Source organism: Lampetra fluviatilis, chromosome 55 (genome assembly GCF_964198595.1).
Source record: "Lampetra fluviatilis chromosome 55, kcLamFluv1.1, whole genome shotgun sequence".
In the NCBI taxonomy this organism is placed as follows: Eukaryota; Metazoa; Chordata; class Hyperoartia; order Petromyzontiformes; family Petromyzontidae; genus Lampetra; species Lampetra fluviatilis.
Window position 1 is genome coordinate 9175537 of NC_136329.1, and position 72089 is coordinate 9247625.

At 51.7% G+C, this 72089-nt stretch overlaps 2 protein-coding genes across 2 annotated transcripts in view; one reads left to right on the forward strand and one right to left on the reverse strand.

Moving 5' to 3' along the window:
- The first annotated feature begins 24917 nt into the window (after positions 1-24917).
- LOC144949979 (uncharacterized) lies at positions 24918-40443 on the forward strand. Its single transcript, XM_078879968.1, has 6 exons — positions 24918-24989; positions 25821-25902; positions 26577-26792; positions 29392-29573; positions 30940-31647; positions 34740-40443. Exons 1-6 carry the CDS (start codon positions 24918-24920, stop codon positions 35160-35162), a joined length of 1683 nt encoding a protein of 560 aa, XP_078736094.1. The 3' UTR covers positions 35163-40443.
- A 24816-nt stretch (positions 40444-65259) lies between these two features.
- Positions 65260-72089, reverse strand: part of LOC144949980 (uncharacterized) — a 31748-nt gene continuing 24918 nt past the window's right edge. The window contains exons 6-7 of the mRNA XM_078879969.1: positions 67836-67947; positions 65260-65397 (exon numbers count right to left, since the gene is read on the reverse strand). Of these exons, the coding sequence (XP_078736095.1) occupies positions 65355-65397; positions 67836-67947 (155 nt within the window). The 3' untranslated portion in view covers positions 65260-65354. The remainder of the gene's footprint in view (positions 65398-67835; positions 67948-72089) is intronic.

Sequence of the window (72089 nt, forward strand, 5' to 3'; positions counted from 1 at the left end):
ATTTAGCCTGCGATGAAAGCACCAATGCATCTGACACTGCACAACTACTTATTTTATAAAGAGGAGTTGATGACAACATGAACGTGACAGAGGAGCTGCTTGACCTCAAAAGCCTTAAAGGGCAAACCAGAGGAACAGATGTATTCGTTTCTGTTTGTGAAGCTGTTGATGATATGAAACTACCATGGAGTAAAGTTTCTGGGATCATTACCGATGGTGCGCCTGCCATGGCTGGTGAGCGAAGTGGATTGTCCACACTGATCTGCAATAAAGTCGGCGAAGAAGCAGGCAACGCTATTAAACTTCACTGTATCATTCACCAGCAGGCTCTCTGCGCGAAACATCTCAAATTTGACGATGTTATGAAACCAGTGGCAAAGGCAATCAATTCTATTCGCTCTAAAGCTCTATACCACCGACAGTTTCAGCAGTTCTTGCGTGACATCCAGGCTGAATACGGTGACGTAATATATCACAACGATGTGAGGTGGCTAAGTCGGGGGTCCGCACTGCAGCGACTTTTCTCTCTCAAAGAGGAAATTGGACATTTTTTGGGTGAGAAGGGACAACCAATGGAAGAACTGTCCGTTCCTGTATGGCTGGCAAATCTGGCTTTTTTGGTTGACATAACGAAGCATCTGAATGCGCTGAATGTTAATCTCCAAGGGAAAGATGCAGTGGTGAGCCAGCTATATGCTCACATCAAGGCCTTTGGAACCAAACTGCAACTTTTCCAAATACACTTGTCCCAAACAGAGCCCTGCACCGCGCACTTCCCAGCTTTGAAAGAGGTCATTGACAGTTTCCCACAGGACAACATCGGTGCGCAAATGAAGAGTTATGCAACAGCTATCACATTTCTTTCTGTGGAATTTAACAAACGCTTTTGGGACTTTGCAGTTATTGAAAAGGACATGTTGCTTTTCTCTTCTCCCTTCTCCGTGGACCCTGATGATGCTCCTCCACAGCTGCATCTGGAGCTCATTGAGCTGCAGTTAGACGATGAGTGCCGCGGGAAACACCAGCAGTGTTCTCTTGTTCACTTTTACCGGCAGCGGGACAAAAGCAGGTTTCCAGAAATGCGGTCATTCACTAAGAAAATGCTGAGCTTATTCGGCTCCACATATTTGCGTGAGCAAACATTCTCAGTCGTGAACTTCAACAAGAACCGATTGAGGTCAAGGATGAGTGACTCCCACTTGTGTGGCATTTTACGCATCTCAACCACTGCCCTCAAGCCAGACCTGGTCTCTTTATTGAAATCTCGATCTCAGTATCACCCTACTCATTAGTGTCAGCAAGTTATCTGTTCCTTGATCAATCTGAAATTGAGTGTTTTGAACGGTAACATCTGTTACTATTAACAGTGAAAAGCCTAAAGCACACTAATGCACTTGGACTTATGGCACTTGTTTTATTAAACTCTTGAATAAGATTTGGTTATAACTGTTGATGTTATGTACCTGTAGATGTGACACAAACTCTTGCTTTCTGAAAGATCTTGTAAAAGACAAGGGCAAAATGCACTTGTTTTAAAGTTTAATGATAACAGACCACTTTGCATTACTTATAACTCCTGTTTAAAATGTTCATGAGGCAAAGATATTTATCTAATGGAAATTTAAGGTATTCTATACAGTTTGTTCAATGTTATCTGACTGAATGAAAGGCAGAATTGTGTTTATAGAGTTGTTCACGTCTGCCTGAGTGACTTATATTTGGTTACATTGCCATTTGAAAAATAAAGGTAATTGTGACAATGATCATAGTTTTATAACGGTGTGTGTGTTTCCACGTAACTTTTGTGGTAAAAATGTCGGAAGGAACTATTGGCCCCCGGGCATCTTCACTTTATCAAATTTGGCCCTCTTTACAAAAAGTTTGGACACCCCTGATTTTTAAATCCTTTATATTAAGTTCACTTGCTTGCTTGCTTGCGTGCTTGCTTGCTTGCGTGCTTGCTTGCTTACGACCGTGCAAATCTTTCGGTCGTTTTTTAACTCACTTCCCGTCATCCAATCGAGCTGACATTTTGCACACAGACTCGTTGTGCGTGACATTTAATGTTCGTGATATAATTTTTTCCAAAATGTTTCACTTTTTAGGACAAAAATATTATATTTAATTACCAATTGCTTAATGGTGCAATGCAATCATCTGACCCATAGGTGGCAGCCATCTCAAGCCAGAGGACGAGAGGACTCTAGCCGCCACGCATATAAAGGATTTATAGTTAAAAACTTTGTTTTTACGGGTTATACTTATTATACCACTTCGTTATGGCGTACACCACGGGCAGTACAGATGCCAATAGCACAAATGGCACAAACTGGAGAGCGACGTGCGATCGTGTTTCATGTTTAGAGGTGGTCTCATTTGATGGATATGAAATCTGCATGCGTCCTGGCACTGTAGGCGTCTCTGCTGCAGCTGTGAACACAGGAAGATGAACACCAGGCTTGTGTCAGTGTACGCGCACGCACACGTCTAAAAGACAAAGATACCCCGTGTAGCCTTAACAGACTTTGGGTAAATGCTGTTTGCGAGCACCTATGAAGGCCGGAATGGCACGCGATAGGGTGGGTGGCCAGCACCACGCCCGACCGCCTTTGTCTCCCTAGTGGCGATGTTTACACACCGCATCAGGTACTCATTTGAGGCTGAGTCGACCTCGGGGAGGCTCAGATAATCGTCACCGGTGGTGGTGTTGGCCGCAAGCGGCTCGTAGCGCAGCGTAGCGCTCACCGCTATCACTACCGCTCCCCACACAGATTGACACACACACACAAAATGACACTCACACACACACACACACAATGACACACACACACACAATGACACACACACACACACAATGACACACACACACACACACAATGACACACACACACACACACAATGACACACACACACACACACAATGACACACACACACACAATGACACACACACACACAATGACACACACACACACAATGACACACACACACACACAATGACACACACACACACACAATGACACACACACACACACACACAATGACACACACACAATGACACACACACACACAATGACACACACACACACAATGACACACACACACACAATGACACACACACACACAATGACACACACACACACACACAATGACACACACACACACAATGACACACACACACACACACAATGACACACACACACAATGACACACACACACACACACAATGACACACACACACACACACAATGACTCATTTGAGGCTGAGTCGACCTCGGGGAGGCTCAGATAATCGTCACCGGTGGTGGTGTTGGCCGCAAGCGGCTCGTAGCGCAGCGTAGCGCTCACCGCTATCACTACCGCTCCCCACACAGATTGACACACACACACAAAATGACACTCACACACACACACACACAATGACACACACACACACAATGACACACACACACACACAATGACACACACACACACACACAATGACACACACACACACACACAATGACACACACACACACACACACAATGACACACACACACACAATGACACACACACACACAATGACACACACACACACACAATGACACACACACACAATGACACACACACACACACACACAATGACACACACACACACAATGACACACACACACACAATGACACACACACACACAATGACACACACACACACAATGACACACACACACACACACAATGACACACACACACACAATGACACACACACACACACACAATGACACACACACACACACACAATGACACACACACACAATGACACACACACACACAATGACACACACACACACAATGACACACACACACACACACAATGACACACACACACACACAATGACACACACACACACACACAATGACACACACACACAATGACACACACACACAATGACACACACACACACACACAATGACACACACACACACAATGACACACACACACACACAATGACACACACACACAATGACACACACACACAATGACACACACACACAATGACACACACACACAATGACACACACACAATGACACACACACAATGACACACACAATGACACACACACACAATGACACACACACACACAATGACACACACACACAATGACACACACACAAAATGACACACACACAATGACACACACACACACACACTTTGACACACACACAATGACACACACACACACACAATGACACACACACACACACACACAATGACACACACACACACAATGACACACACACACACAATGACACACACACACACAATGACACACACACACACAATGACACACACACACACACAATGACACACACACACACACAATGACACACACACACACACAATGACACACACACACACACAATGACACACACACACAATGACACACACACACACAATGACACACACACACACAATGACACACACACACACAATGACACACACACACACACACAATGACACACACACACACAATGACACACACACACACACACAATGACACACACACACAATGACACACACACACACAATGACACACACACACACAATGACACACACACACACAATGACACACACACACAATGACACACACACACACAATGACACACACACACAATGACACACACACACACAATGACACACACACACAATGACACACACACACACACAATGACACACACACACAATGACACACACACACACAATGACACACACACACAATGACACACACACACAATGACACACACACACACACAATGACACACACACACACACAATGACACACACACACAATGACACACACACACAATGACACACACACACAATGACACACACACACACACAATGACACACACACACACACAATGACACACACACACACACAATGACACACACACAATGACACACACACAATGACACACACACACACAATGACACACACACACAATGACACACACACACAATGACACACACACACACAATGACACACACACACAATGACACACACACACAATGACACACACACACAATGACACACACACACAATGACACACACACACACACAATGACACACACACACACAATGACACACACACACACAATGACACACACACACAATGACACACACACACAATGACACACACACACAATGACACACACACACACACAATGACACACACACAATGACACACACACAATGACACACACACACACAATGACACACACACACAATGACACACACACACACAATGACACACACACACACAATGACACACACACACAATGACACACACACACAATGACACACACACACAATGACACACACACAATGACACACACACACACAATGACACACACACACAATGACACACACACACACAATGACACACACACACACACAATGACACACACACAATGACACACACACAATGACACACACACAATGACACACACACACCTGTAAAGTTGGCGATGATGCAAGTGTTCTTGTTGCCGTTCGGTCCTTGAGCCTCCACCGAGTAAACTCCGACCTCCGGGCTCCGTCGCCACAACAACTTGCCGCTTGGCACAGCCCAGTCCCAGTCGACGATTTCCAACGAGGTGTTGAACTCGTACGGCACGTTGGACGTTTCACCCGAAGTCCGATATTCCACCTACATGGCGGCAATGGGAGGAAACGCGTCCGCACGCACAACGGAGAGACCTGTGACGTCCTGTGCTCAATCAATCAATGTTTCCGTCGCCATGGAAAAGCAATACGAGCAGTCCCGGGTTAAGGGTTAGGTTCCCCAGAACGATCCGTGACCCCAGGTTTTCCGTGTGTCGTTAAATGAACAATTTCCCCCCCCCCCAAATCAACGATAAAATCAATGATAAAATCAACGATAAAATCAATGATAAAATCAACGATAAAATCAACGATAAAATCAATGATAAAATCAATGATAAAATCAACAATAAAATCAACAATAAAATCAATGATAAAATCAACGATAAAATCAACGATAAAATCAACGATAAAATCAACGATAAAATCAACGATAAAATTAACGATAAAATCAACGATAAAATCAATGATAAAAGCAACGATAAAATCAACGATAAAATCAACGATAAAATCAATGATAAAATCAACGATAAAATCAATGATAAAATTAACGATAAAATCAACGATAAAATCAACGATAAAATCAATGATAAAATTAACGATAAAATCAACGATAAAATCAATGATAAAATCAACGATAAAATCAACGATAAAATCAATGATAAAATCAATGATAAAATTAACGATAAAATCAACGATAAAATCAATGATAAAAGCAACGATAAAATCAACGATAAAATCAATGATAAAATCAACGATAAAATCAACGATAAAATCAACGATAAAATCAATGATAAAATCAATGATAAAATCAATGATAAAATCAACGATAAAATCAACGATAAAATCAATGATAAAATTAACGATAAAATCAACGATAAAATCAATGATAAAATCAACGATAAAATCAACGATAAAATCAACGATAAAATCAATAATAAAATTAACGATAAAATCAACGATAAAATCAATGATAAAAGCAACGATAAAATCAACGATAAAATCAATGATAAAATCAACGATAAAATCAACGATAAAATCAATGATAAAATCAATGATAAAATCAACGATAAAATCAACGATAAAATCAACGATAAAATCAATGATAAAATCAATGATAAAATCAACGATAAAATCAATGATAAAATCAACGATAAAATCAATGATAAAATCAATGATAAAATCAATGATAAAATCAACGATAAAATCAATGATAAAATCAACGATAAAATCAACGATAAAATCAACGATAAAATCAACGATAAAATCAACGATAAAATCAATGATAAAATCAATTTAGAAAATCCCATTGCCGGAAACAGTTGTAGCCTCCACTGGCATTTCCCCCCAGTGCCGTATCGCGCTGACACCCGTTTCCTGTCGTTGCCTGCATCGTATCGCCGTCCATACGTCCTGCACTTCCCACGATGATTTAATTTCATCAAGCTACCCCCATTATTAAACTAGGAGAGAGAGCCAGAGACACAGAGAGACGGAGAGAGACAAGGAGACAGACAGAGAGAGACAAGGAGAGACAGAGACACAGAAAGAGACAGACAGACACAGAGAGAGAGAAAGACAGACAAAGAAAGACAGAGAACACCAGACAGAGACAGATAGAGAGAGAAACAAAGAGAGGCATACACAGAGAGAGACTGAGACAGACAGAGAGAGAGACAGAGAGAGACTGAGACAGATAGAGAGACAGAGAGACAGAGACAGAGAGACAGGGACAGAGAGACAGAGAGACAGACAGAGAGAGAGACACAGAGAGAGACTGAGAGAGACTGAGAGAGACAGACACAGACAGAGAGAGACAGACAGAGATAGACAGAGAGAGACAGAGAGACAAAGAGACAGGGACAGAGAGAGAGACAGACAGAGAGAGAGAGACAGAGAGAGAGAGAGAGACAGAGAGAGACAGACAGAGAGAGACAGAGAGAAAGACAGAGAGATAGAGAGAAAGACAGAGAGATAGAGAGAAAGACAGAGAGACAGACAAAGAGAGACAGACAGAGAAAGACAGAGAGAGACAGAGAGAGACAGACAGAGAGAGACAGAGAGACTGAGAGAAAGACAGAGAGAAAGACAGAGACAGAGAGACGGAGAGAGACAGACAGAGAGAGACAGACAGAGAGAGACAGAGAGAGACAGACAGAGAGACACAGAGAGAGACAGAGAGAAACAGACAGAGAGACACAGAGAGAGACAGACAGATAGATACAGACAGAGAGAGAGACAGCTGTGGATTGTGAATGGAGAGACAGAGAGAGAGAGAGCCAGGAGGAGCGGAGTACGGATGCTGGATCAGCGTCTCCCAGACGGCCCAATGCAACCCCCCCCCCACCCCGTTTGTGCGACTTACCAGCAATTTGTCGTCTTTGTAGACAAGGATCATGGTCGTCTCGTCGTTGGGACAGCTCCAGTTGATGCCATCAACTGGTCCTTGAAGATGTCGCAACGGCGAAGGTTCGATGGCTTTGCCAGCCGTGTCGCCAACTGGAAAGATATTTCATTAGGAATGTTTTTTTTTTATTTAAAAGATGTCACCGACATGATCATCGAGAGCCACGATCTTTATCCACTGGTGGATCAAGTCCTCGCCAACACTCACAGAAACTACACAAAATAATATTGTTATTCATTAATTAACCACAAGTACCACGTGTGTGTGTGTGTGTGGTTAATGCAGACCATGACGATGTCCTGCAATAGGGTGTGGGTGGATGTGTGTGTCTATTTGGCTGGGTCATGTAGCCCGCATGCCCAGCTACCGCATGCCCAAGCAACTTGTTCGGCCACAGAGGGATACAAACGGGCAGGTCATGGGCTGGAGAAGAGATGGACTGATGCAGTACGGGAGGATGTGGAGCTGAGTGGACTTGCTGATGACTGGTATCAGCGTTGTCAAGATCGGCCTCAGTAGAGGAGGCTCGTGAAGGACGCTACTGGGCAGTTGGAGGCAGTCGCCCTCCAACAACAACGGAGGGCGGAGGAGCGACGCTCACAACAACGAGCGGAGCGCCGGGTGGCTAAAGCACAGCAAGTTGGTACAGTAGGGGGCACAGGTGGTGCATCAGCCAGTTATCTCGTTCATCTCGGTCAGTCGACCCGTGGCACCTGCTAGGGTCTGCCCCGTCACCTCCTGCCAGCGGGCGTTCGACACTTCACGTGGCCTCAAGGTGCACTTGGCCTGGCACAAGCGTCGTGGTGACATCACCGCCACTTAGTGGCGAATGGCGGTTGTTGTTGTTGGTGCTGCTTGTGGTGATGGTGGTGACCACCTAGTTCGTGAAGCCTTCAATAGCTGTACCGGGGAAATTTCCATTTGGTGCGGATATAATGGGAGGCTGATCGATGCCCGGGTGCGGTCGGGGGATGGCTCCCTATTGGTCAACCACGTTATGTATGCCGATGATTTGGTAATTGCTGCTCATTCAGAGAAGGAGTTGGAGACGCTGCTGCTGAACTTGGAGCGTGCCACTAAGAGGTGGGGCCTTACCATCAGCCCCACCAAAACTAAGCACCTGCCTGGGTATTTTTTACCATCGGACACTCCGCCCCCACGGCTCCCAATTGGTGATGGGGCAGTTGTGGAGAGAGTGGAGAGTTTCCCATACCTGGGCAGTGTGCTCATGAGCGACTCCGGTCTGGCAGCAGAGGTCTCACTCCGAATCAGTCGAGCGGCAATATCTTTTCATCGGTTGCGTAACGTTGTGTGGAAGCTACCTGGTCTGTCGCTCCGCACGAAGCTTCAGGTCTTCTCGGCCACAGTCATTCCCTCCCTTCTCTACGCTTGCGAGACATGGACCCCCCTGGTGGAGCATCTTCGCCGGTTGGAGACATTTAGGCTAGCCTGCCTACGATCCATCCTGGGTTTAACCAGGCTGGATAGTGTGAGGAGCTCACAAATCCTTTAACGATCTGGGCAGGGTCCCTTCGGTAAGCTCCTCCGGCGAGCAAGGCTGCGTTGGCTGGGTCATGTAGCCCGCATGCCTAGCCACCGCATGCCTAGACAGCTTTTGTTTAGCCGGATAGAGGGGGCTAAACGGGCGTGGCACGGGCTAGAGAAGAGATGGAGTGACGTGGTACAGGAGGACGTGGAGCTGAGTGGACTTGCCAGTGGCTGGTGCCAGCGGTGTCGGGGACAGCCTCTGTGGAGGAGGCTCGTGAAGGACGCTACTGGGCAGTTGGAGGCGGTCGCCCTCCGGCAACAGCGGAGGGCGGAGGAGCGACGCTCACAACAGCGAGCGGAGCGCCGGGTGGCTAGGGCACGGCAAGTTGGCACAGTAGGGGGCACAGGTGGTGCATCAGCCACTCATCTCGGTCATCTCAGTCAGTCGACCTGTGGCACCTGGGTCTGCCCCGTGACCTCCTGCCAGCGGGCGTTCGACACTTCACGTGGCCTCAAGGGGCACATGGCCTGGCACAAATGTCGTGGTGACGTCACCACCACTTAATGGCGGTTGTTGTTGTAGTAAACATCGCCACTGGAAAAATAAAGGCAGTCAGGGCGTAGTGGTGCTGGCTACCCCACCCCCTCGTGTGCCACAGTGCGGGCCTTCGTAGGCAGTGCTGCTGCTGCTTCTCGCTAATAACAGCATTGGCCCCAAGTCTGTTACAGGCTACATGGGGGAACCTTTGTGTGTGTGTGCGTCGTGGGAATCGCAGCTGGTGCATCTGCCAGTAGTCGTCTCGGTCGGCCAAACCCACGGCACCTGCAGGAGGTCTGTCAAGTGACCTCCTCCTGCCAGCGGCGAGCATTTGAAGCTTCACGTGCTAGCCTAAAAGGGCACCTATCCCTAATAAAGGGGATTTTCTTGTTGTTGCGTTTAGATCGCGTGAATTTAAATGTACATTCGTTTGTTTGTTTGTGAGTATCCCCACACCCGCCCAGAGCCTCTCACCAGGGGCTACTCCGGAGAGAGATCACCCCCAATAGAGACATTTGGTTCCTGTGCCAAAGCTGTGTGTGGAGGTGAGACCAACTATACATGTAGTCGCTACATTTCCACCTCCTCCACCAGCTCCGGCTCTTTCCTCCCCAGTGACATTTCACGTCCCAATAGCGAGTGTCCACTGCCAAGGTCCAGTTCATGTGAGACCATCCCTCCCTCCCCCAGCCACGCTGGCATCGCACGTGCCCCTCACCCGTCGTCTTGCGGATTGGTGGGCCCACACTGTTGTATATATGCCTTTTCCAAAAATGTTTTATTAAGTGTGATATTCATCTTCTTGGTTCTTTCGGTAAAGTCACGTAGAATGGAAGTAATAAAAGAATAAAAATAAAACATCATAAAATAATTCTCACGACGTTTCGGCCACAACACAAGCAGCCGTCCTCAGGTGAAGAACAGGTCTGTCGATAAGACAGCGTCTGAATGAAAGAACCAAGAAGATGAATCCCTGCAGTCACGAAAGCTTTAAATCGAAATCTAAGTGTGATATTGTCTATTTTAATGTCATGGCTCCTGGTAGACAAACATGGGTCCCCTGCACGCCGAAAGTCGTGAAAACCAGATGACAAAACCAGACCAGCAGCAGAATGAGAAGCGGTTAAACAGAACGCAAGAGACATCGATCAGATCTGAAGCTTTCGTGACTGCAAGGATTCATATTCTTAGGTTTTTTCGGTAAAGTCACGTAGGTGACTTTACCGAAGGGTGGGGCTGGGTGGGGAGGGGCTGGGTGGGGAGGGATGGGCTGGGTGGGGAAGGTGGGGCTGGGTGGGGGGTGGGAAGGGTGGGGCTGCGTGCGGAGGGGCTGGTCACCCCGTGGTGCCCTTATAAAACTCAACGTTTAACCTACTCACGCCGGCTTGTGCCCACACTCACAGTCGGGCATATTTGCGGAATACACCACGCCGCCGTTGACCCTGCAGGCCATTGACCGAGCAACCCAACGTGTTCCTACCAGCTCCCTCCACAGCAGGACAATGTGTCTAAGGAACGAAACAGGTGGACTTCTCCACAAATCTGGCTGTCGCCTGATGAAGCTGGTTGTAATTACTGGTGAAGCATCGTACTCAGATTGTAAATGTTGTGGCTTGGCTCTCCAACACGCCGGTGTGTTGTACTAGTAACGAATTGGCATTGTTCTGTTTACATGACAAACCTTACTAATTTGCTGTGTTGGTGTAGTGGTGGGTTTAACGACACATTTATATATTTATACGCGATCTAACCCAAAAAGAAAATCTGTATTATGGATTCATAATTAACATATTTAACACAAATGTTCATAATTTTATTTTTTATTTAATTACATTTTGCATTCATTTTTTTATCACAACATACACAACAACAGGAAGGCATCACGGAGCCATTTCGGACTGAGCTACGTGGGGGGGGGGGGGGCGTGTCCCGATTTCCCTGGTCCGGGTGAGGTTCTCTGATTTGTTTTTATATTTCTGAAACATTCATCAGGGCCTTGTATTTTGGACCGTTATTTGTCTGGAACCTTCCCTCTAGACCTGTTCGCCAGGGGAGGCCCTGCCAGTACAAGACGCCAGGACATGTAGCTCTGAGGATCACTGGGTCTGTGTGGTAAGTCTGTGGGTCTCTGCGTGGTGAGTCTGTGGGTATCTATATGGTGAGTCTGTGGGGCTCTGTGTGGCGAGTCTGTGGGTCTCTACGTGTTGAGTCTGTGGGTCTCTGTGTGGTGAGTCTGTGGGTCTCTGTGTGGTAAGTCTATGGGTCTCTGCGTGGTGAGTCTGTGGGTATCTGTGTGGTGAGTCTGTGGGTATCTGTGTGGTGAGTCTGTGGGTCTCTGCGTGGTCAGTCTGTGGGTATCCGTGTGATGAGTCTGTGGGTCTTCATATGGAGAGTCTGTGGGTCTCTGTGTGGCGAGTCTGTGGGTCTCTACGTGGTTAGTTTGTGGGTCTCTGTGTGTGCAGTTTTACTTGCCAAGCTGGAGGAAGAGAATCAGGAGGAGAAAAATCTTCAGAGAGTCCTAAACATGGTACAGGGTAAACAGAATGCACAATTTTTCGACCATTAATAACTCGTACACGTTGATTGTTTAATGTTCATTGTGATGCCACCAGTTTGATGTCGTTATCAGACGAAGACCTTTACGTGCATAATTTTCGCAGCGGTAATTTAAACTCGTAATGCGCACCACACGTCCGCTGGTGTTCTTGAACCCGGCACCTCCGGTTAGCGCGGTTGGCTACGGTGGCGGCGTTTGCACAAAGTCCCTCCGCTCGGAGGGCGCCCCGGTGACGTCATGCTCCTCACCTGGAGGTGCGCACGAGGTCGTGGCTTCGATCTCGGACCCTTACGGAGGACGCGCGATTTCTCCACCCGCGGTGGCCGCGTGGATTTTTCTCCGAGCACTCCGGTTTTGACCTCCACCTTTAAAAGAAAGACCACGCGCTCATATAATTTTGGGTAGGTGGGGGGAAGGTGGGTGGGTGGATGGATGGGTAGAGGGTGGGTGGGGAGGTGGGTGAATGGGTGGGTGGATGAATGGGTGGGTGGATGGGTGGGTGGATGGGTGGGTGGGTGGATGAATGGGTGGGTGGATGAATGGGTGGGTGGATGGATGGGTAGAGGGTGGGTGGGGAGGTGGGTGAATGGGTGGGTGGATGAATGGGTGGGTGGATGGGTGGGTGGATGGGTGGGTGGATGGGTGGATGAATGGGTGGATGGATGGGTGGGTGGAGGGCAAGTGAGTGAATGAATGGAGGGTGGATGAATGGGTAGAGGGTGGGTGGGTAGGTGGATGGGGAGGTGGATGGGTGGATGGATGAATAGATGGAGGGTGGGTGAAGGATGGGGGTGGGTGGGTGGATGGATGGGTGGATGGGTGGGTGGGTGGATGGGTGGGTGAAGGATGGGAGTAGGTAGGTGGGTGGGTGGGTGGGTGGATGGATGGGTGAATGGGTGGAGGATGGGAGTGGGTGGGTGGGTGAATGGATGGGTGAATGGATGGGTGGGTGGTGTCCCGTTCACCACCGAATCTCAGAACGTGCAAAGCGGCTCGTCATTAATTTTAGTAAGAGAGGCGGCGGCGGCAGCAGCGATGCCGTTGGTTTCAGTTTTAAAAGGCGTTGGTACTCTCCGTACGCGTACGTAACATAGATCATCGGAACTGAACCCGAAGCAAAAGTCCGTGCGCAGGAGAGAGCGTGTGGCACAGATTTCGGCGCTGGCTATCGCAGTGGCGGCGGTCGTGTTGCTATGGTTCTCTGTGGCGAGTGAGGACGTCGTGTACGCCATCGGAATGGGAAAGGGTTAACACAGAGCTCAAAAAGCGAGGAATCACCGCGATCCAGTATGGCAGCGTTATCGTCACAACCTGTTACAGTATCAACGCGTATACCACAAATACCACGTGTGTGTGTGTGGTTAATGCAGACCATGATGATGTCCTGCCATAGGGTGTGGGTGTGTGTGTCTATTTGGCTGGGTCATGTAGCCCGCATGCCCAGCTACCGCATGCCCAAGCAACTTTTGTTTGGCCACAGAGGGATATAAACGGGAACGACATTGGCTGGAGAAGAAATGGACTGATGCGGGAGGATGTGGAGCTGAGTGGAACTCTGTGGAGGAGGCTCGTGAAGGACGCTGCTACTGGGCAGTTGGAGGCAGTCGCCCTCCAGCAACAACAGAGGACAGAGGAGCGAGGCTCACAACAACGAGCGGAGCACTGGGCAGCTAAATTGCAGCAAGTTGGCACAGCAGGGGTACAGGTGGTGCATCTACCGATCATCTGTCGGACAATCCAGGGCACCTGCGTTTGTCCCGTGACCTCCTGTCAGCGAGCCTTCGACACTTCACGTGGCCTCAAAGTGCACCTGGCCTGGCACAGGCGCTATGGTGACGCCTCTGTTACTTAGTGGTGAATGGCGGGTATTGGTGTTGGTCTATTTGGTGTTTGAACATCTTAACACAACTCCTGTATTTGTGCCATAAAGGGAGAAAAGGCCATTCTTTCTTTTTGTTAGATGTTATTTTACCAGGTGTAAGGTCCCACTGAGCTGCTTTGTAGCGATTTTTCAGAAGAGACCTGGTCATCACAAATGATAGCTCATCCAAGTGTCTTAGTATCATCATCATCATCATGTGGAAATGTATAGCAGTAGCCAAATACTCTAAACGCGTGTTTCTAAATGTGGAGGGAAAACCCGGACGACCCGGAGAAAAATCAACACGACCACGGGGAGAACTCTAAACATACAGCAGCAGGCGTCATCATGGTCGGGATCGGACCCACGGACCTCCCGCATACCACGCGAGGTAGTTAACATCTCCTAGCCACCGTGATGATAAGAGAGACATGCCAACTCCAAACATACAGCAGCAGGCATCATCATGGTCGGGATCAAACCCACGGACCTCCCGCATACCAGGCGAGGTAGTTAACATCTCCTAGCCACCGTGATGATAAGAGAGACACGCCAACTCCAAACATAAAGCAGCAGGCATCATCATGGTCGGGATCGAACCCACGGACCTTAAAGTTGAGCGGTGTAGTAGCGGTGGTTACTGTCACCAGCAGTGTAGAAGGCGGAGCTGCGAGTATGCCCTCCGGGGCCCGAGTTGAATCTGTGGATGACAGTCGGTAGGTCAGGTGGCACCGTCACACACGCACTCTCATCTCACGCTCAACAGCATCGTGCGTCCATAGAGACATTGTCCATTTTCTTGGTTCTTTCGGTAAAGTCACGTAGAAGGGAAATAATAAAATAATAAAAATAAAACATCATAAAATAATTCTCACGACGTTTCGGCCACAACGCAAGCAGCCGTCCTCAGGTGAAGAACAGGTCTGTCGGAAAGACAGACCTGAATGGGCACCACCAGGCTTGGCAGCGTATCCTTTGTCAAGGCGCCCCTTCCCCCCTCCAACCCAGCTTAAATATATGCTGCCAAGCCTGGTGGTGCCCATTCAGACGCTGTCTTTCCGACAGACCTGTTCTTCACCTGAGGACGGCTGCTTGCGTTGTGGCCGAAACGTCGTGAGAATTATTTTATTATGTTTTATTTTTATTATTTGTATTATTGTATTATTTCCCTTCTACGTGACTTTACCGAAAGAACCAAGAAGATGAATCCCTGCAGTCACGAAAGCTTTTAATCGAAACATTGTCCATTATTACCATGCGCGTATACAGTCGATTATCCGGCTGCTTCCAACATTATCCGGCGTTCTCGTGCCGATCCGGCAAAACCGCTCCAAAGGTGCGGTGATCGGCAGCACCATGCAGCTTGACTTCAGCGTCAAATATTGCGTACGGTACTTTATACACTACATACAACGTAAACAATGAAAGTACTGCACCTATATACATCACCCCGTGATGCAGAGTGGTTCGGTTCAGTACGGTTACGGTAGATACGGTCACTTTTTTCAAGCAGGATATTTATTTGTGTCTCTTTGTGCGTTTGTTTGTGTGGTACAAAAGGATGCGCCATCAGCGGTGTCAAGATCGGCCTCAGTGGAGGAGGCTCGTGAAGGACGCTGCTGGGCAGTTGGGGGCAGTTGGGGGCAGTCGCCCTCCAGCAACAACGTAGGGCAGAGGAGCGACGCTCACAACAACGAGCGGAGCGGCTAAAGCGCAGCGGGAGTTGTCCGTGTAGGGAGAAGCACAGCATCTCGGTCAAGTCATCCCCATGGCACCAGCTGGTTCTGTCCCGTGGCCTCCTCCTGCCAGTGGCAGAGCCTTCGACAACTCCACGTGGTAGTCTCAACGTGCACCCAGCCTGGCACGGGCACCGTGGCGATGGCAGGGCAACTCGGTGGTGGTTTCGATTTAAAGCTTCTTTCGTGACTGCAGCAGGGATTCATCTTCTTGGTTCTTTCGGTAAAGTCACGTAGAAGGGAAGTAATAAAATAATAAAAATAAAACATAATAAAATAATATAATAATATGATAAAATAATATAATATGGTGGTTGTTGTTGTTGTTGCTGTGTGTGCGTTCGGGTGTTCATTCAGTGAAGGTGCATTTCTACGAGCGCGGTTGATGCTTTCTTCGTACAAGACTAATGGTTTTACGCAATTCTGGTCTTCCTCCTCGCGTGGCAAATCAATCTTCTCTCGTGACTCTGGAAACAAAAACAAAGACCTCCCTTAACAGACTGTAGGGGGGCAAGTGCTGTTAGCGAGTAGCAGCACCTGTGAAGGCCGGCACGGCACACGAGGCGGTGGGTGGCCAGCACCACGCCCGGTCGTCATTGTCTCCGCCGAGTGGCGATATTTTTACACACCGCACCAGGTACTCATTTGAGGCTGAGTCGACCTAGGGGAGGCCCAGAACCGGTTCAGACAATCGTCACTGGTGGTGTCGCCAAGTTCGTAGCACAGCGTGCTAATCGCTGCACCACCGCTCCCCACACACATACACACGTAGACACACACACACGTACACACACACAAACACACACAGACACACACACACGTACACACACAGACACACACACGTACACACACAGACACACACGTACACATAAACACACACGTGTACACACATACACACACGTAAACACACATGTACAAACACATAAACGCACGTACACACACGTGTACACACTGACACACTAACACACTGTGACACACACTATGACACACACTGACACACACACAGTGACACACACACACACACTATGATACACTGACACACACTAACACACAGTGACACACACACTATGACACACTGACACACACTGACACACACACTGACACACACACACTGACACAAACTAACACGCACACACTAACACACACACTGACACACACACTGACACACACACACTGACACAAACTAACACGCACACACTAACACACACACTGACACACACACAAACACAGTGACACACACACACTATGATACACTGACACACACTAACACACAGTGACACACACACTATGACACACTGACACACACTGACACACACACTGACACACACACACTGACACAAACTAACACGCACACACTAACACACACACTAACACACACACTGACACACACACACTGACACACACTGACACACACACACTAACACACACACTGACACACACACTGACACACACACACAGTAACACTCCAAGTGATCTCCGACTGAACATTCTTCCCCAAAGCGGCCGACTTGTGGTTCACCAGCCCGGCGACTCTGGTGGAAATCCCCAGGGGCCTACAACATGGCCGCCAATCAACAACAACATCAACAACAACATCAACAACAAGCACAACAACAACATCAGTTTTAGACGTGGTGGGCTTTAGCCACCAACACCACCCATGACGCGTGCGTGTCTCTGTGTGCGTGTCTCTGTGTCTTGTCTGGGGAGGTGGTGGAGGTTCGATCGCGTGAAGCTGTAAAAGTGCACCTACACAAACCCTCCCTCGATGGCCGTGTCGGGTGGTGGCTTGACGACACATCAAGTTCAAGTTTCATGTATTAGGTGTAGCCCTGTGAGCCATTCGGCTCTTGAATCGGGTGCAACCGCAACAAACAAACAAACAAAAATGAACAAAAAAACATCTTCAAGTGAATATGTGACTGAGTGCAAACAGAAATGCAAGAAAAGACGGCAAAATATTGCAGAAAATCACCGTTACACACCAACGCTGTGTGCAAACATCCCAGTGGGATGCAAGTCAAACAACCAACAACAACCACAAGACAACTTAGATTAAGGCAATCAGTCTAACTCTGTACTACAACAACACAAACATGGCTAAACCAATACACTTTTCGAAATCACCAAAATAAAGCCATTACAGCAATGAAACGGTGCAGATCATAGGAACTGTGATGGAATTTTCACAATAAACGACGTAAACAACATGTACTACCAAAACCCTGCAGCCATAGCTGGCTGCATGAGTCACTCCACAACAGCAGGCACATCAAGAGACAAACGAGACAAACACCCTCCTCCTCTTATTATCATCGCCACCCCCTCCCACACCCTGGCGCACCTGGAGTCGTTGGGGGTTCCGTGGGATCGTCACGGATAGCCATGTCTCTCGGAACGTCGAACTACTACGATGGCGCGAGGGGGTTCACGACGGCAGGCTTCCTGTTTCTGCGTTGGCCGCTCCCTTTGGTATTTCCCTGACGCCACCTAGGTGCTTTCCAATGACGTCACGCAGGTGATTTCCAATGACGTCACGCAGGTGATTTCCCATAACTGTGTTTGAGTTCATCTTCTTGGTTCTTTCGGTAAAGTCACGTAGAAGGGAAGTAATACAATAATAAAAATAAAACATAATAAAACAATTCTCACGACGTTTCGGCTACAACGCAAGCAGCCGTCTTCAGGTGAAGAATGAGACACTGCCAAGCTAGGAGCTTATATATAAGCTGAGTTGGAGGTGGAAGCTCCTAGCTTGGCAGTGTCTCATTCTTCACCTGAAGACGGCTGCTTGCGTTGTAGCCGAAACGTCGTGAGAATTGTTTTATTATGTTTTATTTGTATTATTTTATTACTTCCCTTCTACGTGACTTTACCGAAAGAACCAAGAAGATGAATCCCTGCAGTCACGAAAGCTTTAAATCGAAATGTGTTTGAATTGTACGCCTTCTGGTGTCATCTGGTCCAACACCAATGGGGACTAGGCTCTAAAGAAAGCCGTCTCGGGTGTGGACCAATCAACTTCAAGGACAGTGCATATTATTATCCTTATCAGAGTTGCTTCTTTTTGTTTGCATTTTTGACTACTTGTGTTGTGGTCATTGCAAACATGATGCCTTGTATAAAGGTGTCCGTTTTGAACCAGTTTAAAAGGGTAAAACCCTACTACTATATTTTGCCACTGGTAAAAGAGGTCACATAGTGTAACGCAGGTGGTTTCCCATGACGTCACGCAGGTGACAGTTTCAGTTTTTTTGTTTCATTTATTAGGTAGAGCCCTGTGAGCCATTCGGCTCTTGAATCGGGTGCAACCGCAACAAACAAAAAACTAAAACATGAACAAGAAAACATCTTAAAGTGACTGTGCGCAAACAGAAAAATCCAGGAAAAAACTGCAAAGTCTTACAGAAAAAAATCACCGTTACACACCAACGCTCTGTGAAAAAATCCCAGTGGGATGCAAGTCAAACAACAACAACAACCACAAGACAACTTAGATTAAAGCCATCATTCTAACTCCGTACTACAGCAAACAAACATGGCCAAACCAGAAAACTTTTCTAAATCACCAAAATAAAGCCATAAGCAATGTAACAGTGATCATAGGAACTGTGACCGAAATTTCACAATAACCGACATAAACAACATGTACCACCAAACCCTGTAGCAATAGCTGGCTGCATGAGTCACTCCACAACAGCAGTAGGAGTATCAAAACATTTCAAATGCACCTTTAAAGATCAGCAGACTAAATCAAAACACAACATCATACTTTGTAGCGATCATCCGGAACGAAAACATTTGATTTTAGGCCACTGAATAGCAGTGGCAGCTAGGGATGTACAACTTCTCTAGAGCAGTTTTGAGTGAAGATCTCATAGGTAGTGACTCAAGTTGCAGTTTATTGGCAATTGCATTCCACACCCTGGGGGCATCAATAGCAAAGGCCCTTCCTCCAGTTTTTGTACGGCAATAAGGAATGTGAAGCTGGTACATGAGCGAAGACCTTAGGTCACATTTGTTCTTCGAAACAGAGAGGAGATCCAGCAGGGAGTCTGCGGATTTTTTTGTAAGTACATCATGAATAAATAAGATCTGGTGCACAAGCCGTCGAACATTGAGAGATGTTAAGTTTGACCAAATGTCGAGATCGCAGTGGTGAGTCCTATATGGGCAGTTCAATGCAAATCTTAAGGCCGAGTGATACATTGAGTCAAGTTTCTTCAGTACAGTGCTTGGGGCTGATTTATACACGATGTCACAGTAGTCAAGTAGAGGCAGTATGGAAGCTTTTATCAATTCCAAACGGTACATAGGGGGGAAGCAGTGCTTGTGTCGATACAGAAAACCAATTTTTATTTTTGTCTTTTTCCCAATATAATCAATGTGATCTTCAAATTTCAGTTTAGAATCCAGGATGACCCCACGATACTTATAGATCTTGACTTGCTCGATTTGATAATTATTTAAGGAATGTAATGGGGGGGGGGGGGAAATAACGTCCTACTTTAGTCCTGGTGAGAAGCATAGCACCTTGGTTTTGGAGGTATTCAGGATTAAATTTCGATTTAAAGCTTTCGTGACTGCAGGGATTCATCTTCTTGGTTCTTTCCGTAAAGTCACGTAGAAGGGAAGTAATAAAATAATAAAAATAAAACATAAAATCAAATAATTCTCACGACGTTTCGGCTACAACGCAAGCAGCCGTCTTCAGGACTAGTTTAACGTCATGCGGAGAGCGGCCAGCAGTCATCAGTATCGTGTCATCTGCAAAAAGATTTACCCTGGAATGATCCAGGTCAGTACCCAAGTCATTGACATAAAGAGAAAACAAGAGGGGGCCGAGGATGGAACCCTGTGGAACCCCTTTTGTTATCTTCACACTGTTTGACCTCCAACCATCTGTGAATATACAGTTTGGGTGCGAGAAAAGAGGTAATTTTCTAACCATTCTACTGCGTTTTTGGAGAAACGGAGGCGACTTAGTTTACTAAGCAGGGTGTTGTGGTCGACTGTATCAAAGGCTTTGGACAAGTCAAGAAAAAGATAGGCGCAGTACTGCTTATTATCAAGGCTACTGTAAATGTGATTCAGAGAGTCTAATGCAGCAGATGTGGTGCTGTATTTTTTTGGAACCCAGATTGTTTTAGATGTAATAGATTGTTGTCGGACAGGACACTGCTAATTTGGTAGTTCGCTGTGACCAGTCCTGCCTGTGGTAGTGCGTCTTGATGCCCCTGCTGTCCTAAAGGCAAAGATAGCAGGGAAACTTGGTAAAACCACCAGTGGCTTTAAATTTCGATGTAAAGCTTTCGTGACTGCAGGGATTCATCTTCTTGGTTCTTTCGGTAAAGTCACGTAGAAGGGAAGTAAGAAAATAATAAAAATAAAACAATAAAATAATTCTCACGACGTTTCGGCAACAACGCAAGCAGCCGTCTTCAGGTGGAGAACAGGTCTGTCAAGTAGACATAGTCTGAATGGCACGCTCCAGGCTTGGAGCGACTATTTATGCTGGGATGGAGGGGCGAAGAGCGTCTTGACAAAATAATTTGCATATCAAGAGGAATTTAGCATATTTATGGTAAATGCAGATATGCGATTAGTACTACTTGTGAAATGCGTAGGAGGTTTGGTGGGGGGTTTAAAGTCATTATGCACTTGCATTATGCAGGATTAGCAGCATCAAAGGGAGGGAGTAAGGTTAGAATTAATAAAGGGAAAGAATGTTAATAATATGGCGCCGCAGCAACTAATATGTTTTTAGACTATACATTGTAATATTACACCCAACTGTATACCACACTGCTGTATATTCACTATACAATTACGATACGTTCGGTAAAGTCACGTAGAAGGAAAATAATACAATAATAAAATTTTGTTTTATTTTTATTATTTTCCTTCGACGTGACTTTACCGAAAGAACCAAGAAGATGAACACCCAGTGGCTTCTTTAGTAGATCACCTCCAGTGGCCTTAGTCGAACACCACCAGTGGATTGACATCATCACCGCCACCGCCAGAATCATCAGCGTCTTGTGCCGCATCTCGCCGCCCGCCGCCCGCGCCACGAGCCGCGCGTGGCCAAGTCGGCGACCCGCGGAGGGAGGAGGCCGCAGGCTCCGCCAGAGAAACAACAACAACCACCACAACCACCACCACCACCACCACCACCACAACCACCACCACCACAACCACCACAACATCCACATAGACAACAACCACCACCACAACCACATAGACAACAACAACAACCACCACATAGACAACAACCACCACTACAACCACCACCACTACAACCACCACAACATCCACATAGACAACAACCACCACCACAACCACATAGACAACAACAACCACCACAACAACCACCACAGACAACAACAACCACAACTACCACCACAACATCCACAACCACAACAACCACCACCACTACAACCACATAGATAACAACAACCACCACCCCAACAACCACCACATAGACAACAACCACCACAACCACATAGACAACAACAACTACAACCACCACAACCACCACTTAGACAACAACAACCACCACCACAACCACATAGACAACAACAACCACATAGACAACAACAACCACAACAACCACCACTACAACCACATAGACAACAACAACCACCACCCCAACAACCACCACAACCACATAGACAACCACCACCACAACCACATAGACAACAACAACCACCACAACAACCACCACCACTACAACCACAACCACCACAACCACATAGACAACAACAACCACCACCACAACCACATAGACAACAACCACCACCACTACAACCACCACAACCACAACAACCACATAGACAACAACCACCACTTAGATAACAACCACCACAACAACCACCACTACCACATAGACAACAACAACCACCATAACAGCCACATAGACAACAACAACCATCACAACAACCACATAGACAACAACAACCACCACAACAACCACATAGACAACAACAACCACCACAACAACCACATAGACAACAACAACAACCACTACCACAACATCCACAACCACAACAACCACCACTTAGACAACAACAACCACCCCAACAACCACCACCACAACCACAGACAACAACCACTGCTACATAGACAAAAGCAACCACTACATAGACAACCACCACATAACAACCACATAAACAACAACCACTACATAGAAACCAATCACACAGACACCAACTACATAGGCAACAACCACAGAGACAACAACTACAGAGACAACAACCACCACTACAACCACCACTACAACCACCACAACAACCACCACTACAACCACCACTACAACCACCACTACAACCACCACAACAACCACCACAACAACCACCACTACAACCACCACTACAACCACCACTACAACCACCACTACAACCACTACAACCACCACTACAACCACCACTACAACCACCACTACAACCACCACTACAACCACCACTACAACCACCACTACAACCACCACTACAACCACCACTACAACCACCACTACAACCACAACAACCACCACAACAACAACCACAACAACCACCACAACAACCACTACAACCACCACTACAACCACCACTACAACCACAACAACCACCACAACAACAACCACAACAACCACCACAACAACCACTACAACCACCACTACAACCACCACAACAACCACCACTACAACCACAACAACCACAACAACAACCACCACTACAACCACCACAACAACCACCACTACAACCACAACCACTACAACCACAACAACCACCACAACAACCACCACAACAACCACCACAACAACCACCACTACAACCACCACAACAACCACCACTACAACCACCACTACAACCACCACTACAACCACAACAACCACCACAACAACCACCACAACAACCACCACTACAACCACAACAACCACCACAACAACCACCACAACAACCACCACTACAACCACCACAACAAAGTAACATTCACAAAGCGAGGATCTTTACCGAGTTGAATCGGGTAAACACTCACTTCAACAACTACAACCACAACCAACTCCAACAACCATAACAACAACCAACAACAACCACTACCAACTACAACCACTACCAACAACAACTACTACAACAACCACTACCAACTACAACAACAACCACTACCAACAACTACAACAACAACCACTACCAACTACAACAACAACCACTACCAACAACAACAACTACTACAACAACCACTACCAACCACAACAACCACTACCAACTACAACCACAACCAACAACAACTACAACAACAACCACTACCAACTACAACCACTACCAACCACAACTACAACCACTACCAACAACAACAACTACTACAACAACCACTACCAACCACAACAACCACTACCAACTACAACCACTACCAACTACAACCACTACCAACCACAACTACAACCACTACCAACCACAACTACAACCACTACCAACTACAACCACAACCAACAACAACTACAACAACAACCACTACCAACTACAACCACTACCAACTCCAACCACAACAACCACAGCAACCACTACCAACCACTACCAACTACAACAACAACAACAACCAATACTAACTACAACAACAACAAGAACCACTACCAACTACAACCAAAACCAACTACAACCATCGCAGGCGTTCGACGTTGCCGTGGTTACCCCTCCTCCTCGTGTCGCCATGGCGATGGACCCGCGGCACCCGAGCGCCACCTCGCAGGAGCTGAGGGTCAAAGAGGAGGTGGTGGAGGAGGTGGAGGAGGAGGTGGTGGAGGAGGTGGAGGAGGAGACGTCACCAGCGGTGGACTTCGCACGCAGTGACCCTGGTGCGGGTGAGCGACTGGTGGCGGTGGTGGTTAAACTAAAAACTAAACTTCATTTTTATACTACGAGACATCTCCTTTACCAGTGGCAAAATATAGTGATAGGTTTTTACCCTTTCAACTGGTACAAAATTGCAATAACCACAATACAAGCAGTCAAAATGCAAACAAAAAGAAACAACTCTGATGATGATAATGATATGCACTGTCCTTGGAAGTTGATTGGTCAACACTCGAGACAGCTTTTCTTAGAGCCTAGTCTCCATTGGTGTTGGACCAGATGACGCCAAAAGGCGCACAACTCAAAAACAGCGCACTATCAGAGTATTAAGATCTCGGGGTAAGCATTTACACTATGAGACATCTCCTTTACCAGTGGCAAAATATAGTGATAGGTTTTTACCCTTTCAACTGGTACAGAAACTGACACCTTTATACAAGGCATCATGTTTGCAATAACCACAACACAAGCAGTCAAAATGCAAACAAAAAGAAACAACTCTGATGATGATATGCACTGTCCTTGGAAGTTGATTGGTCAACACCCGAGACAGCTTTTCTTAGAGCCTAGTCTCCATTGCTGTTGGACCAGATAACGCCAAAAGGCGCACAACTCAAAAGACAGCGCACTATCAGAGTAAAGGAGGTCTCATAGTGTAAATGCTTACCCCGAGCTCTCAATACGAGCGGTGTCGGTGCCAAATGTTGGAGGGAAAAAGCCGGAGGACCCGGGGAGAAATCCACGCGACCACCCCGAGAAGAGAGTGAACATGCTGACTCCAAATATACAGCAGCAGGCATCGTCGAGGGTCAGAATCAAAGTCACGGTCTCCTGCTTACCAGGCGAGGTAGTTAAACTAAACTTGAAGCTATTTTACCAGGTTTAGGGCCCACTGAGCTATGTGGTGGCTCTTTTTCAGAAGCGACGCTGGACATCACAAATGAATGCACCTCAACCAAGTGGCCGCTTCTCATCATCGTGGAAATTAATAGCAGCAGCTAAATAACTATAAACGCATGACGCTCATTCTAAATGTCGGGGTGGAAACCGGAGGACCCGGAGAAAAAATTCATGCGACCACAGAGAGACACAGACTCCAAATATACAGCAGCAGGGATGCTCACGGTCGGGGTCGAACCCACGACCTCCTGCACACCAGGCGAGGTAGTTAACATCTCCTAGCCACCGTGGTGATGATGACAGAGAGAAGCAAACTCCAAATAAACAGCAGCAGGCATTGTCAGGGTTGGGAATCGAACCCATGTCCTCCTACACATAAGACGCCATCTTTCCGACAGACCTGTTCTTCACCTGAGGACGGCTGCTTGCGTTGTGGCCGAAACGTCGTGAGAATTGTATTTTATTCTGTTTTATTTTATTATTTTATTATTTCCATTCTACGTGACTTTATCGAAAGAACCAAGAAGAACGATAGTCGTCCCATATGTGTGTTAACATTTTTTGAAGCACCCTGTATAAGCTCAATTCTGACCCCTGACCCTTCCGCCTATCCCAGGTGACGGAGGAGAGGTTAACATGGGGGTGAGGGGCAAGCTGGAGAGCGCGGTGGAGGAGTGGGAGCCCGAGGGGGATGAGGGGGGTGAGGAGGAGGGGGATGAGGGGGGGGAGGAGGAGGGAGCGGGTCTCCCTCCAAGCACGGCCGAGGTGGAGGTGGAGCTGCGGGAGAGCGACGCCGGCGGTGACGACGACGAAGACGAGGATGGGGGACAAGGTCGGCGAATTCTCATTACCACTAAACTACGTGGAAAAAAATCTAACTAAGCTTGTGCAAGAGGCCCCAATGCCAATTGGCCTCTCCCCTCATGGCGTCTGTGACCACCACAGTGGCTAAACGGGGGCTCTGGATGGGTGCGAGGGGCTGGTAACCCCTCCACCTTCAATTCATTACCACGAAACTACGAATGAAACATAAATATGTAACTAATAAGCTTGTGCCGGAGGCCCCGGGGGGACAGGCGTCTATGACGTCTCCTGGCCAAACCCCAATTGGCGGAGCCAGGAGATTGAATCTTCACCCTCGGGGCTCCTCCAGAAACAACGAAAAGCCACTACGTGTGGCCACGTGGAATGTTCGAACACTCACTGCGGAGGAGAGGCTGCCACTCCTTTGTCGGGAGCTGGACCGGTACCGCCTGGATCTCTGGCATTCAGGAGGTCCGGTGGACCGGTTCTGGCTCCTGCCACCATGAGGGGTGGACAGTCCTCTACTCGGGGCAGGAGACTGCCAAACAACAGGGTGTGGCTCTTCTTCTGAACTAAATAATTAAGGGGGCGTGGGAGCATGGCTGTGAGGTGTGGGAAGCTGTAAGCCCCAGGCTAGTGGTGGTGGTTGCTTATGCCCCCCCTCAAAGATGAACATCAGTGGAGGGATGCAGACAAAGCCGATGAGTCAGATGCCTTCTATGACCTCCTGTCACAGGTGCTCGCTAAAGTGGCCCTTCGGGATAGAGTCATCCTGTTGGGTGACTTTAATGCCCAAGTGGATCATGACGCTGGCACCTGGTCTGGAATGATTGGAAGGCATCGGCCAGATCAGCTCAATAACAACGGTAGGAGGCTGCTAGACTTCTGTACAGCCCATGGGCTTGTAACTACCAACACGCATTTTTGGCATCGGCGCATCCACACAACATCATGGATGCACCCCGGGTCCAAGCAAGAATATCTGCTGGAATACATAGTGACAGAACAGCGGATGTGAGCCCATGTCCTTGACACCAGGACCTACCGTGGAGCTGATCTGCCCGCTGACCATTGACTTGTCATCTGTCCGTCTAGGACCTAATTAAAACCCACAGTGTCCTGGTCTCAGCTAATAAAAGTTGCAAGCGAGAATTTCATCATCGCATGCAGCTGAGGTTGGCATCGTCCCCCCCTCCTGATGCCGAGGGGAAATGGGTGAGGTTTAGTACTATGGCTCATGCAGCTGCAATGGCTGCTTTGGGTACACACCCCAAACTTGCCCAGAGACCCTGGCTGACAGACGAGGTGTTCCAGCTATTTGGGAAAAAGCGGCAGGACCACTCTCACCGTCTACAGCATCCCACATTGGAGAGTGAGGAGGCCTTTGCTCGGAGGTTTGGAGAGCCGTGCGGCGCTGCAAGGATAAGTGGTGGTCGCGTGTTTGTGAGGAGTTGGAGTCTGCCTCAGTCGCTCGCGATCACAAGTTACTCTTTTATTCCATCAAAAAAGTAACTTGCAGCGCCACGCCTATCACCATCAGGGGAAAGAGAGGTGATCGATCTCCGACCCCCTGGAACAGGTTTGCAGATTTATTGAGGATCTCTGTGAGGCCTTGGGGGAGGGGAAATCTCTCAGCTTAGAAAAGATCATGGGGCAAAATTGGGGATGACACACTACAATACATACTACACTATATACAACAATACACACTGTACACTACACTCCTATACATTTATATTGGAGGAATCCGATGAGTTACCAAGTTCTTTTTCACTGATGTTCAGTACAGGACTGTTACTTTCGGTAAACGTAAATGCAGCGGGCATCGTTCAACAACGCGGATCTAAAGCAACAGTAACAATGCACAGTTGCAGATTCACGATCCACTACGCCACCTGCGTTGTCCTGCTCCACCTCATCATCATCACGGGGAGAGAGACAGAGAGATTCACAAACTCCAATTATACAACAGGTGTCAGGGTCGGGATCGAACCCACGACCTCGTGTATACCAGGCGAGGTAGTTAACATCTCCTAGCCACGGTAATGATGATGATGAGAGAAACGCAGATTCCAAATATACAGCAGCAGGCATCGTCAGGATCGGGATCGAACCCACGACCTCCTGCACACCAGCGAGGTAGTCAACATCTCCTAGCCACCGTGATGATGATGAGAGAGATGCAGATTCCAAATATACAGCAGCAGGCATCGTCAGGGTCGGGATCGAACCCACGACCTCCTGCACACCAGGCGAGGTAGTCAACATCTAGCCACGGTAATGATGATGATGAGAGAGATGCAGATTCCAAATATACAGCAGCAGGCATCGTCAGGGTCGGGATCGAACCCACGACCTCCTGCACACCAGGCGAGGTAGTCAACATCTCCTAGCCACGGTAATGATGATGATGAGAGAGATGCAGATTCCAAATATACAGCAGCAGGCATCGTCAGGGTCGGGATCGAACCCACGACCTCCTGCACACCAGGCGAGGTAGTCAACATCTCCTAGCCACCGTGGTACCGCTTCCACGCTGACCAGACATCTTTGAATCGGTGGGAGCACCCACACCTTACCCCACCCTCCTCCTCCTGTACAACCACCCCGCCCACTTCCCCGGGCAGCGAGCAGCGAGTGGCCACAGCAGCGGACGAGGAGGAGAAGGTGGAGGCGGAGGCCCCTGCGGGTGAGCGAAGGTGGAGGGGGCGACGAGGAGGAGGAGGAGGAGGAGCAGGTGGACGAGGAGGAGTCTCCACACACCTGCGTGCACTGTGGGGAGGCCTTCCTCATGCTCTTCAGCCTCAAGGTGCCACGGCCAACGCGTCCGCACGCATCTCTCTCTCTCCCTCCTGCGGGTCGCAGCAAACACCGTGGACACACCATGTGGTCACAGCAAATACCACGTGGTCACAGCAAACACCATGGACACGTGGTCACAGCAAACACCATGGACACGTGGTCACAGCAAACACCATGGACACGTGGTCACAGCAAACACCATGGACACGTGGTCACAGCAAACACCATGGACACGTGGTCACAGAAAACACCACGTGGTCACCACAAACACCATGGTCACGTGGTCACAGCAAACACGAACAAAACTATCCAAAAACAACTGCAAACTGTCAAGTTCCGCATTGTACCTCCGATTAGCACGCTTGGATAGGTACGGTGCAAAAGAAGTTCAAGGTATGGTACACACACAGAGACCCAGACATACAAACTCCAAATTTACAACAAGTGTCAGGGTCAGAATCAAATCCACGACTTCCTGTATACCAGGTGAAGTTGTTAACATCTGTGCCTGTAACTCTGTTATATGTCTGGACCACTGGACAGGTTTCGCAGGATTGGAAGGATGCCCTGGTGGACCGCATAGACTGTAACAACTACTGGGACATATCCCTCCTCAGTGTGCCGGCAAAGGTCCTGGCAAGGATTATTCAACATCGCCTTGCCAGGCACGCTGAGGAGAGGCTTGCGGAGCCCCAATGCGGTTTCAGGAAAGGGCGGTCCTGCACAGATGCCATATTTTCTGTCCGTATGCTACAGCAGAGGTGTAGGGAATTCAAACAAAGCCTAAATCTCTGCTTTATTGACCTGTCGCCCTCCAACAACAACGGAGGGTGGAGGAGCGACGCTCACACCAACGAGCGGAGCGCGTTGTTGTGATGCATTAGCCAGTCATTTCAGTCAGTCGACCTGTGGCACCTGGGTCTGCCCCGTGACCTCGTGCCAGCGGGCTTTCAACACTTCACCTGGCCTCAACGTGCACTTGGCCTGGCACAAGCGTCGTGGTGACGTCACCGCCACTTACTGGCGAATGGCGGTTGTTGTTGTGTGTGAGTGAGTATAAGTGAGTGAGTGTATGAGTGAGTGTGTGAGTGAGTGAGTGTGTGTGTTAGTGAGTGGTAGAGTGAGTGTGTGAGTGAGTGAGTATATGAGTGAGTGAGTGGTAGAGTGAGTGTGTGAGTGAGTGTGTGAGTGAGTGTGTGAGTGAGTGTGTGAGTGAGTGAGTGTATGAGTGAGTGAGTGAGTGGTAGAGTGAGTGTGTGAGTGAGTGAGTATATGAGTGAGTGTGAAAGCAACAGCTCCACGTGGAGCGACGGCGACGAGATGCGGTGCGCCGCGTTGTCTTAACCGGCGCGTGCCGCTTGTGCTTGCGCCAGGTGCACCTGCGAACGCACCTGAGCGACCACCCCCACACGTGCGCCGACTGCGGGCGCTCCTTCTCCCACCCGTCCACGCTGCTCAAGCACCGCAGCGCTCACACCGGCGAGCGGCCCTTCGCCTGCACGGACTGCGGCCGCGCCTTCTCCCGCGGCTACGGCCTCAAGCTGCACCGCCTGTCGCACGCCGGCGCCCTGCCCCACCCGTGCGCCGAGTGCGGCCGCGCCTTCGCCGAGCTCGCCGCCCTGCGCAAGCACCAGCGGCGGCACGCCGCCGCGGCCGCCGACGCCGACGGCCGCCGCCGCCGGCCTCACGCCTGCCGGGCCTGCGACCGCACCTTCGCCCAGGCGCCCGCCCTGGAGCGGCACGAGCGCAGCGCCCACCCGCCCGGCGGGAGGCCGCACGCTTGCGCCGAGTGCGGAGAGGAGTTCTCTCGGGCCGAGGCTCTGCGGGCCCACCGGGGCGCGGCCCACGCGGCCCAGCGGCCCTTCGTGTGCGAGCGTTGCGGCGACGGCTTCATGCGCCTGGCCACGCTGGACAAGCACCGGCGCACGCACACGGGCGAGCGTCCGCACGCCTGCGAGCAGTGCGGACGCTCCTTCTCGCAGCTGTGCAACCTGCGCGAGCACTGGCGGACGCACACAGGGGAGCGGCCGCACGCCTGCCCCGAGTGCGGCAAGGGCTTCTCCAAGCTCTCCAACCTCAAGGTGGGGTGACGGGGCGTGCTGTGGGGGGTGTGGTGTGCGTGTGTGGTGTGCGTGTGTAGTGTGGTGGTGTGTGTGCGTGGGGTGCATGTATGGTGTGGTGGTGTGCGTGCGTGGTGTGTCTGTGTGCACCTGGGTCTGCCCCGTGACCTCCTGCCAGCGGGCGTTCGACACTTCACGTGGCCTCAAGGTGCACTTGGCCTGGCACAAGCGTCATGGTGACGTCACCGCCACTTAGTGGCGAATTGCGGTTGTTGTTGTTGTTGTGGTGGTGTGCGTGTGTGGTGTGTGCGGTCGTGTGTGGTGATGTGCGTGCATGTGTCGTGGTGTGCGTGTTTCGTGTGTGTGCGTGTGTGGTGTGTGTGCATGGTGTGTGTGCATGTGTGTGTTGTGTATGTGCGTGGTGTGTGGTGTGTGCGGGCTTGTGTGGTGGTGTGACTTTGTGTGTGTATGCATGTGTGGTGGTGTGTGTGAGTGCATTGTTGTTGTTGGTAGTGTGCATGTGTGTATGGTGGTGTGTGTGTGATAGCGTGTGTAGTGGTGTGCGTGTATGTGTGGTGTGCGTGTGTGTGTGTGCATGCGTGTGTGGAGTGTCGGAGGCCCCGAGGGGACAGGCGTCTATGACGTCTCCTGGCCAAACTCCATTTGGCAGAGCCAGGGGACTGAATCCTTACCCTCGGGGTTCCTCCCGAAACAACAAAAAGCCACTGCGTGTGGCCACGTGGGATGTCCGAATGCTCACTGCGGAGGAGAGGCTGCCACTCCTCTTTTGGGAGCTGGACCGGTACGGCCTGGATCTCTGTGGTATTCAGGAGGTTTGGCTGGGATTTGGAGCCATTCCCTGTTCATCTTTGGGTGCGACAGGGATGTCCTCTGGCTCCCACATTATTTAACATCTATTTTGACCACGTAGTTCGTGAAGCCTTCGATAGCTGTACCGGAGGAATTTCCATCTGGTACTGATACAATAGGAGGCTTATTGATGCCCGGATGGGGTCAAGGGATGGCTCCCTATTGGTCAACTATATAATGGTTGCCGATGATTTTGTAAAAGCTGCTCAATCAGAGGAGGAGTTGGAGGCGCTGCTGCTGAACCTGGAGTGTGCCACTAGGAGGTGGGGCCTTACCACCAGCCCCACCGAAACTAAGCACCTACCTGGGTATTTAGTACCATCAGACACTCCACCCCAACAACTCTATTGGCGGGGCATTTGTGGAGAGAGTGGAGAAGTTTCCTTACCTGAGCAGTGTGCTTATGACCAGTTCCAGTTTGACAGCAGAGGTCTCACTCTGAATCAGTCGAACAGCATTATATTTTCATCGGCTGCATAATGCTGTGTGGAAGCTACTTGGCCTTTCGCTCCATACATTGCTTGCGGTCTTCTCGACCACGGTTATGCCCTCCCTTCTCTATGCTTGTGAAATGTGGACCCCCCTAATGGGACATCTTCGCTGGTGATGAACATTCAGGCTGGCCTGCCTATGATCCATCCTGGGTTTAACCAGACTGGATTGTGTGAGGAGCTCACAAATCCTTGAAAGATCTGAACACAGTCCCATCGGTGAGCTTGTCCGGCAGGCAAGGCTGCGTTGGCTCGGTTATGTAGCCCGCATGCCCAGCCACCGCATGCCCAAACAGCTTTTGTTTGGCAAGATAGAGGGGGTTAAATGGGCGCGGCATGGGCTAGAGAAGAGATGGAATGATATGATATGGAGCTGAGTGGACTTACCTTTGACTGGTACCAGCGGTGTCAAGATCGGCCTCTGTGGAGGAGGCTCGTGAAGGACGATGCTACTGGGCAGTTGCAGGCAGTCGCCCTCCAGCAACAACGGAGGCAGAGGAGCGACGCTCACAGCAATGAGCAGAGTGGGAGGTGGCTAAAACACAGCAAGTTGGCACAGTAGGGGGCACAGGTGGTGCATCGGCCAGTCATCTCAGTCAACCCATGGCCCCTTGGTCTATCCTGTGACCTCCTGCCAGCAGGTGTTCGACACTTCACGTGGCCTTAAATGCACATAGCCTGGCACAAGCGCCATGGTGACGTCACTATCACTTCGTGGAGAATGACGGTTGTTGTTGTTGTTGTGTGTGTGTGTTGTGTGTCTCTGTGGGTTTCTGTGTATGTGTGTATGTTGAACTTCTTTCGCAACACTGTACGTAGCCAACCATGCTAATCAAAGGTGTGGGGAAATAATCAGTTCTGAAGTTCTGAAGAAATTATTTTATCAATCTGTTTGATGATGATTTAAAAGTTCATAGCTCCCGGTGGCGTTCCAGGTGGCCGTATAAGCGCAAATAAAGTGTGCTTTCGACGGTAAGCCAAAAGTGTAATGTATAGTGGTGTATAGCAGTATATATTATAGTGTATAGTCGTGTAGTGTGTAGTGTAGTGTACAGTAGAGTAGTGTATAGTGTAGTATATAGTAGTGTAGTGTATAGTTGTGTATAGCATAGTTTATAGTATAGTAGTGTAGTGTATAGGATTGTAGTGCATAGTGAATTGTATAATGTAGTGTATAGGAGTATAGTGTATAGCAGTGTATATTGTCGTGTATAATGTGTATAGTAGTGTATAGTGTAGTGTATAATGTAGTATATAGTAGTGTGTACTGTATCGTGTATAATGTAGTATACAGTCGTGTAAAGTGTCATGTATAGTGTAGTGTATAGTGTAGTGTATAGTGTCGTATATAGTGTAGTGTATAGTGTCGTGTATAGTAGTGTGTAGTGTATAGTGTAGTAGTGTATAGTGTAGTAGTGTATAGTGTAGTGTATAGTGTAGTGTATAGTGTCGTGTATAGTGTAGTGTATAGTGCCGTGTATAGTGTAGTGTGTAGTAGTGTATAGTGTAGTGTATAGTGTAGTGTATAGTAGTGTATAGTGTAGTGTATAGTGTAGTTTATATAGCATCTCAAAGCGTGCGATGATGTGGTGACCGTGTTTGTTCGATGGTTCGCTAAAAGCCGCTACTGCTGCTGCTGCTGCGATGACCGGAGTTCGTGTGAGGGGCGGAGGAGGGGGGGGGGCAGAGAAAGGAAGGTTAAACAGCGCTCCCCCCCCACCCCCCCCCCTTCTGCCCCCCACCCACGGACAGGTCCACCTGCGCACGCACACGCACGAGCGCCCCCACGTCTGCGAGCGCTGCGGCCGTGCGTTCACCCTCATGTCCACGCTGCGCAAGCACGAGCGCACGCACACGGGGGAGCGGCCGCACGCCTGCGTCGACTGCGGCCGCGCCTTCGCCCAGCTCTCCAACCTGCGCGCCCACGAGCGTCGGCACGCCGCCGCCGCCGCCGCCGCCTCCGCCGCCGCCGGCGGGGGCGGAGCCACGGCCGTGCACGAGCGTCGGCACGAGTGCGGGGAGTGCGGACGCTCCTTCGCGCAGGCCGCCACGTTGCACAGACACCGACTCACGCACGCCGCCCGTGCCCAACCGGTGACGGCGGCGGCCGACACGGAGCCCGCCACCGTGGCGGCGACGGCGGCGGCGGCAACGACGGTGGAATCGCCGCCGTGATCGCGGCAATGGGGCCGTGCCGGTATAGTGTAGTTTATACTGGTAGGAACGAAGTGGACCAGACCACCAATAGATTAATGTGTCCGTCCGTCCGTCCGACTGTCCGTCTGTCCGACAAGATGGCCGCCCGCTCCCCCTGCGATCCGTGAACTAAATGAACTAAACAAGATGGCTGTCGCATCCGGCGCAGCCAATGACATCGCCTGTTGCAATCCTTGCTCTGTGGGCGCGCGAGTCAGTGGGGAAGGGGGTGTGGACGTCATCGCTCACCCCCCATGCACAAATCATTTTCTTTTTAACTCCTCTATACCCGGTCGATATCCCTGTACCGGTATTAGTATTATTCCTACCAGCCCACCCCGCAGGGTCCTGTTATTGTAGTGCCGGGCTCGTTGCCAGGCGCGCGCGCCAGCGATGGGTTAGCCGCTCAGTCGCTCGGCGGCGTCTCTCGTGCGTGTGGTGTGCCGTGTGCCGTGTGCCGTGTGCCGTGTGCTGCGGTTTGGCATCCAACTAGGACTCGTATCTGGCACAGCGCGGGAGGCGACTGGCAGGGTTCACCTGGAACATTGGTTCAAGCAGAGCCTGTCTCTGCTAATGATGAGACTGGTCCTAGCCTACAAACATCTGGGCAGTTCAACAGCATTGATTCAAGCAAGCATGACTGCTGATGAGACATTTGGTGTCAAAATCGGTGCACAGTTTTGTTTCATGCCGAACCAGTGCCGCTGAAATGGCGCGCTCCCCAGAAGGCTGTGGGGCAGACAGGACGTGTAGATTATATCTTCTTGGTTCTTTCGGTAAAGTCACGTAGAAGGAAAATAATAAAATAATACAAATAAAACATAATAAAATAATTCTCACGACGTTTCGGCCACAACGCAAGCAGCCGTCTTCAGGTGGAGAACAGGTCTGTCAAGTAGACAGAGTCTGAATGGCACGCCCCAGGCTTGGAGCGACTATTTATGCTGGGGTGTAGAATATAGTCGTAGGAGCCCATTTCCTTAACGAGAGGAAAGGGCCCTTGCCCATGCGAAGGATGGGAAATCATCTGCCGAGCTGTCGGGTTTATTTTGATCGAATCAGCCGAGCGATGGACAGGTCAGGGCTGCCGTCTGACGCCGGCTCCTATCGCAGCACTCTGTAGACAAACCAGCGGCTCTTCGGCGGAGCGAAGCCGTTCACACGCGGCGGTGGAGCGGTCGCGTGGAGCTCTCCGTCGGCAACTAGCATCGCGAGTTTCGATCTCTGCGCGCGGGGCACGCAATGACAATGCACACCCGGGCAGCGGGTCCGGCACGGGCATGGCGACGTCGCGAGCTCCAACGTGACGTGGGGGTCTCGGGCTTCTTCTCCATCGGCGCCATTTCCGTGTTGGTGGCTAGGTAGATGTTAACTACCTCGCCTGGTATTTACACTATGAGACCTCCTTTACCAGTGGCAAAATATAGTAGTAGGTTTTTACCCTTTAAACTGGTACAAAACTGACACCTTTATACAAGGCATCATGTTTGCAATAACCACAACACAAGCAGTCAAAATGCAAACAAAAAGAAACAACTCTGATAATGGTTGCAAACATGATGCCTTGTATAAAGGTGTCAGTTTTGTACCAGTTGAAAGGGTAAAAACCTACTACTACCTCGCCTGGTATGCAGGAGGTCCTGGGTTCCATCCCGACCCTTGATACCTGTTGCTGTATATTTGGGGTTTGTGCGTCTCTCTCCGTGTTTATTTTGTTGTCCCCCCCCCCCCGCCACCTTCGATTCGTACGGTTGGCAAACGTACGGTGGTGCGAAACAAGTTCAACACACGCACATGAACGCTAATTCCTTGAAAGGAAATCCAATCACCCCCCTCTCCCGCTTTGCTCTCCCGTGTGTTTTTTACGATCGAATCCCAGTGGCAGTACCCTCTAAACAAACTTTAAAATCACCCTCGCCGTGCGATTGAACGTTTTGGACAGAACAAAAAATAGTGTGCAGCTTGGGGAGGCTGTCATCCTGCAGTGGCTTGAACATGGCTGCTGATATTGATGATCCCCCATTGGAACCTCATTTGCCAGTAAAAAATATGATAATTGGTTTTTTACCCTTCTATCTGGCAACAAAACTGACACCTTTATTACAAGGAGTCATGTTCGCTTTTGGCGTCATCTGGTCCAACCCATGTGAGACTAGGCTCTAAGGAAAGCTGTATCGGGTGTGGACCAATCAACTTCAAGGACAGTGCATACATTATCAGAGTTATGTTTTTTGTTTGCATTATGACTGCAGGTATTGTTGTCTATGCAAACATGACTCCTTGTAAAAAAAGGTGTCAGTTTTGTTGCCAGATAGAAGGGTAAAAAACCAATTATGTTGATGATGTTGAGCTACCTGGCTATACCGCCTGACACTGTGATGTATTGTTTAGTTTGTTGTCCTTCCCCCCGCACCTCCGATTACCACGGTTGGCTACGTATGGCGGTGCGAAAGAAGTTCAGCATATCTACATCGGAGAATGGGTTTCTATGGTTCTATATAAGTCTCTGGATCTCTTTGGGTCTCTTCCTTCCGATATAATGAAACCACTGGAGCTATGCACTTTTAAATCACCTAGATTGACAAACTCATTTCTTTAGAACTGCTTGTTGTGTTTAGTTTGCTACGTGTACTGGTGGTGCGAAAGAACTTTAACATACAAACGTTCACCCATATTTGTGGCGTGTTACTTTAGCTACCATAGACCAGGGGGATCCAGCAACCTGCGTGCTCAGGAGGCGCCATGTGTCCCTTTAAGAGACCGCTTTGTGACGTCGTTTATTGAGGACCGCCATCTCATATTCGCTGCTTCGCGTCGCGGCGATATTGAGGTTTTTTTTGTTGTTTCCTACCGAATTCGATACATATGGATGTCTCGTTACTTTGGTTTTTACCGCCCTTTGCTGTAAGACAATCGTGAGCGAGCAGTGCGAATTCTAATCATGTCTTAGAATGAGGGGAGAGCTGGTTAAGTCCTTTGGCTATAGCTTACAAAAACTGTAAAAATACAAAAAACAGGGACCAGAGTACAAACCGACTTTACGACTTCCTAAAAAGTAGCGCAAGTTCAGTTGAATGGAAGCCGTTGCCGCAACTCTGATACTCGAGTTGAGACACGGGGCAGTTAGGATAGGGGCGCCACAATGGTTAGATGTTCACTACATTGTCTGGTATACAGGAGGTCGTGGGTTCGGTCTGACGACATTTAGAATCAACAATCCATCGTTTTAGAGTGTTTGTCTGCTGTATTTTTCCACATGATGAGCTATCATTCGTGATAGGTCGCTTTTGAAAAAGAGCCACAGATCAGCTCAGTGAGCCTGACCTGATAAAATAAATAATTAGTTTTAGGGGTCTATACCAAGTAGAGAACTTCTGCTAGACGAGTACTTACACCTGGATTCGCCAGGTACAATCCGTCGCCACGCTTGCGTTCCGAGAGACCAGGGATCCGCGGACCTCTGCCAGGATCCTCCAGGGGAGTCCTTGAGGATACTATATGAGAGAGACGACCCCTGGTGGTCTGCGAGGGTACTGCAGGAGATGGTTCCCTGGTCTGTAGACGCCTGATGGTCGGTCTTTATAGGTGCTACTCGCGAACGTCGCTTGCCCCAACAGTCCGTTGAGGGTACATGGGGAAGTCGTTGTCTTTTATACCACATGTAGATGAGCACCTGAGTGAGCGATCTAACATGCTCACGTTGTATTAGAAGGGGGCTAAAGAGCTGACATTTTGTACGCCTATAGCCAAGTCTTTTTTGTTGTTGCTTGTGACGAGGACGATCTGAAAAGGAACGTTCCAGAATTTGGGACCCAACCGTACGGTAGCGGAGGTTGACTGCTTTCACTCAGAGGCCATAGCCCTGCCTGCTATGGCTACGACAGGGGGCCCCTGTTGGTCCAGGAGATCATACAAACTCCACTCACTCTCACTGTAGAACAGGGGGAGATCATACAAACTCCACTCACTCTCACTGTAGAACAGGGGGAGATCATACAAACTCCACTCACTCTGTAGAACAGGGAGAGATCAGACAAACTCCAGTCACTCACTTTGCAGAACAGGGGGAGAACTTACAGAAATATGCCCGAGTCAGGAATCAAACCCAATAATTTATTGCATGCCCTGTACGAGTACTTTACCAGCTAGCAGAGTAATTCACCTCCTGTGGAGTGTGACGCTAAGGCCAATAAAGCAGTGAATATTTGTTTAAGCATTATCATTATTCTGCTTGTTAACCCAGGCAAGCGTAGATGAGTATCAAGACTGTTATCAGGAGGGTCCTGCAAGTTTGTTAGTAGTTATAGGGAGTGCATTTGAGCATCGTTATTTTTGCGGTGTAACTTTTCACATTTGGCCCGTGACGCCGGCAAACACGATTCAGAATCGGCGCCACATAACACCAAGAGGGTCAGGACTCTATCCATCTGTGTGGAGTTCACCCAGCGTGCACACAAAAAGAAAGCACAAACCAAGTTAAAGAAATCCTGCACAACGCGTGGAGCGTGCATCAACGCTCAAGAAGGCACCTCCCATTAGCAACGGTTGCCAATTTGCGGTGCAAAAAAAGTTAAACGTACAAACATCCCACACCTCCCATTGGCAATGGTTGGCTACGTGCAATGCGAAAGAAGTTTAATATAAATGCATCCGGCACCTCACATGAGCAACGGTTGGCTGTGTGCGGTGTGAAAGAAATTCAACGTACATACATATAGAACGCGATGCAGTGACATCACAGCCTTGGCCGACAAGCGTAATTCCTTTTACCGTCTTCGTTAAATCCTCGGCTTCTCTGGGCAAGACACTTTTGGTCACTTTAGCCGATTGTTACACTGGTCTCAATTAACATTCAATGCTATTCGCCGAGCACCACTTTCTCCTCGATTAGGGGCACCACGGTGGCTAGATATTGACTACCTTGCCTGGAATGCAGGAGGTCGTGGGTTTGATCCCGACCCTGACAACGCATGCTATCTCGCGCGCGGTAGCAGTACTGCTGCAGCAGCAGTATTAGTAGTTGTAGTAATCTCAAGGTCAAACTCCCACACCGAAGGATTGTCCAGGGCGGCCACTGGATTCTGAACACGTGAGCCTCTGCATCGCGCTGATTGTAGCCTGCTGTTTTAGTGCGTAGCAAAGGCATTACGGGGCTTGTGAGAATTATCTTGTAGGTGCTGCTCGATTGCGGTATTTGCCCCCAACAGTCTGTTAAGGGCTATAGAGGAGGCATCTTTGTATCATGTGGGGGGGGGGGGGGGGGGGGACAGCGCGCTGCACTCACTGCCACCAACGCCGGTGATCGCGATTATCTGTAACAACCGGTCCCGAGCCTCCTCTCCCTAGGTCTACTCAGCCTAAAATGAGTACCTGGTGTGGTGGTGTGTAGTAAAAACATCGCCACTGGGGAGACAAAGGTGGCCGGGCGTGATGCTGCCCACCCACCCCCTCGTGTGTCGTGGCGGCCTTCATAGGTGCTGCCCCTCGCTCCTCATGGCCCTTGTCCCAACAAGTCTGTTGAGGCTTGACGGGGGTGAGCTTTGTCTTTGTTTGCTTCTCATGTGTCTGTGCTCTCTGGCGTAGTAGGATCGTGCTCTCTGTAAACTTGGTGGCTTCGGGTTTGGGGGTTTGTTTTATGTTAATAAATCTTTCGTGAAATGGTCGCTCTTATTTGAGATTGACTTCGTTCGAGCGTCTGTCGTCGGTTCTGATTCCCCGTTTGGAGAATCCACGGAGTGAGGCGGTCGCAACCACCACGTGCCGGAGACTGGGCTAGGCCTCGGCAAGGTAAGGTAATTTACCCTTTTTACCGGGTAAAAGGGTAAAGGGTAAAGGTGTCCACATGCCAAGGGGTATGGTAAAGGGTAGGGTAAAGGTAGCGCGAAGTATTACCCGGTGAATACCTTGTTTACCTACTACCTTGTTTACCGCTCGCTAAAAGCTCCGTGGCGCAGTCCGTGGCCTCCATTTAAAATGGAATCGAGAGTATTCTATATGAATAAAGCGCTCTACCCGGCATTTACCGTTATAAACCTTTTGTATGTGTAGTACTACCCCAGTAATTGCCCTGTAATCGGGTAATTTGTATGGGGTAAGGGTAAAAGGTAGGGTAAAGGTAGGCTCGTTGCTTTTGACCTTTTACCTTACCTTGCTAAAGGGTAAAAGGCAAGGGTAAAGTGATTGTATTGTGGTAAGGTAAAAGGTAGGGTAAAGGTGGGCTCGTTGATTTTGACCTTTTACCCTACCTTGCTAAAGGGTAAAAGGTAAGGGTAGAGTGATTGTATTGTGGTAAGATAAAGGTAGCCTAGTTGCTTTTGACCTTTTACCTCACCTTGCTAAAGGGTAAAAGGTAAGGGTACAATGATCGTATTGTGCCAGGGTAAAGGTAGGCTCGTTGTCTTGACCTTGCCGAGGCCTAGACTGGGCCTCGACGACGACGTCATGCCGAGCTACAATAGTTGAGTGTCAACTCTCGGTCGTCAAACCTCAGGCTCTGGGTGACACACAACCCACGTGTCGGGGCGGGGCAGCGGCGGCTGCGTGAACTCGTGGTGAAACTCGCGCAGCGTTCTCACGCCGCCGCCATCGCTGCCGCATCACCGAGACGTCCCCGCGTTCCAGCCCAGGCAGTCGACGACTCTCCAACCCCAAGCGCGGTAACCTTCGCTCCGCCATCACCCCCACCATCACCACAACAACCACCATCACCCCCACCATCACTACAACAACCACCACCATCACCCCCACCATCACCACAACAACCACCACCCCCACCATCACCCCCACCATCACTACAACAACCACCATCACCCCCACCATCACCACAACAACCACCATCACCCCCACCATCACCCCCACCATCACTACAACAACCACCATCACCCCCACCATCACCCCCACCATCACTACAACAACCACCATCACCCCCACCATCATCACAACAACCACCACCCCCACCATCACCCCCACCATCACTACAACAACCACCATCACCCCCACCATCACCACAACAACCACCATCACCCCCACCATCACCCCCACCATCACTACAACAACCACCATCACCCCCACCATCATCACAACAACCACCACCCCCACCATCACCCCCACCATCACCACAACAACCACCACCACCCCCACCATCACCCCCACCATCACTACAACAACCACCACCACCCCCACCATCACCCCCACCATCACCACAACAACTACCACCACCCCCACCATCACCCCCACCATCACTACAACAACCACCAACACCCCCACCATCACCACAACAACCACCACCCCCACCATCACCCCCACCATCACTACAACAACCACCACCACCACCACCATCACCACAAGTGTGAGGTGGGGGGGGGTGAGGTGGGGGGGGAGTGTGAGGTGGGGGGTAAGGTGGGGGGGGAGTGTGAGGTGGGGGGGGTGTAAGGTGGGGGGTGTAAGGTGGGGGGGGGGGGTGTTCACCTGCACGTTACCGTCTCCGTCTCGCGCAGTCTCCACCTCCACCGAGCTCACAGCTCCTGCAGCAGCAGCAGCTGCAGCAGCAGCAGCAGCAACTTGACTCTCACGAGGTCACCATCCCCCCCTTGACAATTTGGGTTTTTTTAATTGTCATCTAAGCCATCAACCGCACCTGCACGCGCCTTGTTTACACACCGGGTGTGGCTTGGTAGACGAGGAAGCAGAGGTGGGACAAAGTCATTGTTATGCAAGTCCAAGTCGAGTCGCAAGTCATCAAATTCATGACTCGAGTCTGACTCGAGTCCAAGTCACATGACTCGAGTCCACATCTCATAGGTGGGACAAAGTCATTGTTATGCAAGTCCAAGTCGAGTCGCAAGTCATCAAATTCATGACTCGAGTCTGACTCGAGTCCAAGTCACATGACTCGAGTCCAAGTCACATGACTCGAGTCCAAGTCACATGACTCGAGTCCAAGTCACATGACTCGAGTCCAAGTCACATGACTCGAGTCCAAGTCACATGACTCGAGTCCACACCTCTGCGAGGAAGTGGCTCACGCTGCGCTGGGCGCGTTCCGTCTCCACGGCCACCACCTCGTGACCTCTGCGCGGCCCGGCGAAGAGGCACGCGGAGCGCGCCACAGAAATATTCCAGCGACTCCGAGTCATCTCGGCACCCACGATGGCTGCTCACCATTTTCTCATCATCCTTCGTATGCGTGAGCAGCAGGAGTTGATCCACCATGTCGGCGAGCGGTGACCCGAGTTCGAATCCTGTTGACGGCCGACCACCCCTGACGCTTATTTGAACCGGTTCCGGGCATCCCCTAGATCGACTCAGCCTCATATGAGAACCCGGTGCGTAGTAAACACTGCCACTGGGGACAAGGTGATAATAAGGTGAAACCCCCCCGCCCACCTCCTACGCATTTCCCATGAATATGCTAAAATCATCTTGATATGCACATTATTTTTGTCAAGGCGCTCTTCTTCCACCTCCAACCCAGCTTATATATAAGCTCCTAGCTTGGCAGTGTCTCATTCTTCACCTGAAGACGGTTGCTTGCGTTGTAGCCGAAACGTCGTGAGAATTATTTTATTTTATTATGTTTTATTTTTAATATTTTATTACTTCCCTTCTACGTGACTTTACCGAAAGAACCAAGAAGATGAATCCCTGCAGTCACGAAAGCTTTAAATCGAAATTTAAGGTGATAATAGTTTTTTACCCTTCTATCTGGCAACAAAACTGACACCTTTTTACAAGGAGTCATGTTTACATATGAAGTATTGGAAAATGACGGCAGGAAACTCCTTGACGGGAACACACTTCTTTTATTAAATCTTGACTTGTAACAATACAACGCGTGGCCTCTCCTCTTCACAATGCGCTTCTCTTGACTCTGGATTCTGTGCTGCCGGCTCTCTGTGCCTCGTGTAGACTCCGCGCCTCGGCTACACTCCTCTCTCGCCTCGTGTAGACTCTGCGCCTCTGCTACACTCTCCCCTCGCCTCGTGTAGACTTTGCACCTCTCTCGCTGGCTACACCGTATGCATACTCGGCTCGTGCAGACCTTTCTCTCTCGCTGGCTACACCGTATGCATACTCGGCTCGTGCAGACCGTTCTCTCTCGCTGGCTACACACTACACATTACTCAGCTCGTGTAGACCGTTCTATCTCGCTGGCTACACACTATACATTACTCAGCTCGTGTAGACCGTTCTATCTCGCTGGCTACACACTATACATTACTCAGCTCGTGTAGACCGTTCTATCTCGCTGGCTACACACTATACATTACTCAGCTCGTGTAGACCGTTCTATCTCGCTGGCTACACACTATACATTACTCAGCTCGTGTAGACCGTTCTATCTCGCTGGCTACACACTATACATTACTCAGCTCGTGTAGACCGTTCTCTCTCGCTGGCTACACACTATACATTACTCAGCTCGTGTAGACCGTTCTCTCTCGCTGGCTACACACTATACCTTACTCTCTTCTACTCTCCATTACTCTCCTCTCCGGGCTCTATCTCTGCACCTTCGTCTTCGTTCTTAGATGGTTCCACTTCTGCCCCCTGCTCCTCTGTGCATCACCTTATATACCCCTTCTTCCCGGGAGGCGGAGCGGATGCGGACCTCAACGTCGGCACCGCTCCTCAGTTACCCAATCCCCACGCGCTATCCTTACGATCCGGTTCCGCTCAGCGCGTGTTTCCACTCCCCGACCAATCACACCGCGCTGCTACCCGATCACTCCCTCTGGGCGCGTCACCGGCACACAGCCAATCAGCAGCACTACCCCCACCCGCGCACTGACGCCTGCTCCTCCCCGTCAGCGCGCGTCACCACACACACACCCGTACATACGCGCTGGCACACGACATATACACCCAGCGCGTATCACCCCTACATCACCCCCTCCCACATAGCTCGCAGCCGGCCCGGCTGCTAACAACAACCAACCGCGACGATAAAACGACAACCAACAAAAAAAAAAACCCATAACCCCCCGAGTGTGCCCCGTAACATAACACAACAACAACAACAACAAGAATAACTATGTACAGATTGACAATGAACCCGAAAAGTCAACAATAACACGATACGAGCAAATTCGAAACGAACGCGCCCCACGTCCCTGCGACTACACGCAGTGACGAGGCGCTCCAACTGCCCCGACTCCTCACGAGGCAGGTCATGCAAAGTAGCACGACCTGGCGCGAGTCCGTCTGGCTGGTCCATCGTATGGGGCGGGACACTGACGACCGTCCGGCGGTTCCGGCCGCTCCAGACGGCGCGGAACGGGCCTGAAAGGGCCGGCCCCGCCGCGGAGATCCGGCCGCCGGTGATCGGCAGCTGTCAGTTCCGAGACACCTGGGAGCAGATCAGGCGAAAATACGTGTGGATCAGGCAGAGACATTTCCCCCTCTGGGTCGCCGGTCACGTCACACGCCCGGCCATCACGACACAAGGGGAGGCCATATGGAGGCGAGAACGGTTTCAGTCGGGAGGGGTGAACGTACCACCGGCGCTTTCCCCACTTTATCTGAACGCACTGGGGCCGTGCAACGCGCACGACCTCCACGGGTCCCCTCCACGGTCTCAACAATTTAGGCGACGTAGCCAAGGGTGCCTGAGGGCAATGCAGCCAGGCCCTGTCACCTGGTTTCCATTCGTGCATGGACACCTTCCGTGCCCGCAACCGTTCATTAGCAATTTGGCGAGCCCGCGAATTAAGCCGCGCGGCCTCCCTCGCCTCTGTCAGCTTGTGAATATTAAACTTAATATGTTCCGCCAAATTAGAATTAGTTCGTGGAGCGGACAGGCCAAGTTGCGTTTCTATTGGCGGGTCAGCTTCCCGACCGTACATCAAATAGAATGGGGAAAACCCCGTAGCTGCATGGGGGGCCATTCTATACGCAGCAAGGACTCCCGGGACCTGCAGGTCCCAATCTACATGTGCCTCGCACACCTGCTGGCACAGCATGGAAGTCAAGGTTTTGTGGAGTCTCTCCACCATCCCGTCAGTCTGCGGGTGGTACGGGGAGGTACGCACCTTCTTGGTACCCAACAGATCGCACACCTCTTGCAACAATTTACTCGAAAATTTTTTACCTTGGTCGGTCAGCAGGCGTTCGGGAGCCCCCTTGTCCAGGACATAGCCCTGGACGAAGGCATCCGTCACAGCCGCTGCCGACTGGTTAGCGAGAGGCCACGCCATAGGCCATCGGGTAAAGTATTCGACCCCCACTAACAAATATTTATTCCCTCTCGGCGTGACTGGGAAGGGCCCCAAAATATCGAGTGCAACGAGCTCGTTGGTACGCGAGACCTGAATAGATTGCAGCGGTGGATTAGCTGCCACGGCCGGTGGTTTACGCCTGGCGCACTCAACGCACCCCTTCAGAATATGCACCACATCACTTCCCATTCCCGGCCAGTAATAGTCACGCTGAAGCAGGGCAAGCGTCTTGTTAACTCCCAAGTGCAAGAGGCGTTCGTGTGCCGCCAAGACAACCCTCCCCCTCACAGCGGAAGGCACCACGAGTGCGTTCCGCCGGGACAAACTGTCCCATTTCAATAACACGCCCCGCTCAAGTACATAGGAGCCGGTACGCTCCTGGTCCCCCTCGGGACCCCCAACCTTGCGGCGCAATGCTAGCAGCGAGCTGTCCGCCATCTGGAGGCGGCCCCATTCGCTGAGCGACAGCGAGAGCAGCGAGTCCCGACCCTGAGAGGCAGTGGAATCATCCCCGATCGGTGCGCCCGCTGTCGCAGCCAGTGCCCCCATCTCCCCCGCAAGCGTCGGTTTACAGCGCGCCGATCCCGACAAACACGCGCATTCATCACAAGGCAACAACCGTGACAAGCAATCGGCATTCGTGTGTCGCAACCCCTTACGGTACGTAGTCGTAAACTGATAGTCCTGGAGGACTTCCAACCAACGCGACAACTGGCCCGAGGGCTGGGCGACCCTCAATGAATACTGTAGCACCGCGTGGTCCGTTCGGACTGTAAAGTGACGACCATAAAGATATGGCCTAAACTGTTGCACAAAAAAAACAATGGCAAGCAGCTCGCGACGGGTGACACAGTAGCGCTGCTCCGCCGGAGACAACACCCTACTACCGTAGGCGACAACTCTTTCGACACCCCCAACGACTTGGGATAGCACCCCCCCAATGCCCGTGTTGCTAGCATCCGTGTCCAGCAAAAAGGGACTGGCAAAATCGGGATAACACAAGGGTGGGGCACCCACCAAGGCGTCCCGGAGGGAGCGAAACGCGGCCTCCTCCTCCGGTCCCCATTTGAACTTCACTCCCTTCGCCGTTAGAGCGTGCAAGGGTTTTGCAATAGTGGCGAAGTGCTCAACGAACCGCCGATAATAAGAAGCAAACCCGATGAAACTACGCACGTCGGAAACGGACGTAGGTGTCGGCCACGAACCGACACAATCCGTCTTCGCGGGATCGGTGGAGATCCCCGAAGAATCGACAATGTGACCCAAGTATCTAACGGACCTACGAAGGAGGTGACATTTGGCCGGTTTAAATTTCAACTTAGCCGATCGCATTCGCAAGAACACCCCTCTCAATCGCCGGAGGTGTTCCTCAAACGTTTTACTGAAAACAATGACATCGTCCATATAAATCAAGCATGTATCCCACTGCAAGCCCGACAAAACCAGCTCCATAAGTCGCTGAAACGTCGCTGGAGAGGAGTGAAGTCCCATGGGTAACCGGTTAAACTGAAACAGCCCCCCTGGAGTCCGAAATGCTGTCTTAGGTTTCGACTCTTCGTCGAGCGGCAACTGCCAAAACCCCGATAACAAATCAAGAGTCGAAAAATATCGCGCACCAGACAATGCATCGAGGGACTCATCCATCCTGGGGAGCGGATACGCGTCAGCCACAGAGATCTTATTCAGGCGACGGAAATCAACGCAGAATCGCAGGGACCCGTCCTGCTTCTTAACCAGCACAATAGGCGCTCCCCACGGGCTAGAGGAGGGCGAAATAATATCGGCTTCTAGCATATCGTTAACAGCCGACTGAACATGTTCCTTCTCCACGGGACTCAGTCGGAAGGGATTTAGCCTGACCGGCGCCGCATCGCCCGTTTCAATGTGATGGTGCAACAAATCCGTGCACCCAATGTCATACTTATGTTTACTGAATACATCAGAGAATTCAATGAGCAACTCGCGCAGCGCACCCAACTGCGCCGCCGACAAATCGTCCGAGGCGGCACATAACGAATGGACCCACTCAAGGTCTTCCCTTGGCTCAACGTTCCGCGCGGGGCTCGAGCCCACCTGCGCAACCAACCCATCATCCCCAGGGACCTGCGCCGCGTGAGCCAGCACGGTGCCCTGCGGAATGACAGCTGGTCGCGACCCCGCGTTCAAAACCATCACAAACGGATCCCTGTCAGCCCGCACCAAAGTGTGAGCCACCGATAAATCAAGACCCCCGACAGCCTTGTTAGAAGGACCCAAAAGCATACTCTGTCCCGAAGCCTCCCTCACCCATGGTTTCCGCAACCGGAGGGGAATCAACATCTGTGAACCCGGGGGCACTTGCACTGTCTGCGTCGCCACCGCTTGTATCGTAGCGCACGCCGTCCGAATGTCAGTAGGGCCCGTCAAAAATGAAATCCGGCGACCCGATGGCAGTTCAATGCATCGTTGATCGATAAGAATTTTAATGGGCATTTTAGCCAAAAAGTCAGTGCCCAAAAGACACGGAACTGCCAAAGAAGACGAAACGAAAACGGGCCCCGACAATTTGATATCTCCAATGCAAATGGACGCCCTAACCTGACCGATAATGCCCAACGATCCCCCATTAGCGGCGTAAAATGGCACATCCACTGGAAGCAGCGGACGACATTGGACTGGAAGAATATTATAAATGAGGTCCGATATAATAGTTGCCGATGCCCCCGTGTCCACTAACACCCTAATCTCAACCCCATCAATAGATCCCGTAACAACGGACGAACCCGCCGAAGCAGCCACAATTCTATGCCCCAATTCCGCCCATTCAATGTCTCCCTGGTCCCGGCCGAACCCCCCTCGCCGAACCGAATCCCCGAACCTTAACCGGCCCTCCTCCGCCGCAACGCGGCGTCCCATGTGTGCCGAATAAACAGGCCGAGCGTGTGAGGTGCCGCGACTTGCCGGGGATTGTAGAGATGACTTGGGCTCTCGGTCGTCGTCCAGCCGAGCTCCCATGGCGCGCTGCCGCGGAGCGCGGCACCCGGACGCCACGTGGCCCCGGAGGCCGCAGTTATAGCACGTGACGAGGGTCGGAGTAGATCTTGGTTGCTCCGACTTTCGGCCCGATCGCAGAGGCGACCGGGCCCCCGGCCTCCAGTCCCCTGGTCGTCCCGTGGCGAACGCCTCCTCACGTGGGCTGACGACTTGGGGTTCGGCGACCACCAACCCCGGGGCTGCGACGACAGCAGCGTTGCAACCAACGCCTTGCTTCCGTTGTAGGGCCTCGTGCGCTTGAATACTCGTGGCGACTCTCAAAGAAGAAATATCAATGTCGTCAGCTGTGTTGATAGGGACCCCCAGGTCCTGCGCCAACTTGAGCAGCTGCTCCAAAACCATCGCGTCTTGGCCCTCCTCGTCCATCCGAGGGAACGCAGCATCAGCAAGAGCCAGCAACGCCGTGCGATAGGCCAGCGCGGTCTCCGTGGCCGCTTTCCGTCTTGCGTAGAACTGATGGCGGCATGTAGAGGGAGGCCCGTAGACCCTGGCCAACAAACCCAGCGCATCCTTCAGCGTGGAGCGGTCCGACTTCCGTGCAGCCCTGAAGGCCGCGAGCGCATCGTCGTCCAGCATGGCGGGCAATGCCCGCAGCGCCGTAGCATCGGACCACGCTGACATCTCTTGATGCGCCAAAAACCTTCGCTGAAATTGGCCCCAGTCTCCGCCTTCCGCCTTGAAGGCTGACAACGTGGGCAGGCGCTGCTGAAAAATGAAGTCATCCGCCTCGTGGTTCCTCTCCGCCTGTCCGTCGGTGTCTAAGATGGCGGCTCCAGCAGCAGACGTAAGATGGCGGACCCCCTCGCGCGCTGATGACGTCGATGCGCGCGCTTGGGAACCCACCACCACGTGGCGCTCGCCGTTCCCGCCAAAAGTAGGCCCAGGCGCAATGGCGGGAATCCCCCATTCGTTTTGGCGGGAATCTGCGGGGCGACCTTGTAAAATGTCCCCCACCGTCCCCGCTCCTCCCGACGAGCTGATCTCCGCCAAGATGGACGCGGCGGCGAGCAGCAGCTCCGCCAGTCGGGAGTGCGCCTCACGAAGCCCGGCGTCTGTCCCCGGTCGCTCGGCCGGCGCCGTCGACGGACCCTGCAGCGTGGGCAAGTCCTCTTCCTCACCCCCCGCCACCAGCGGCTCCGAGTCGTCCAGGTCTTCCTCGCGGTCAATTCCGTGGGTCCTACGGGTCTTCCTCGTCTCCATACTTGGAAGCCCGTTTCACTTCTGACGCCAGATGAAGTATTGGAAAATGACGGCAGGAAACTCCTTGACGGGAACACACTTCTTTTATTAAATCTTGACTTGTAACAATACAACGCGTGGCCTCTCCTCTTCACAATGCGCTTCTCTTGACTCTGGATTCTGTGCTGCCGGCTCTCTGTGCCTCGTGTAGACTCCGCGCCTCGGCTACACTCCTCTCTCGCCTCGTGTAGACTCTGCGCCTCTGCTACACTCTCCCCTCGCCTCGTGTAGACTTTGCACCTCTCTCGCTGGCTACACCGTATGCATACTCGGCTCGTGCAGACCTTTCTCTCTCGCTGGCTACACCGTATGCATACTCGGCTCGTGCAGACCGTTCTCTCTCGCTGGCTACACACTACACATTACTCAGCTCATGTAGACCGTTCTATCTCGCTGGCTACACACTATACATTACTCAGCTCGTGTAGACCGTTCTATCTCGCTGGCTACACACTATACATTACTCAGCTCGTGTAGACCGTTCTATCTCGCTGGCTACACACTATACATTACTCAGCTCGTGTAGACCGTTCTATCTCGCTGGCTACACACTATACATTACTCAGCTCGTGTAGACCGTTCTATCTCGCTGGCTACACACTATACATTACTCAGCTCGTGTAGACCGTTCTCTCTCGCTGGCTACACACTATACATTACTCAGCTCGTGTAGACCGTTCTCTCTCGCTGGCTACACACTATACCTTACTCTCTTCTACTCTCCATTACTCTCCTCTCCGGGCTCTATCTCTGCACCTTCGTCTTCGTTCTTAGATGGTTCCACTTCTGCCCCCTGCTCCTCTGTGCATCACCTTATATACCCCTTCTTCCCGGGAGGCGGAGCGGATGCGGACCTCAACGTCGGCACCGCTCCTCAGTTACCCAATCCCCACGCGCTATCCTTACGATCCGGTTCCGCTCAGCGCGTGTTTCCACTCCCCGACCAATCACACCGCGCTGCTACCCGATCACTCCCTCTGGGCGCGTCACCGGCACACAGCCAATCAGCAGCACTACCCCCACCCGCGCACTGACGCCTGCTCCTCCCCGTCAGCGCGCGTCACCACACACACACCCGTACATACGCGCTGGCACACCACATATACACCCAGCGCGTATCACCCCTACACATAGACCACAATACCTGCAGTCATAATGCAAACAAAAAATATAACTTTGATAATGTGGGCCAAAAGGCGCCTTTTGGCGTCATCTGGTCCAACCCATGTGCGACTAGGCTCTAAGGAAAGCTGTATCGGGTGTGGACCAATCAACTTCAAGGACAGTGCACATTATCAGAGTTATGTTTTTTGTTTGCATTATGACTGCAGGTATTGTGGTTAATGTAAACATGACTCCTTGTAAAAAGGTGTCAGTTTTGTTGCCAGATGGAAGGGTAGAAAACCAATTATCATATTTTTACTGGCAAATGAGGTTCCAATGGTGGGGACAAGTTGTTGGCAACTCACCCCCTTGCGTGTACGGGCACATGGTCAGTGTTATGAAAAGTGGGCATTATTAAATACAGCACGCTATTGTTCCGACTTACGAACGGGTCTCAGGAACGAATTGCATTCATAAGTCGACGACTGCCCGTAACACAGCAGGGACGTGCGGTCAGGGGAGGCAGGGGAGGCAGAGCCTCACCTGACATCCTGCAATGAAAATGGATGTTACGAAAAGTAAAAAAGAATAATCAAATTCTTGGTTCTTTCGGTAAAGTCACGTAGAAGGGAAATAATGAAATAATATAAAACAATAAAAAAGAACCAAGAATATGAATTCCTGCAGTCACGAAAGCTTTAAATCAAAAAAGAATAATCAAATCAAATAAATATTAAGATTTTCCACTGATCTGTGTTATAAAGGTCATTTCTGTACGATTCCAATCATTTTTATAGTCAAAATCACCAAATTTGCAGAGCTTCGCTGCAAATACAGGAAGAGATGAGAGGTGAGGCAGCGACGAGCTCTGCCTCCCCTCTGATTGCGCAACCCCTCAGTAACTGGATGGAGCGCGGGCAATAAGCGCGTGCCTGTTACTATCTCAGTATGCAACCAATTGAATACTCTTAGTTCTTTCGGTAAAGTCACGAGTTGCAGGCAGCAAGCAGTCTGCGTGATGAACTACGTGGACATTCGAGGTGAAGCTAATGTCTGGAAGGAAATAAACGAAGAAAGTCGGCGCACTTTTTTTATTATTTTTTTATTATTGTGTGGTCAACGGATCACGACAAAGCCACCGCACAAAGCAAACATCGACAAGGCACGCGACAAGGGAAATGTGAGCAGCACCTCAAATGGTACAACCCCTCCTCGGAGAAATATGACAACAGCCATGATATGCAAGAGGTGTAAAGTGAGAACTTGACTCGTGCCGATGGCTCTACACAATCCTTACACACACAGCCCACAGAGGCGTTGTCTGCACGGCAGATCTGCTCTGCTGAACTTCAGCTGGGAGGTCAGCACAGAAGCTTCAGCTGGCAGCCTTGGTGAGGGTAGAGGCCTGGGCTGGATCCCCGCTCCTGCCCGCTCCCTCTGGTCCACCCACTCACCCACCCACCCACTCACCCAGTCACCTACTCACCCACCCACCTACCTACTCACCCACCCACCCACCTACCTACTCACCCACCCACCTACTCACCCACCCACCTACCTACTCACCCACTCACCTACCCACTCACTCACCCACCTACTCACCCAGCCACTTACCTACCTAGTCACCCAGCCACCTACCCACTCACCCACCCACCTACCCACTCACCCACCCACTCACCCACCCACCTACCCACTCACCCACCCACCTGCCCACTCACCCACCCACCTACCCCCTCACCCACCCACCCACTCACCCACCCACCTATCCACTCACCCACCCACCTACCTACTCACCCACCCACCTACCCACTCACCCACCTACCTACTCACCCAGCCACTTACCTACCTACTCACCCACCCATCTACTCACCCACACACCTACCACCCATCCACCTACTCACCCACCTTTCTACTCACCCACCTATCTACTCACCCACCCACCTGCCTACTCACCCACCCACCCATCCACTCACTCACCCACCCACCTACCTACTCACTGACCCACCTATCTACTCACCCACCTATCTACTCACCCACCCACCCGCCTACTCACCCACCCATCCACTCACCCACCTATCTACTCACCCACCCACACACCTACTCACCCACCCACCTACCTACTCACCCACCCATCTACTCACCCACCTACCTACTCACCCACCCACCTACCTACTGACCCACCCACCTACTCACCCACACACCTACTCACCCATTCACCTTCGCACCCATCCACCTACTCACCCACCTACCTACTCACCCACCTATCTACTCACCCACCCACCTACCTACTCACCCACCCACCTACCTACTTACCCACCCACCTATCTACTCACCCACCCACCTCCCTACCCAAAACTATTTTTTATTTGACCAGGTAGAGCCCACTGAGCTGCGTAGCTGTTTTTAAGAAGCGACTTGGCCACAAATCACAACTCAACGAAGTCGCTTATCATCAACACGCGTGATGTTGATTTAAATGTGGAGGGAAAACCCGGTGGACCCGGAGAAAAATCGACGCGACCATGGGAAGTGAGAGAGAGAAAGCACACAAACTCCAGATATTGAGTAACAGGCGTCGTCAGGGTCGGGATCGAACCTACGACGTCCTGCGTACCAGGCGAGGGAGTCAACATCTCCCAGCCACCAGTCGTTGGACTTGTTTGCCATTTGGTCAACGGATTACGACCTGCCACTGCCAAAGCAAACACAGCGGCGCCCTCTACTTACCCACATACCCACCTACCCTCTACTTACCCACATACCCACCTACCCATCCATTGAAGCAGAATTAGAATCTTTTTTTTATCCTTTTTGTTGTGATTTTGTCTTTGACCAAATTATTTCGAGAGAGCCACATTACACACAGAGCTACCTGTACACCACAAACACACACAGCAGGTACCAGTAGACAACAACAACAGTTCCAGACCACACCAAGACAACAACCACAGTCCCAGACCACACCAAGACAACAACAACCACAGTCCCAGACCACACCAAGACAACAACAACAGTCCCAGACCACACCAAGACAACAACAACAACAGCCCCAGACCACACCAAGACAACAACAGCCCCAGACCACACCAAGACAACAACAACAACAGTCCCAGACCACACCAAGACAACAACAACCACAGTCCCAGACCACACCAAGACAACAACAACAGTCCCAGACCACACCAAGACAACAACAACAGCCCCAGACCACACCAAGACAACAACAACAGTCCCAGACCACACCAAGACAACAACAACAACAGTCCCAGACCACACCAAGACAACAACACACAGCAGTTGTAGTTGCTCATTGCATGGAACATTAAACTGTCGACATTACGTGGGTAAGGATCAAAGAATTACAAATCGCATTTTGCAAATGCGGTTGTATCCTGCACCAAAGTTCCGCTTCAGGATAATAATTTTGTCGAAGGAAGATTTGGCGACTTTACGGATAAGGAATGAGGTCGACCTGAGAAACCCTCGGTAGTCATTGCGATGGTCCCCAATTACTCTATGCACCAATTGACTGCATTGGGATATTTGGGTCCTTGATGGAGTCGAGATGTCCGCTTTTGCCGTGGACGAACGCAAGGATGATGGAGGAGAGGATGCCACCAATCGTCATCACGGACACTCCAGCGATCTGTGGAACAAAAGGTCCGTGTTCACAAACTGCAAATTAACTTCAGCATCTCCCTCGCTGTGCCCAGAGCACAGACAGACGGAGTTATGCAGACAGACGGAGTGATGCACACAGACACAGGTGATGCACACAGACGGAGTGATGCACACAGACACAGGTGATGCACACAGACACAGGTGATGCACACAGACAGACACAGGTGATGCACACAGACAGACACAGGTGATGCACACAGACGGAGTAATGCACACAGACACAGGTGATGCACACAGACACAGGTGATGCACACAGACACAGGTGATGCACACAGACACAGGTGATGCACACAGACACAGGTGATGCACACAGACACAGGTGATGCACACAGACACAGGTGATGCACAGACACAGGTGATGCACACAGACAGACACAGGTGATGCACACAGACACAGGTGATGCACACAGACACAGGTGATGCACACAGACAGACACAGGTGATGCACACAGACAGACACAGGTGATGCACAGACACAGGTGATGCACACAGACAGACACAGGTGATGCACACAGACACAGGCGATGCACACAGACACAGGTGATGCACACAGACACAGGTGATGCACACAGACACAGGTGATGCACACAGACACAGGTGATGCACACAGACACAGGTGATGCACACAGACACAGGTGATGCACACAGACACAGGTGATGCACACAGACACAGGTGATGCACAGACACAGGTGATGCACACAGACACAGGTGATGCACACAGACACAGGTGATGCACACAGACAGACACAGGTGATGCACACAGACAGACACAGGTGATGCACACAGACACAGGTGATGCACAGGCACTGCAGGGATATTTCTAGCTTTGAAGATTTCGTGACTGCAAAGATTTTCATTCTTGGGTTTTTTCGGTAAAGTCACGTAGGTAGAAAATTATAATTAATAACAGTAAAATAAAAATAAAATAAAAATCACGACGTTTCGGAGGCAACACAAGCTTCCGTCTTCAGGTGGAACCGTCACAGCACGATAGCTGTATCACTTGATCACTTGATACAGCTATCGTGCTGTGACGGTTCCACCTGAAGACGGAAGCTTGTGTTGCCTCCGAAACGTCGTGATTTTTATTTTACTTTTATTAATGTTAATTTTTTACCTACGTGACTTTACCGAAAAAACCTAAGAATACTGCAGGGATATCTCAGTTGGAGCGGGGAGGGGGGGAGGTTGATGATAGGAATAGAGGCGGTGTGTGAGGATCACCGTACCCAAGAGTCCGAGATGCACTCCTTGTATAGCAACACGTTGTCCGCTGCGTTCCTCTCCACGAGGCACGGCGAGTCCCTGGGGAAGCCGCCTTGGATGCAGCAGACCGCCTCCGAGTTGAGCAGCGCCACGGACAGCCACGACACGGAGGCCACGAGCGTGAGCGCGCTGTAATACGCGAGACGCGTCTTCTTGTCGGGGTCACGGCGAGCTCTGCACGCCTCGTAGATGGGGGTGGCGAGGGACACGGCCAAGATGAAGATGGGACCCAGGAGGGTGAGCAAGCCGAACGCCACGCCAAAGTTGCAGGGGCAGTCGGTGATGTGGTTGAAGATCTCCTGAAGTCCGATCATGAGCAGAGCGGCCAAGCCGTTGCTCAGAGGAACGCTCTTCGCTACATTTTCCCGAAATGTGCCAAGGTGCTGACCCATGCTGGGCTGGCGACGCTGTTCTGCCATTGTGGTGGTGGTGGTGATCGTGACGATGCCGATGCTGCTGATGCTGCTGATGATGGTGATGATGGCTAGTCACCAAGAGGGGTTGCAATGGAGCACTTCCCGTTGGCGCGGGCTCTTAAATGACAGCCGGCATCATTCGAGGTCGTTGGGACGCCCACCCCCCCCCAAGTCGGATTTTTCAGTTCCTCTTCTGAGGTTACGTGGGGACGGAGCGAGTGGAGACGGAGGGAGGGGGTGCACACATAGCCTTGGGGCGTCAACTGCTGTCACCTTGAACGGGGTCACCGCTCTCCAAGTGACAGCGGTGACCCCTGAAGTGGCCTGGAGATTGTGGGTTCGATACCGACCCAGATGACGCCTGTTGCTGCTGCTGTATATTTGGAGTCTGCGTCTCTCTCCCCGTGGTCGCGTGGATTTTTTCTCCGGGTCCTCCGGTTTTTCCCCCTCCCACATTTAGTCATCAACGCAGGGCCGTATTATACAATAGGCCACAGTAGACAGTGTGACTAGGGCCTACTCACTCCCCCACTCACCCAGCCACCCACTCACCCACTTACCCACTCACCCAGCCACTCACTCCCCCAATCACCCACTCACCCAGTCACCCACTCACTCCCCCACTCACCCACCCACCCACCTACCCACTCACCCACCCACCTACCCACTCACCCACCCACCTACCCACTCACTCACCCACCTACCCACTCACCCAGCCACCCACCTACTCACTCATTCACCCACTCACTCACCCACCCACCCACTCACTCACTCACCCACCTACCCACCCACCCACCCACTCACACACTCACTCACCCAGCCACTCACGCACCCAGCCACTCACTCACCCACCCACTCACTCACCCACCCACTCACCCACTGCCACACCTACTCACTCACTCACCCACCCACCCACTCACCCACCCACCCACCAACCCATCCACCCACCCACCAGGGTGGTATTATACAATATGCCACAGTAGACACATTGTCTCGAGCCTACGGAAACTAAAGGGCCTACAAAAACAAATGTTGACCATGTTTTTGTTCGTATGATACAACATATATTCTTGAATACATATATTTATATAGCAAGGATAGGCAGAGTGGAGATACAAAGAGGCAGAGCCGTGTCATTGTCAATCGTTTTGTTCATAAGGTGAGAAAGAAATTAACACCCGAGATTAACTTTTAGAGATTTTTTGTTAATTGCAAAATTATCAATAACATCTTCAAATTGCGTTTTTCGCGCCATCTCATTCATTATTGTTGCCACTTAATTTGCTGGCTGCTCGTTGCAATTTCTTCGCAGTGGTAACAAGGCGTTGACTCTTTATATGTGAGGCAAATTGCACCTAAAGTAAGAGTCGAATAAATCTTTAAGTTCGAATGAAAGTAAAGCAACATGACCCCCGTCATGCGGTTGTCCCATCAGAACACTGAATTTGTTATCGAAGAAAATGAACGGCATCCTGTTAAAGCTGCGTCATCCGATATGACATTTACGCTCACGGTATGTTTAGGCTCGCCTTCTTTCCTATTTTCTCGTGTCTCAGTCCGCTTGTCCTGGCCAGGGTCACGGCGGCAGCGTGTTGAGTAGGGCGGCCCAGACCTCCCTTCACCTGGCGACAGACTCCAGCACAACATTACTATACACTATACACTACTATACACAACTACACTATACACTACTATACACTATACACTACTACACTATACACTACTATACACTACTAAACTATACACTACTATACACTACTACACTACTATACACTATACACTACTACACTATACACTACTATACACTATACACTACTACACTACTACACACTATACACTACTACACTATACACTACTATACACTATACACTACTACACTATACACTACTATACACTATACACTACTAAACTATACACTACTATACACTACTACACTACTATACACTATACACAACTACACTATACACTACTATACACTACTAAACTATACACTACTATACACTACTACACTACTATACACTATACACTACTACACTATACACTACTACATTACTATACACGAAACACAACTATACACTACTATACACTATACACTACTACATTACTATACACTACTACACTACTATACACTACTACACTATACACTACCACACTACTATACACTATACACTAAAATAATATACACTACATACAACCACACTATACACTACTACACATTACTACACTATACACGACTACACTATACACTGCTACATTACTATACACTATACACTACTATACACTACTACACTACTACATTACTATACACTATACACGACTACACTATACACTACTACATTACTATACACTACTATACACTACTACACTACTACATTACTATACACTATACACGACTACACTATACACTACCACACTACTATACACTATACACTACTATACACTACTACACTACTACATTACTATACACTATACACGACTACACTATACACGACTACATTACTATACACTACACACAACCACACTATAGTATAGTGTGGTTGTGTGTAGTGTATAGTCTATACACTACACACTACTATACACTACACTATACACTACTACTATACACTAATACTATACACTACACTACTATACACTACACTATACTACTATACACTACACTATACACTACTACTATACACTACTACTATACACTACACTACTATACACTACACACTATACTATACACTACACTATACACTACACTACACACTATACTATACACTACACTATACACTACACTACACACTATACTACTACTATACACTACACTATACACTACACACTACACTATACTACTATACACAAGGGAGGATGGGGAGGGTGGGGAGGTGGGGAGGAAGGGTGGGGCAGAAGGGGGGGGGGTGATGGGGACAGAGGGCCGAGAGGGGGGGGGGGTAGAGGGGAGGAGATGGAAGAGAGAAGACATGGGGGGAGTTGGAGGGGGGGGGGGTGGTAGATATGATGATGGTAATGATCGACGTCGTTGTGGATGTGGTGGTAAAAGTGGTGGTGATGATGGTGGTGGAGGTGGTGATGATTGTGGTCGTAGTGATGATGTTGGTGATTATGTTGATGTTGGTGGTGTTGATGACGGTGATGATGATGATGGTGGTGTTGATGTTGATGACGGTGATGATGATGATGATGGTGGTGATGTTGGTGATGGTGGTGATGGTGTTGATGATGGTGGTGATGGGGGGGGGGTGTTGATGGTGGTGATGGGGGTGATGTTGGTGATGTTGGTGGTGACGTTGGTGATATTGGTGATGTTGGTGGGAGGGGGGGTGATGATGGTGGTGTTGATGGTGGTAATGTTGGTGATGATGTTGGTGATGGGGGGGGGGCTGGTTGTGAATTGGGGTCGATCGCGGATGAGCGACTCCGCGTGCTCCGATTCCCGAGACGTGGCTGTAAATGTAATAAACAACAACAATAACAACAACAGGGCTTATAATGAGGTTTAATGATGTAATATTAATAGGGTTTATAATGAGGTCTAATGATGTAATATTAATAGGGTTTATAATGAGGTCTAATGATGTAATATTAATGTTTATAATGAGGTTTAATGATGTAATATTAATAGGGTTTATAATGAGGTCTAATGATGTAATATTAATAGGGTTTATAATGAGGTCTAATGATGTAATATTAATAGGGTTTATAATGAGGTCTAATGATGTAATATTAATAGGGTTTATAATGAGGTCTAATGATGTAATATTAATAGGGTTTGTAATGAGGTCTAATGATGTAATATTAATAGGGTTTATAATGAGGTCTAATGATGTAATATTAATAGGGTTTGTAATGAGGTCTAATGATGTAATATTAATAGGGTTTGTAATGAGGTCTAATGATGTAATATTAATAGGGTTTGTAATGAGGTCTAATGATGTAAAGTTTAGTTTGGGGGGTTGCCGGCTTCGATTCAAATGCACCCGTCGCGGGCCACACAGTTAGGTGTAGTGGGCGGGGTCTGGGGTGTAGTGGGCGGGGTCTGGGGTGTAGTGGGCGGGGTCTGGGGTGTAGTGGGCGGGGTCTGGGGTGTAGTGGGCGGGGTCTGGGGTGTAGTGGGCGGGGTCTGGGTGGGCGTGGTCTGGGGTGTAGTGGGCGGGGTCTGGGGTGTAGTGGGCGGGGTCTGGGGTGTAGTGGGCGGGGTCTGGGGTGTAGTGGGCGGGGTCTGGGGTGTAGTGGGCGGGGTCTGGGGTGTAGTGGGCGGGGTCTGGGGTGTAGTGGGCGGGGTCTGGGGTGTAGTGGGCGGGGTCTGGGAGGTGGTGGGCGGGGTCTGGGTGGTCGTGGTCTGGGGTGTAGTGTGCGGGGTCTGGGGTGTAGTGTGCGGGGTCTGGGTGGTCGTGGGCGGGGTCTGGGGTGTAGTGGGCGGGGTCTGGGGTGTAGTGGGCGGGGTCTGGGGTGTAGTGGGCGGGGTCTGGGGTGTAGTGGGCGGGGTCTGGGGTGTGGTGGGCGGGGTCTGGGTGGTCATGGGCGGGGTCTGGGGTGTAGTGGGCGGGGTCTGGGTGGTCATGGGCGGGTCTGGGATGTAGTGGGCGGGGTCTGGGGTGTAGTGGGCGGGGTCTGGGGTGTAGTGGGCGGGGTCTGGGGTGTGGTGGGCGGGGTCTGGGTGGTCATGGGCGGGGTCTGGGGTGTAGTGGGCGGGGTCTGGGGTGTAGTGGGCGGGGTCTGGGGTGTAGTGGGCGGGGTCTGGGGTGTAGTGGGCGGGGTCTGGGGTGTAGTGGGCGGGGTCTGGGGTGTAGTGGGCGGGGTCTGGGGTGTAGTGGGCGGGGTCTGGGGTGTAGTGGGCGGGGTCTGGGGTGTAGTGGGCGGGGTCTGGGGTGTAGTGGGCGGGGTCTGGGGTGTAGTGGGCGGGGTCTGGGTGGGCGTGGTCTGGGGTGTAGTGGGCGGGGTCTGGGGTGTAGTGGGCGGGGTCTGGGGTGTAGTGGGCGGGGTCTGGGGTGTAGTGGGCGGGGTCTGGGGTGTAGTGGGCGGGGTCTGGGGTGTAGTGGGCGGGGTCTGGGAGGTGGTGGGCGGGGTCTGGGTGGTCGTGGTCTGGGGTGTAGTGGGCGGGGTCTGGGTGGTCGTGGGCGGGGTCTGGGGTGTAGTGGGCGGGGTCTGGGGTGTAGTGGGCGGGGTCTGGGGTGTAGTGGGCGGGGTCTGGGGTGTAGTGGGCGGGGTCTGGGGTGTGGTGGGCGGGGTCTGGGTGGTCATGGGCGGGGTCTGGGGTGTAGTGGGCGGGGTCTGGGTGGTCATGGGCGGGTCTGGGATGTAGTGGGCGGGGTCTGGGGTGTAGTGGGCGGGGTCTGGGGTGTGGTGGGCGGGGTCTGGGGTGTGGTGGGCGGGGTCTGGGTGGTCATGGGCGGGGTCTGGGGTGTAGTGGGCGGGGTCTGGGGTGTAGTGGGCGGGGTCTGGGGTGTAGTGGGCGGGGTCTGGGGTGTAGTGGGCGGGGTCTGGGGTGTAGTGGGCGGGGTCTGGGGTGTAGTGGGCGGGGTCTGGGGTGTAGTGGGCGGGGTCTGGGGTGTAGTGGGCGGGGTCTGGGGTGTAGTGGGCGGGGTCTGGGGTGTAGTGGGCGGGGTCTGGGGTGTAGTGGGCGGGGTCTGGGGTGTAGTGGGCGGGGTCTGGGGTGTAGTGGGCGGGGTCTGGGGTGTAGTGGGCGGGGTCTGGGAGGTGGTGGGCGGGGTCTGGGTGGTCGTGGGCGGGGTCTGGGGTGTAGTGGGCGGGGTCTGGGGTGTAGTGGGCGGGGTCTGGGGTGTAGTGGGCGGGGTCTGGGGTGTAGTGGGCGGGGTCTGGGGTGTAGTGGGCGGGGTCTGGGGTGTAGTGGGCGGGGTCTAAGGTGTGGTGGGCTGGGTCTGGGGGGGTGGTGGGCGGGGTCTGGGGGTAGTGGGCGGGGCTTGGCCCGAGGGGTTATGACAGCGATTATTTTCCACCAGTCCTGGGCCACCCCTAGGTGGACTCAGCCCTCAAACGAGCACCTGGCACGATGGCGTAAAACATCGCCACTGGGGAGACAAAGGCGGCCGGGCGTGGGCGAGTGGGTGGGCAACTCCCGGCACCACACCGATCACCACACGCATCAAGGCGACACACACAACAAAACGACGATCCGATCTCAGACCCTCAGGAAGGTCTGCTGTAGATTTGCACCGACCCTATTTATTATTAGAGTACATACAGTACATACAGTACAGTACTGCCCCCCCCCCCCCCGACTTACACACACGGGAGAGGCCGCAGCTCCGGTGGAAGGAGCCACCACGTGGTGGATTCCGTGGGGGGGCGGAGAGAGAGGAGAGGGCCGAGAAGGAGGGGAGGGGAGTGAAATGGGAATGGAATGGGAGTGGAATTGGAGGTGAATTGGAGGTGAAATGGGAGTGGAATTGGAGGTGAATTGGAGGTGAATTGGAGGTGAATTGGAGGTGAAATGGGAGTGGAATTGGAGGTGAATTGGAGGTGAAATGGGAGTGGAATTGGAGGTGAAATGGGAGTGGAATTGGAGGTGAAATGGAGGTGAAATGGGAGGTGAAATGGAGGTGAAATGGGAGTGAAATGAGAGTGGAATTGGAGGTGAAATGTGAGTGGATCTTCGAGCTTAATGAGCTGTCGAGTGAAGCCTCCCCGAGCTCCTTGCAAAGCTCTGGAGGCGTTCACGAAATTAGCGGCACTGAGTGGGCGGGGAGCGGTGGTGCAGCGGTTAGCGCGCTTTGTGCGTGTGCGACTCGGGGGATATGTCTGTGTGTGCGTGTGTGTGCGTGTTCGTGTGTGTGGGTGTGTGAGTCAGTGTGTGGGTGATTGTGTGTGAGTGTGGGGGTGAGTGTGTGGGTGGGTGTGTGAGTGTGTGGGTGGGTGAGTGTGTAAGCGTGTTCGTGATTGTGTGCGAGTGTGTCAGGGTGTGAGTGTGTCAGTGTGGGGGTGGGTGAGTGTGCCAGTGTGTGTGTGTCAGTGAGTGTGTGGGTGGGTGAGTGTGTCAGTGTGGGTGTGGGTGTGTCAGTGTGGGTGTGAGTGTGTCAGTGTGGGTGAGTGTGTCAGTGTGGGTGAGTGTGTCAGTGTGGGGGTGTGTTAGTGTGTGGGTGAGTGCGAGTGTGTCAGTGTGGGTGAGTGTGTCAGTGTGTGAGTCAGTGAGTGTGTCAGTGAGTGTGTCAGTGTGTGTGTCAGTGTGTGTGTCAGTGTGTGTGTGAGTGAGCAGAGCACTGGGCAGCAAAAACACAGCGAGTTGGAACAGTAGGGGCCACAGTCTTCTTGGTCGGTGAACCCATGGCACCAGCTGGGTCTGTCCCGTGACCTCCTGCACCTAGCCTGGCACAGCAGTCAACCCATGGCACCAGCTGGGTCTGTCCCGTAACCTCCTACACAGAGCCTGGCACAGCAGTCAACCCATAGCACCAGCTGGGTCTGTCCCGTGACCTCCTGCACCTAGCCTGGCACAGCAGTCAACCCATGGCACCAGCTGGGTCTGTCCCGTAACCTCCTGCACAGAGCCTGGCACAGCAGTCAACCCATAGCACCAGCTGGGTCTGTCCCGTGACCTCCTCTTGCCAGCAAGCCTTTGACAGTTCACATGGCCGTAAAGTGCACTTAGCCTGGCACAAGCACCGTGGTGACGTCACCGCCACTCTGTGGTGAATGGCGGTTGTTGTGGGCGAGTGAGCGTGTGTGTGAGTGAGTGTGTGGGTGTGTCGGGTGAGCGTTTAGGTGGGTGAGTGTGTGAGTGTGGTGGGTGTGTGTGTAGGTGGGTGAGCGTGTAGGTGGGTGAGTGTGTGAGTGTGGTGGGTGTGTGTGTAGGTGGGTGAGCGTGTAGGTGGGTGAGTGTGTAGGTGTGTGTGAGCGTGTAGGTGTGTGTGTGTGTGTGGTGGGTGAGTGTGTGAGTGTGGTGGGTGACCGTGTAGGTGTGTGTGTGTGAGCGTGTGTGTGTGTGAGCGTGTGTGTGTGTGTAGGTGTGTGTGTGTGCGTGTAGGTGTGTGTGTGTGCGTGTAGGTGTGTGTGTAGGTGTGTGTGTGCGTGTAGGTGTGTGGGTAGGTGTGTGAGTGTGTAGGTGTGTGTGTGTAGGTGTGTGTGTAGGTGCGTGTGTGTGTGTAGGTGTGTGTGTGCGTGTAGGTGTGTGGGTAGGTGTGTGAGTGTGTAGGTGTGTGTGTGTAGGTGTGTGTGTGTGTGCGTGTAGGTGTGTGCGTGCGTGTGTGTGCTGCGTCTAATCCTCTTGCTTTGCCTTGGCCTTCTGCTCTTGGTCGAATCTGGAGGCACACACAACACACCATTGATCATCCCTATTGATCACAACTATTAAATCACCAATAATCATTCGTTCATTTCTCAATCCGCATGTTGAGTAGGGCGGTCCAGACCTCCCTTTCCCTATCGACAGATTGTAACGCAGGCATTCCCAGACGTTCCCAGGCCAGCCGAGCGACATCGTCCCACCAGTGTGGCCAGTGCCGGCCCCAGGGTTTTCGCCCAGTGGGAAGCGTCGTCCCGTAGAGTTCCAGGTGGAGGCATCATCATTACCAGGTGCCTGAACCACCTGAACTGTCCTCCCTCTCACTGCGGAGGAGCAGTGGCTCTGAGGCTTACCGAGCTCTTTGCCCGATCACAGCACCTCGTAACTGCGATCTCATCCTTTCGGTCATTACCCAAAGCTCTTCGCCACAGGTGAGGGTGGGAACATGGATCGACCGGTAAACCGAGAGCTTTGCACGAGAACTCAGCTCTCGCTCCACTACCACGGGACGGTACGGCGCGCAAAACACTGAGGACGCCGCACCGATTCACCGACCGATCTCCCACTTACCATGACTGAGGGTTGAGGAGCTCCTCAAAGTGTTCCTTTAAGTTACGCCACCCTTAGTGAAACACAGCCTGGTTCACCTTCTTGGTTCTTTCGGTAAAGTCGTCACGTAGAAGGGAAATAATAAAATAATTAAAATAAAACATAATAAAATGTCGATTTAAAGCTTCTTTCGTGACTGCAGGGATTCATCTTCTCGGTTCTTTCGGTAAAGTCACGTAGAAGGGAAATCATAAAATAATAAAACATAATAAAATACAATTCTCACGACGTTTCGGCCACAACGCAAGCAGCCGTCCTCAGGTGAAGACCAGGTCTGTCGGGGAGACAGCGTCACTCCGGGAAAAGAGGGCTCAGCCGCACTGCACCCACCTACTCCAAGAAGCATGAACACTCTGAACTGCTGTTTGGTGCATGAGCACAGACAACAGTCAGAGTTTCCCTTTTTGAGACCCGAAGTCTCATTGAGGTGACCCTCTCATCCACTGGGACAATCTCCAGCTGAACATCACCCAGCCGGGGGCTTGTGAGTATCCCCACACCCGCCGGGGCCCTCTCACCAGGGGCTACTCCGCAATAGGAGAGAGATCACACCCCCCGATGGAGACGTTTGGTTCCTGTGTAACGTTCTCGAAGGAGGCAGAGACTTCTTAGAGCCCACCCGCTTTTGTTCACTAACAGCTAGACATCTTGACACACTGGGGAATGGCCCCTTTACCACAACCTAGGGAGGTACAGCCTCCGGGCTAATCTAACCACACTCCCTACTCAAGCCCTCCGGCTCTCTAGCCCAGGGGAGGCTAACCCACCACTGGCACCCCGCTCAGCCCGGCCCTGTCGGAGGACATCGGTGGCTTGGGGTCCAGGGTCTTCGGGCGGCTTCTTGCTTCAGCTTGAGATGAGATGGACTGCCTCCCGCTCTCTGGGAGCCGTCTTATATTCTCCCTCTCTCTGAGGGGCGGGGCTTCTGGGGGCCCCCAGCTCTCGCCAGCCCCCTCCCCTCAGAGCGGTTTCAACCGCCTCTTGCCCGACCGGTTCGGACCGGTTCAGACCGGTACCTACCCCTCCCCTAGGTTGTGGCGCGTGTGTCTATCTTGACCACCACACCTGTGCCAACGCTGTGTGTGGAGGTCGCTACATTTCCACCTCCTCCACCAGCTCCGGCTCCTTCCTCCGCAGTGACATTTCACGTCTCAATAGCGAGTGTCCACCGCCAAGGTCCAGTTCATGTGAGAACGTCCCTCGCTCCCCCAGCCACGCCGCCATCGCACGTTCCCCTCGTGGCTCGCCGGGTGATCTGGCGCTTGCGGCCGGCAAACACCACCCCCCAGTTCTAGATTTGAAGCTTTCGTGACTGCAAGGATTCACACTCTTGGTTCTTTCGGTAAAGTCACCGTGTAGGTAAAAAAATTAAATTAAAATTAATAAAAAATAAAAACAATAAAGTCACGACGTTTCGGAGGCAACACAAGCTTCCGTCTTCAGGTGAAACTGTCACAGCAAAATATCTGAATAGTGGAGAGAAGTCTCAAGAGTTAATTTTGGAGCTTTCGTGACAGAGACGACCTCTCTCTGTTTGTGCCGATACGTGTTCTCTCTCTGTGTATCTTTGTGATGTCTGTCTGCTTGTATGTCTGTCTATAGTTTTCTGGTTAGATTTGTGTTGCTATTTCTTTTATACCCGATGACGATTGCTTGTGTTGCAATCGAAACGTCGTAGTATGCTAGTATTATTTAATTTATTATATTATCTTTATACGTCACTTTACCGAGGAACCAGGAAGGGCCACGGGAGAGGAGAAGTTGTGAAATGCTCGCTATTGATCGACGCTATTGATCGATACTATTGATCGACGCTATTGATCGACGCTATTGATCGTCTCTGACCTCCAAATGCGGAAGAGCTGCGTGCCGCCAGCGAACGCGAGGAAGAGGTTGACGGCGAAGAGGTTGTAGTTGACTGGCGTGATGACGAGAGAGTAGCGAGACCACACCGTGCCTAGAGGGGAGGGAGGGGGAGAGCGAGGGGAGAGCGAGGGGAGAGCGAGGGGAGAGCGAGGGGAGAGCGAGGGGGAGAGCGAGGGGAGAGCGAGGGGAGAGCGGGGGGAGAGCGGGGGGGAGAGCGGGGGGAGAGCGGGGGAGAGCGGGGGGAGAGCGGGGGGAGAGCGGGGGGAGAGCGGGGGGAGAGCGGGGGGAGGGAGAGCGGGGGGGGAGAGCGGGGGGAGAGCGGGGGGAGAGCGGGGGGAGAGCGGGGGGAGAGCGGGGGGGAGAGCGGGGGAGAGCGGGGGGAGAGCGGGGGGAGAGCGGGGGGAGAGAGAGGGGAGGGCGAGGGAGGGCGAGGGGAGGGCGAGGGGAGGCGAGGGGAGGGCGAGGGAGGGCGAGGGGAGGGCGAGGGGAGGGCGAGGGGAGGGCGAGGGGAGGGCGAGGGGAGGGCGAGGGGAGGGCGAGGGGAGGGCGAGGGGAGGGCGAGGGGAGGGCGAGGGGAGGGCGAGGGGAGGGCGAGGGAGGGCGAGGGGAGGGCGAGGGGAGGGCGAGGGGAGGGCGAGGGGAGGGCGAGGGGAGGGCGAGGGGAGGGCGAGGGGAGGGCGAGGGGAGGGCGAGGGGAGGGCGAGGGGAGGCGAGGGGAGGGCGAGGGGAGGGCGAGGGAGGGCGAGGGGAGGGCGAGGGGAGGGCGAGGGGAGGGCGAGGGGAGAGCGAGGGGAGAGCGAGGGAGAGCGAGGGGAGAGCGAGGGGAGAGCGAGGGAGAGCGAGGGGAGAGCGAGGGGAGAGCGAGGGGAGAGCGAGGGGAGAGCGAGGGGAGAGCGAGGGGAGAGCGAGGGGAGAGAGAGGGGAGAGAGAGGGGAGAGAGAGGGGAGAGAGAGGGGAGAGAGAGGGGAGAGTGAGGGGAGAGTGAGGGGAGAGTGAGGGGAGAGTGAGGGGAGAGTGAGGGGAGAGTGAGGGGAGAGTGAGGGGAGAGTGAGGGGAGAGTGAGGGGAGAGTGAGGGGAGAGTGAGGGGAGAGTGAGGGGAGAGTGAGGGGAGAGTGAGGGGAGAGTGAGGGGAGAGTGAGGGGAGAGTGAGGGGAGAGAGAGGGGAGAGAGAGGGGAGAGTGAGGGGAGAGTGAGGGGAGAGTGAGGGGAGAGTGAGGGGAGAGTGAGGGGAGAGTGAGGGGAGAGTGAGGGGAGAGTGAGGGGAGAGTGGGGGGAGAGTGAGGGGAGAGTGAGGGGAGAGTGAGGGGAGAGTGAGGGGAGAGAGAGGGGAGAGAGAGGGGAGAGTGAGGGGAGAGTGAGGGGAGAGAGAGGGGAGAGAGAGGGAGAGAGAGGGGAGAGAGAGGGGAGAGAGAGGGGAGAGAGAGGGGAGAGAGAGGGGAGAGAGAGGGGAGAGAGAGGGAGAGAGAGGGGAGAGAGAGGGGAGAGAGAGGGGAGAGAGAGGGGAGAGAGAGGGGAGAGAGAGGGGAGAGAGAGGGGAGAGAGAGGGGAGAGAGAGGGGAGAGAGAGGGGAGAGAGAGGGGAGAGAGAGGGGAGAGAGAGGGGAGAGAGAGGGGAGAGTGAGGGGAGAGAGAGGGGAGAGAGAGGGGAGAGTGAGGGGAGAGTGAGGGGATAGAGAGGGGAGAGAGAGGGAGAGTGAGGGGAGAGAGAGGGGAGAGAGAGGGGAGAGAGAGGGGAGAGAGAGGGGAGAGAGAGGGGAGAGAGAGGGGAGAGAGAGGGGAGAGAGAGGGGAGAGAGAGGGAGAGAGAGGGGAGAGAGAGGGGAGAGAGAGGGGAGAGAGAGGGGAGAGAGAGGGGAGAGAGAGGGGAGAGAGAGGGGAGAGAGAGGGGAGAGAGAGGGGAGAGAGAGGGGAGAGAGAGGGGAGAGAGAGGGAGAGAGAGGGGAGAGAGAGGGGAGAGAGAGGGGAGAGAGAGGGGAGAGTGAGGGGAGAGTGAGGGGAGAGTGAGGGAGAGTGAGGGAGAGAGAGGGGAGAGAGTGGGGAGAGAGTGGGGAGAGAGGGGGGAGAGTGAGGGGAGAGAGTGGGGAGAGAGTGGGGAGAGTGAGGGGAGAGAGAGGGGAGAGTGAGGGGAGAGTGAGGGGAGAGAGAGGGGAGAGAGAGGGGAGAGAGAGGGGAGAGAGAGGGGAGAGAGAGGGAGAGAGAGGGGAGAGTGAGGGAGAGAGAGGGGATAGAGAGGGGAGAGTGAGGGGAGAGAGAGGGGAGAGTGAGGGGAGAGTGAGGGGAGAGAGAGGGGAGAGAGAGGGGAGAGAGAGGGGAGAGTGAGGGGAGAGAGAGGGGAGAGAGAGGGGAGAGAGAGGGGAGAGAGAGGGGAGAGAGAGGGGAGAGTGAGGGGAGAGTGAGGGGAGAGTGAGGGGAGAGAGAGGGAGAGAGAGGGGAGAGAGTGGGGAGAGAGTGGGGAGAGAGTGGGGAGAGAGTGGGGAGAGAGGGGGGAGAGTGAGGGGAGAGAGAGGAGAGAGAGAGGGGAGAGTGAGGGAGAGAGAGGGGAGAGAGAGGGGAGAGTGAGGGGAGAGAGAGGGGAGAGTGAGGGGAGAGAGAGGGGAGAGTGAGGGGACAGTGAGGGGAGAGTGAGGGGAGAGAGAGGGGAGAGTGAGGGGAGAGTGAGGGGAGAGAGAGGGAGAGAGAGGGGAGAGTGAGGGGAGAGTGAGGGGAGAACAACAGAATCCGCTTCTGGGGCATGCGGTGGCTGGGTGTTCAAGTTCAAGTTCATGTATTAGGTGTAGCCCTGTTAGCCATTCGGCTCTTGAATCGGGTGCAACCGCAACAAACAAAAACATGAACAGGAAACATCTTAAAGTGACTATGTGACTGAGTGCAAACAGAAAATCCAAGAAAAGACGGCAAAATATTGCAGAAAAAAATCACCGTTACACACCAACGCTGTGTGCAAACATCCCAGTGGGATGCAAGTCAAACAACAACAACAACCACAAGACAACTTAGATTAAGGCCATCAGTCTTCTTGGTTCTTTCGGTAAAGTCACGTAGAATGGAAATAATAAAAATAATATAAATAAAACAAAAGAAATTTTTATTTTTATTTTTATTTTATTATTTCCATTCTACGTGACTTTACCGAAAGAACCAAGAAAAGATCAATCCCTGCAGTCACGAAAGCTTTCAATCCAAATTTAAGGCCTTCACTCTGACTCTGCACTACTACTACCAGGTCTGGCCCAGTGGCTAGACCTCGTCGCCTTGCCGGGCAGGAGCTCACCGCACGGCGGCGGGGCGACTGTGTCTAGACCTCTCTCCAGGACACGCCACCCGCACCAAGCTCACGCGAGAGTGGACTGGGGCAAGGTCGAGCGACTTTCACAATCACCCCCCCCACCCCACACCGTGACCCGCTCGCTCGCAGTGCACGGATACGTCAAGTCGGGGACGTCGCACGAGCCCCATGTGGATCCGCTCAGAGCAAAACAGATCACAAACACGACGTGTTTACGGGCCAATTCACGTCTCCCTCTGGCTCAAGGTCACTGCTGGAGCCACCCCCACCCCCACCCCACCCCCCCAGGGGTAGCCCCTCCCTGGGGGTACCCCCAGTGGCAGCCGTCCGTGCTTCAGTCAGCTGTCAGTAGGGGTGGGGTCCTGTTGCCTAGGGGCACGTGTGTCTATGTGTGTCTATGTGTGTCTCTGTGTCTCTGTGTGTGTCTATGTGTGTCTATGTGTGTCTATGTGTGTCTCTGTGTGTGCCTCTGTGTGTGTCTCTGTGTGTCTCTCTGTGTGTCTCTGTGTGTCTCTGTGTGTCTCTGTGTGTCTCTGTGGGTCTCTGTGGGTCTCTGTGGGTGAGTGTCTCTGTGTGTCTCTGTTGGTCTCTGTGGGTGAGTGTCTCCGTGCGTGTCTCCGTGCGTGTCTCCATGCGTGTCTCCGTGCGTGTCTCCGCGCGTGTCTCCATGCGTGCCTCCGTGCGTGTCTCCGTGCGTGTCTCCGCGTGTGTCTCCGCGCGTGTCTCCGTGCGTGTCCCTGTGCGTGTCTCCGTGCGTGTCTCCGCGCGTGTCCCCGCGCGTGTGTCTCGTGCGTGTGTCTCCGCGTGTGTGTCTCCGCGTGTGTCTCCGCGCGTGTCTCCGTGCGTGTCCCTGTGCGTGTCTCCGCGCGTGTGTCCCCGCGCGTGTGTCTCCGTGCGTGTGTCTCCGTGCGTGTCTCCGCGTGTGTCTCCGCGCGTGTCCCCGTGCGT

What these genes read in the sequence shown, in the direction of transcription:
- LOC144949979 (XM_078879968.1), top strand. Translation starts at nt 24,918, where the DNA reads ATGGCGATGGACCCGCGGCACCCGAGCGCCACCTCGCAGGAGCTGAGG. An exon ending in CACGGTCTCCTGCTTACCAG is followed by an intron (nt 25,903 to 26,576) that starts GCGAGGTAGTTA and finishes CGCCTATCCCAG; the next exon opens with GTGACGGAGGAGAGGTTAAC. An exon ending in AGACGAGGATGGGGGACAAG is followed by an intron (nt 26,793 to 29,391) that starts GTCGGCGAATTC and finishes TTCCCCGGGCAG; the next exon opens with CGAGCAGCGAGTGGCCACAG.